The sequence below is a fragment of the Lissotriton helveticus genome, chromosome 9 (genome assembly GCF_964261635.1).
Source record: "Lissotriton helveticus chromosome 9, aLisHel1.1, whole genome shotgun sequence".
NCBI lineage: Eukaryota > Metazoa > Chordata > Amphibia > Caudata > Salamandridae > Lissotriton > Lissotriton helveticus.
In genome coordinates, this window is record NC_136070.1 from 721,721,995 (window position 1) to 721,794,083 (window position 72,089).

General features: G+C 46.4%; 1 protein-coding gene across 1 annotated transcript; it reads left to right on the forward strand.

The window, feature by feature from the left end:
- Positions 1 to 24,737: 24,737 nt before the first annotated feature.
- Positions 24,738 to 56,437, forward strand: LOC144781817 (uncharacterized). The gene is made up of 3 exons (XM_078660832.1): positions 24,738 to 25,631; positions 52,164 to 54,434; positions 54,686 to 56,437. The coding sequence occupies exons 1-2, from the start codon at positions 25,110 to 25,112 to the stop codon at positions 52,284 to 52,286; spliced, it is 645 nt and encodes a 214-aa protein (XP_078516958.1). The 5' UTR covers positions 24,738 to 25,109; the 3' UTR covers positions 52,287 to 54,434; positions 54,686 to 56,437.
- The last annotated feature ends 15,652 nt before the right edge of the window (positions 56,438 to 72,089 follow it).

Here is a 72,089-nt window from a genome sequence, read left to right on the forward strand (position 1 = left end):
ACCGGGGCCGGCGCCGCCCGAGGATGGCGCCGGAGGCGACACCTGAGGGTCCGATGCCGGGGAGGTCGTCAGATCCACAGGCGACGAACCAGATCCCGAAGGAGGACCAGCGGCGTCCTGCGGCGCCGGGCCCGAAGGCGGCGTCGGAACAACTGGACCCCTCGGCGCCGGGCCCGAAGGCGCCGGCGGCGTCGGGATAGCGGGGACCTGCGGCGCCGGGCCCGAAGGCGTCGGCAGCGTCGGGGCCCCAGACGGGTCCGCTGGGCCCTGAGGCGTCGCGGAGCCCGTCGGAGGAGAGAGTTTGCTCATGGCCATGAGGAAGCGCTCGATCTCCTCCGGCGACGCATTCAGCCCAGGGACCGTAGGGTGTGGAGCTGCACGCGGCGCCCGTGACTCCGACGGAGCCGCATGGGTGGTGTCACCCGAACCCCCGGCCGCATCGCGCGAGCGTCGGGGGGAGTCCGAGGAGCGATGACGCCGCTTGGACTTCTTGTGCCTCTTACCTGACGACGACTTCGACCCGGAGGAGTGCGGCCTACTCTCGGAGCTGTGGTGGCTCCGAGCCCGCGACCTGTCCCTCGACCTCCCATGGGATCGGGACCTCTCACGGCGCGGGACCGACTGCCGGAGTTCGAGGCGCCTACGGGACCGCTCCCGCCTGGCTTTCGAGGAGAGGGCAGTCGGAGCAGGCCTTGTTGTCGTGGTCGACGCCCAAACAGGACAAACATACGCGGTGAGGATCCGTGACCGACATCAGACGGTCGCAATCGTCACAGTGCTTGAAGCCGGGCATCCCTACGGCACCGTTCGGAGTCAAGAGACTTCGAAAAGCAATCAAAAATGATCAAAAAAGTTAGTCAAAAAATGACTAGGGTTACTGCTTTTTCCAGATCTGCGCTTGCTGGCGCGGAAAAAAGAAGAACGGACGTCAGCACGCGGAGCCGGCGTCTAAGTACTCCGACGACGTCATCACGGCGCCCACGACGCCGACGACGGACGCGGAGCCGCAGACGATGCCTACCGACGCGCAAGGGTACTGCTACGCAAAAGTTTCCGGATCCAGTCTGCATACCTTGGAGACATCCTACCAGTGTTATTAAAAAAAAAGTACGAGTGTCCTGTGTCCGCAAACACTGCCGGTTGCAGCAGCGCTCTATGGGGCCGGGGGATTCCAGCGAAGGTCAGATTGGAGCTGCAGGGGCTCTAAGAAGGGGCTAAAGAACAACAAAGCCTCATTAACAAGTAAGTGGTCTTTTAAAGACCTGTTAAGTACTCGGGTGCGGTGGGAAGCTGTCTCAGCCCCGGCTGACACACACGCACGCCAGGCGAGGTGGCAGAGGGAGGGAGAGGGGGGGGAGAGGGAAGGGGGTGAGAGAGGCAGACAGGTGGGAGGGAGACAGAGAGTGACCGAGTGCTTTCCTCCAGTATTTAACTATCGTTTTTTTTTTCTAACTCGGGGCTCCACTTCTATGCATTTTAATTACTGACTGTGTCCAGAAGGCAGGGTTAGAATGGAGGAAGCAGCCTATAGTGAAGTCTGTGTTTGTGCAACGTCCTGGAAGCGTGGCCACAAAACTGTCACACAGAAGCAGGAATTATAAGTAGCTCGTGAAGTGGGGTGTTTGAAAATGTGTCGGGAGCAGCTAAGGAAGACATATATCTAGATTTAAATAAACATGAAAAAGCAGCAGCAGTCTCCTCGGAGGCCCAAAATCATGTGAGGCACTTGAATGATAGAGAGCTCTTTCACTGGAGGAGCCCGAGACCCTCACATGATGAACTGCGCCGAGAACATATCAAGAGGGGGAGGGATCTGAGGTGAAGACAGCCACCCGAGGTGAGCCGGAGAGACCACCCCGGTGGAGGGAGCGGGTTTCTCGTCACGACCTTAATGGTGAATACAAGTGGGGGGGAGGGGGGGCTGCTGAACCCCTCCCTAGAAAAGCTCCGGGGAGAAACTTTTCCTTGGAGGGGTGGATTCATCTTCCGAAGACCCTCACAGGAAGGGCAACAGCGAGAAAGAACTATGTCCTGGATGGGGAGGGATTCTCGACAGCAAGAGACATTTCGTGGGAGAGTGAAGGCATCTGAGGGTGGGGAGATGTGAAAAAGCATCCGGCTAACACCTCACCGTGCCGGGAAGGGGAGTGAGGGAGGGAAGGGGAGTGAGGGAGGGAAGGGGAGTGAGGAAGGGAAGGGGAGTGAGGAAGGGAAGGGGCGTGAGGAAGGGAAGGGGAGTGAGGGAAGGGGAGTGATGGAAGGGGAGGGAGTGATGGAAGGGGAGGGAGTGAGGGAAGGGGAGTGAGGGAGGGAGTGAGGGAAGGGGAGTGAGGGAGGGAGTGAGGGAGGGAGTGAGGGAAGGGGAGTGAAGGAGGGAGGGAATGAGGGAAGGGGAGGCAGGGAGTGAGGGAAGGGGAGTGAGGGAAGGGGAGTGAGGGAATGGGAGTGAGGGAATGGGAGTGAGGGAAGGGGAGTGAAGGAGGCAGGGAATGAGGGAAGGGGAGGCAGGGAGTGAGGGAAGGGGAGGCAGGGAGTGAGGGAAGGGGAGTGAGGGGAAGGGGAGGCAGGGAGTGAGGGAAGGGGAGTGAGGGAAGGGGAGTGAGGGAAGGGGAGTGGGGGAAGGGGAGGCAGGGAGTGAGGGAAGGGGAGTGAGGGAAGGGGAGGCAGGGAGTGAGGGAAGGGGGGTGAGGGAAGGGGAGTGAAGGAGGGAGGGAATGAGGGAAGGGGAGTGAGGGAGGGAGTGAAGGGGAGTGAGGAAGGGAGAGGGGGATGAGGGGGAAGGGGAGTGAGGGGGAAGGGGAGTGAGGGTGAGGGAGGAAAGGAGATGAAAGGAGAGGGAAGGGAGAGGGAGGGAGAAGGTAGGAGAGGGAGGGAGAGGGAAGGAGAGAGAAGGAGATAGGGAGAGGGAGTGAGACAGTCAGAGTGAGGGAGAGATAGGGAGAGAGTGGGAGAGGGAGGGAGTGAGGGGGAGTGAGACAGTCAGAGTGAGGGAGAGATAGGGAGAGAGAGGGAGGGAGTAAGAGGGAGTGAGACAGTCAGAGTGAGTGAGACAGAGGGAGACAGGGAGGGAGAGAGGGAGAGAGAGAGATAGAGGGAGGGAGACAGAGAGAGAGAGAGAGAGAGGGAGATGTGTGTGTGCCGGGTCTGGTGGCTCAGTGGACGAAGGCGTCCGCTGCAGGGACCTGTGTTCAACCTCACGGTCACAGTTTTTTTGTTGCTCTAGCCCCGCCCCCTCCCCCACTGACCCCTCCCCCACCGGTGCGGCCCTCGGACACAAACCACACTGTAAATTTGGCCCCCGAGAGAAAGTTTGTGAGTACCCATGTTCTAAGGTAAGGAATCTAATACTAACGTGTCTCTTTCAGATATGGCTTTCATCATCATCATCATGGGCATACACTTTGTATTGGTGTGATAATGTCCCGGAATTGGATCGAGAATGTTGTTGGGGTGAGTGCAACCTTGGTTGAGGCCATGGTGGCTGACTTTCAGAGTCTGAAAGGACTATTGGCTTCCCCTACGGTATCATCAGCATCTGCTTTGACACTTGGGGTTGCGCCATTAGTTGTGGTGCCATAAGCGGCACCTGGCTTGGTGTTGTGCCTGAAGTCAGAACAGATACCGAACAGGGGCACGGTCAATGTCGGGGATAAATCCACCAGCAGTAAGCTGACTGGGGGCCACCCCGGATCCTTGGGGCCCAAAGGCTCTTATGAGGACCAGGTCTGGTACTAAATATTCAGTCCATGGCCTCTTTGAAATCACATTGCTGTTGTGGAGTCCCCAATGACCAGGCGTAGTCAGGGCACATTGGGACGAGGACTGGAGTTGGTTCTGAGGACTGAGGCCAAGGTCCAGGCTTAAATGCACCCATGACATCGCACGACTCCTCGTCATGTGAGCGACAGCCCACGCTTTAACTTCTTCTGTTTATTAGACTTCTTTGACTTACCAGACTTTGAAGACAAACAATCTCAAGAGCATTCTTGGAAGCGAGAGCGCGCCCGTGTTCTCGTCTTGGACCGGGTCTGGGCTTACGTCATCTTCTGATGGTGTCCCATGATAGAGCTTAGCTTTAGGGTCTGGAATGTCTTTTGGATTCATATTTGGACACCTGCAGCATGATGTGTCAAATTGTGTGGAACCCAGACACCCAGAGACGGACGTCATGGGGATCCGTCACCTAAGTTTTTGTGGCAGTCCTTGCATTGGTTTAAAACCTGTGGTTTTGGGAGGAGACATGTCCGTTGCACACTGGAAAACCTTTTTTTTTTAAAAAGTCTAGCAGGCCTGACAAAATTCGAGGGGACGAAGTTTGACTCCATGACATAAGGTATGGAAAGAACAGAACTGACATCAGCGCATGGAGATGGTGCCTATATTTTGGGAATCAATGTCCTGTCTAAGAAGGGATGGACCCTACAAGATTCTGCAAAATGCCTCCTACCAGCCAAATTCTACTGATCCAGTGTGCTGCTTGAGGATGTTCCAAGGGCAAGGAATCTGCAGTTAGGAGCATCCACTAGAAATTTTAGGCATTATCAACCAAGGGCATTTTCTTACTGGTACTAATGGAAGCATTAATCATGGTAACCTTGGTGTAGTCTATGGCAGTAGAGAGCATTTGCCCATTGCACTACCAAGTGGAATTTCTGTGGCCCTAGGGAACACTCCTGTAGTTCAATTCACTCCTCGTCATTAGTTAGTACCCAGCAAATCACTCTTCCATCCCCTCGTTTGTGGGTTTATTGTCATGGTACCAATCTCTCTGGCCCAGTTCGGATAATTTGCTGTAAGCATGGCATGCCTGCTGAGGTCCCGGGCAGTGTGGCAATGCGGCCTCAGTAGTGTACATCTAGCATGGCCTACCCAGCAGAGGGGATTTTGTCTTTGCATTATCCCTGTCGACATGTCTGTGTTTTTTCATTGAGCGGACAATGCCCTCCCGTCAGGTCCGTAGTTATATACCACAAAGCTGTGGGTTCCCCAGTCGACCATAGATCAACCCACAACTTTAATAGGAAGTTGATATGTAACACCTTTTCTCATTAGATGGTATTACCCACTTTCATAACTTTTGATCAATTGTTTATTTCCTGTCATCACATATAAAATATATCTTCAAGTAACATTCAGATGTATTAAAGCAGCCTAATCATGTACATATAAGAATGCAGCTTACGCTCAAGAGAACCAAATCCTTTACTCAACAGTCTGTGCCCAAGTAAAACAATTAAAATGCATTACTCAAATGCACAAGTATTTCAAATGCTTTAATGTTTAGAGGATCAGTAAATTGAGTCCTCTTCTTAGATAAAAAGGGTCCAGCTCCTAATCGTTCAATTACAACTTCTGAAGGTTTGTAGAAAACCTGTCAATTGTTGTTTAATTGTCCAATGGTCCTTTGTATAATGTCCCAGGGGTCAGGTCCGTTCCAGTTGTGATGCATAGTCTTGCGGACATATAGTCAATATGTTTCGATCTCTGTGTTGGAGGGTGAAAGATTGGTCAACTTGCTCTTATAGCTATACCTTTTTTTCTTTTGTATTGCAGCTATTGATCATATTAGATAGCAAAGTTGTTCAAATTACAGGACGGCACTGGCAGAGGGCTCCTGCTATGGCCTCCATTCCTCGGAAAGGGAGTAAAACTCCACTTAATAGATGCCATGTTTACATCGTGGCACCTATGCCCTATCTGCAGAGTCATCTTGATTTCACCAAGATCATCGGCAGTGGCAACCTGTTATTTGAGCAGGCAGAGGGGGCAGGAGGCCACATATGCACTGACACACATACTTAAAGTCTTATATCTACATGCACACTTACACCTATATATTCAAAAGCTTGTACACATACACCAACTATTCACAAGCACATGCACACACGCATGCAAGAGGTTTTTAGTATTTCTACTTTGCATTTCCTGACTGTGTTTATCATTTAAGTATTTTATTTTGCTACTTTAATAACCTCTGACCTTTGTTGACTTTTACCAGGTTTTAACTGGTTATTTGTTTTTAAATCTGATTTTTTTTTTAAGTCTACCAGTATTTTGTATACTTTGAACAGACCCACCTGGTCCAGGCATCCTCATATTTACTGCCGGCTCGCACTCTGGTCCACTGCAGGTTTTTCCGTCCCGTTTGAGTGGAGTGAGCGAGCACGTCAACGGAAGTCTATACTGCTTCTGGTTGCGGCTTGAAACCTACAGGGTTGTCGGGCTAGTCATCCCAGAGTCTCCTGTACTTAAAAGGGATGACTTTGTGGATGTGTAGTAGGCGCACCGCTGGAGCGCCGTAGGCACGCCAAAAGCAAGCCAGTCTGCACCTCTCCGCGCCCAGCCATCACCAGGACCAATGCCCATTGGGTCGCAGCTAGTGCTTCCATGCTTAAATACTCTGCCATTCAACTTAAACAGGTTAGACAGCTTGCCACTAATAGGCTTGTCCCATGCAATACAACTATCCCCTTTGTCAATCTTTTTTTTTTTTTTTTTTTTTAAAACCTTTATTGAAACTTGCAAAGTATTACATGCGCAGGCCCACAACCACAGGGGCCGGCCGCAAGCGTATCAAATGAATCAGGATGTAGAAACAAGAACACGACCGAAAAAAGCAATATCATAGATACGTCATGTGTGAGTTCGCACTGAAAAGCATAAGGATATATGAGGTTTTCGTTTTATTAAAGTTATGTAGAGTAGGAACGGCTGCAGGAGCAATGGCGTCACACCACATAATAAAATAAGAAGAGGTAAGGGGGGACGTACCCCGCAGAGCAAACAGAATTAGTTGATGAACCACACAGTTGTCAAAACAATACAGTCGCCGAGGCGGACCTAGAGCAAAAACAATACGACAGCAAACAATAAAGCAGAGCACCATTCTGAAAACTCGCCCCCCAGTAACCTAAAGGCATAGTTGAGTGTAGAAGCCTTATAAAAAGGGAAAAAGGGAAAGAAAGACAGCCAACCCTACTAAAGAGGTAAAGAACCCTCCCAGAGACAGACGGAAAAAGAAGAAAGGGACCATAGAACAAAACAAACTAAAATAACAAACCCCCCCCACACCCGCCACCCTACACCACTGTAATGGCTACGGCCTACCCCACTAACAGCGTGCCTGTCGCCCAGGAACTGCCCCAAAGGAGAGGGAAAGAAAAGAGAAAGCGGAGGAGGAGAAAGCGGACACACTCCCGGACTCCCATGCCCACCGCCAACAGCAACCACCCGGAGACACAATAAAACCAATATTCAGCAAGTATACAAACCAGTCACGGTAGGATAAATAACAGCCACCCAATTCCCATCACAATATAGGCACAACCCCGGCATTAAGAAAAGCTATTATATCGGAACCCAGCGATAAAGTTCAGCCCAGGCCAGTACGGTCCGTCCTAAGAGTCCTTGCCACTCGAGCCGCCATTTTGATGGAAAAGGCAGAGCGTCCATAAAAGTTCTTTGCAGCATAAGAGGATCGAAAACAGGATAAAAGTACATGGCTCGAACTAGGAAGGAAGTCCAAGAACAGCGAGCATCCGAAACCATCAGCAAGTAACTCGTGGCCACATGGAAGTTTGTCCATAGAAGTGATGGGTGGCAGCAGGGTCAGGCAAAAGACACTAGTGAGAAGCACGAGCTGGCTAGCCGGCAATAGGGGACCGTCGAGAATCATAAAGTCCGGGCGATGCACAGGGACCCCGACCTCTGAGATGCCATGCATCGCTGGTACCATCTCCAGCTGGAGACCAAACGAGGTGTCGTCCTCAGGTGCCAGGATACCGTCCACCTGCACCATCAGTGTCCGGAACACAGCGACTGTGTGCAAATGGAGCGCCCCAATGGCGGCCACAACGGCCCGTAGTGATGGCGTGCCCTCCGTCCGCTCCATCTCCTCTCGGTAGGTGACAGAGCCGGGTTCGGACCCCGGAGGCCGGCTGCTCCGGAGTCACAGGCCACGTAAATCTGATCACAAATAATGGGCGCTCCTCGTCTTATAGAACACACCTTCGCCGTCAGGGAGGACCCAGCCCGTCGACCCCCACGGGGCAGAAAGGGCTCCGGGCGCCGGGCCTCCACCACAGCAGCCGGCGTGGCACGCTGGCGTGTCCCGGGTGTGGATCGTTCAAAGGATCGTCAGAAAAATCAACAATTCAGGCACTCTTCGGGAGACCGGGCTCAGTCCAGGTCTCACGGCCGATGTTGTTCAACTCCGACTCGGGTAGTCTAGAAATCGAGGCCCCGGATTCAACACGATGTTAGGCCGAGAATAGAAACACGGCGTATCTTCGTCAGCCGATAAGGTAGAAATCTCGGGATTGCACCTCTGGAAGCAGTAGACCTTCATAGACAAGAAAATCAGGTGTGCAGACAGGATGAAAGACAGGATAATCGAGCTGTTGGCGGAGGTCGACGGAGCCGGGAGCTTATGCGGCCATCTTGATTCGTAGCGTAGCTCCTCCTCTCCCCTTTGTCAATCTTGATAGACCGTTCACTTGTAAACACTGCTAGTTTCAGAGCTGTTTGGAGAGTTTGTTCTCTCTAGAGTTAGGGGCCTGTCACAATAGTCACGACACGCAGGTACTTCCAGACACTGCTCCCCAGCACCTAGTTAGTCCTAAAACCGCAAACTCTACTCCCAATTGGAGGGGTTTTCTAGCAAATGTTAGAACCCTCCCTAACCATGCAACTGAGCTAAGGGATCTACTGAATTCTGATTTGCCTGATTTAGATTTCTTCACGGAGACCTGGCCTAAACCCTACTCATTACAAGCAATTACCCTAGCTCTTCCTGAAAAATACAGTATACTCAGACTAGGCTGGGAAAGTAAAGTGGGTGGAGGCGTAGCTGTTCTGTACAAAGAAGCATCGAAAATCTCCATCATTTACTCCACCTCTGACAAAGACATGGAAATATGTATTTTTAAGATTGAACTTACTCCTCATGACTGCCTAAAAGACAAGCTCATTTACCGACCCAGGCCCTCTTAACTTCAAAATTATGGAGAAAATTGCCCCCAACATTATCTCCTTCAAACACATTCTGTTTTTAGGGAATTTCAACATTCATAGGGAAGACAGTGCGGATACAGATGCTGTTAATTTTCTTGCAGATATGGCCTCCTTAGGTCTCGTAAAGATTAATGTAGGCCCTACCCGTTCGGCCAGCCACACCTTAGACATCATACTCACCAATTTGCCTGCATATATGCAGAAGCCCGTCACCCAGTGATCTGGTCAGATCACTCTCTGGTCTATTTTCAGATTAGTGGCTCCCAACTGAGTAGCTCCCCCTCTTGCCCTCCACGTAATCTCAGAAGACTATGGCACAAAATTACTCCCGATTCCTTTGGAAATGTTTTCGTACCCACCTCATTTGAAAAATCTATGCATAGTGACAATAGACTCAGGGTTTTCTATGAGGCCATCACCTCAGCTATAGACACACTAGCACCGTTCAAACAGCAGAATGCTAATACTCATTAAAAACATGCTGCCTGGTATACCACTGATCTGTGAAGAGAAAAGTAAAACTGTAAAAGATTGGAAAAAACATGGCATAAAACTCTAATGAGGAAAGAGAAATCTATTTATAAAGCAGCCCTTGCAAGCTACTAAGAGCATTAAAACGGCGCGGAAAGACCATATTATCTTTCGTCTAAATCAGGCTGGCAACTCTACTAAGGAACCTACAAAGTTCTCAACTCTTTTACTAATCCCATGGCCTGTACCCAGCAGACTCCCCCTCTCAGGTGCTTTGTGATAATATAGCCAATTATTTTGGAGGAAAAATAAATTTAATATATGATCAATTTCCCAATGATCCTAAACCCCCAGACAACCCTCATCTTCCGCCATCATCCCTGAGAATGAAGGACGCCTGCCTTCAGCATTTTCCTGCTTTGCAGATACCTCAAGTTGAAGCAATGCTGACAACAGCTAAATCTGGTTTACCCCCTTGACATCATCAAGCTTATCTGTTTTGCCTCACTTGCCACGCTACTAGCCCCTCCATCTGTACCATCTTAAACGCCTCTATGAGTGAAGGGACACTTCCACTTGAATGGAAGGCGGCACACGCGCTACAGATTTGGAAAAAAGCGCATGTACCCACTGAAATTGTGGCTAATTACCGCTCTATCTCACTCCTCCCACTCATGAGTAAACTGCTGGAATTGTACATCAATGATAAGCTTATGATGTACCATCAGTCTCGAGGCAACTTTGATCCTTCTCAGTCTGGTTTCAGACCTAACCATTTTTTTTTTTTTTTTATTATTCCAATCCATGACAAACATATACATTTCAAAATTCATTAGGAGAATATATAAAAATAACTAATCAGAGATAAAAAAGACAGGCTGTACATCCACAGGGTAAATGCTGAAAAATTACATGATTTTAGTTAAATATATCGCACATTGTTCTGAAAATAAATATTCAATCTTTCATGTGTTCAATCAGAGGGCCCCATATCTGCATGCCCAGCTTCTGCCTACGTGATCCTTTAAGAGAATAGAAGCTATATTCAAGATTAAACATAGCGTAAGATCTAGCTCTCCATAGTTCGAAAGTAGGAGCTTCCTTCTGCAGCCCCATAGACGCTATACAGAGCCTAGTCACGGCCGTGGCTAAGAAGATTAAGTAACAAAACTTATGAGCCGGGTATCCCTCAATCACACCATCCTCAATTCCTGGCAGCCTTATGGGCTCCGTAATATTTGTTACTGCCCCAGTTATCTCAAGGAGAAAGTTCTCAATGTGCCCAAGAAGGTTAATCAGGTGCCCACATGAGTAAAAGATATGTACAATATCTGCCACCTCTGCTCCACGGCGGAAACACTTCCCATCGTTGGCTCCGCCCCCTTTAAGCATTTTAGCAGGAGTGTGGTAAAGAGTAAACACTGTCTTATAATGTTGCACTTCCAGATTAGATTTGAAGCGTCCTCTGTGTAGGCGACGACCCACTAGGCACAACTTTTGGTCACTATTAAGCGTGTAACACTTGTGACAATATTTAGTCCAATCAAGGTGGAATTCTTTTCAATGCTGTGTTTATTCGAAGATAATTGTTATGATTAACTTCCAAGTTAAATTCATATTCACAATATTCACAAGAATTTCTAATCCTTAGTTTTTCAAAAAACTTTCCCGATGCATTTCGTGCACGTAGTGCACTTCAGGGGAATCGAGGGGCACGGTGTAGCGGTTATTCCTATTCCCGAATCGTCTGTGGCCCGGCATTGAAAACCAGAAGTGTATTGTGAATATGAATTTAACTTGGAAGTTAATGATAACAATTATCTTCGAATAAACACAGCATTGAAAAGAATTCCACCTTGATTGGACTAAATATTGTCACAAGTGTTACACGCTTAATAGCGACCAAAAGTTGTGCCTAGTGGGTCGTCCCCTACACAGAGGACGCTTCAAATCTTCATGTACAACACTCCAAGGGGGAGAGAGTGATACCACGGGAGCACGCTACAATAGCACAAACGAAACACGTTAAAGCCTGTGCGCCAACCAAAACCTTTTTGCACTTCCAGATTAGCCGACATTAGAATCCTCCCTGCAACATCAATAGATTGCTCTACTCGGAGACCCTGACACCCAGTCTATTATCCCACTTAAGATTTTGGGAATCTAGATCATCCCTCTGTGTGTCAAGCAAAAGATTGTATAACAAACCAATATGAGCTTTGCGTCTAATAGCCTCAATAAGCGGATTCGGGTCTATCACTCATTGCCTTTTACATAGATAATCCGGGATTTGTAAAAACTTTAAAAAATCAGTTTTAAGCAAATGGTATTTATCAGCTAATATTGCATAAGATAAAAGATTCCTGTTGGTATAAAAATCACCTATTTGTGTAATCCCTTTATTTCTCCATCTATCAACAATCCTATCCCATAAAACAGCCGGAAATAAATCTGAAGCAGATGTGGGAGTATAATACGAGAACCCCTCAATTTGAAAGCATCTTCAATAGCCTTCTACACCCTAAAAGCAGTGATTAAAACCTTAAACCTTTTTTTTTTATAGTAACTAAATTCCAACATCTTGAGTAAACAATTCTTGGCGTCAACACCAAACAGCATCTGATAGGAGAGGAAGTCAGCAATATCGCTGAAGCCCCATCAATCTGTCACTAAGATCCGAATATTTTGAAGGGCTACAGGCATAATAGTACAATGTAAAATCAGGAACTGCCCAGCCCCCTTTCTCCTGAAGTAGTGTCATAAAACACATAGCTCTACGGGGTTTTCCTTGGGCCCATAAAAGTCTAGTGCATATTGATTGAAGTTGTTGTAGCTGGCCCCAGGTAAGTTCTAATGGAACTGATCTGAAATAATGTAAAATCCTAGGCAGAATAATCATTTTAAGAACATTGCACCTTCCGAACAATGACAAGTGCAAGCACTCACATCGGTCTAATTGTTGTCTCACATTGGTTACAATAGAGCCCCAGTTAACCTCCACCAGTTCCTTTAAACAGGTCCTTATTCTAATGCCCAGGTATGTCACCTCTTTTATCACCCCAGGATCATTGCTACAGTCTTGATTTATACAAACGATCTGGGTTTTGGACACATGAAGTTCATAACCCGATACAGAACCGAAACTGTGCGCCAGTTGCTCTATCTCAGGCATAGCTGTAGCAGGGTTAGATGTAACAACCGCTATGTCGTCCAAATAGGTGAATGTACGACATTGTTCTTGTCTACAGATGACAGATTTATTCTTAGAGCTCTGCTCCAGCATAGTTAAACAAGCATTTGCAATGCAATAGGTCTCGCATTATAAAAGTTTGAGCTGTTGGCATTGCTAATAATAATGCAACACTAGCAGCTCAAAGATTCAGTAATGTGAGACATATTGCATTGCAATTGTTTTTTTTTTTTTATATATAGCACGAACTACACACACAACCACACCAAGCATTGACATAGCCAATAGTTCTCGCTTTTGGGACCTTCTGAGTATTTATTTATGCAGCATAATATCCTTTGTTCAACCATATCAACTGTTGCGTGGCTAAACACTTATAAGGTCCCAAAGACTAAACCTATTGGCTAAGCCAATGCTTGGTGTGGTTGTGTGTGTGTGGGTGTGGTTATGTGTGGTTGTGGGTGTGTGTGTGGATGTGTGTTTGGGTGTGTGTGGTTGTGTGTTGTGTGTGTGGTTGTGTGTGTGTGGTTGTGGTTGTGTGTGTGCTTGTGTGGGGTTGTGTGTGTGTGGGGTTGTGTGTGTGGTTGTGTTTGTGGTTGTTTGGTTGTGTGTGTGGTTTTGTTTGTAAATATGTTCAGTAGTGTAAACAGCATTAAGATATAAGACCCGACGTAATGTCGATGTATGGGGACAGTTTGGGATGCTGATGGTTTATGTCCTTCCCATGAGAACAAGGTATCTCATATCACTTGTCAAATGTGTTAGCCGGTACCCTTGGTCTCCCCCTGGCTTTCTCCTGTGAATGGAAACAGTTAAGCAAGGAGAAGTGGAGAGCATTGCTCTACACTTCACACAGGAGATACTAGAGTTAACCACGCCATTATCTGTCACGGCATCAAATGTCAAGGTTCCACAGAACTAGGGAAATACTAAAATAAAGGTGGCTCTCAGTATACAGGTCGACAAATAACAAACAGGTCCTTAAAAGACGTCTCCTGAGGCATGCTGCAAGCCTTACAGGTACATGTAATCCATGTCTTAGTAAAATATGAGAAACCCTGACTAAATATTTTCAAATTTCTTTGAGGGGTTGGGAAAGGAAGGAAAATTTGAGCAGGATACCTACGAATACCTCTTATCCTTCCTGTGTCATTATGACAAGCTTCTCTGCTCCCTCACACAACTCGCTTCAGCCCTCCCTTGCGTTTCTGAGTTCCTTGCTATTTTATAATCAATTTTCCAGCAAACTTCTACCAACAGTGTGGCACTGTAACGCTTCTGGAGATCGGGAACCCTTTCCTGACTAAATAGGCATTTGCAAGGCCAAGAGGTCTCGCCTTCTTTACCTATTGGCCTTTAAAGCAAAATGCTTTTTGGTAAAGGAATGATAACGAGGTGAAAATGTAACCAACCTCATTACGCTGGTGTGCCAACTCATGATGACATATATGCGTGCCATTGCAATGATGCTAGCAGCATTTTCTCTTTTTATCAAATAAATGTATCGATCCCAGAAGGCAGGTGCCACTTGGTTCAGTAAATTTAAAAAAAAATTGTTAGCACAAAAGCACCAGTTAATTTTGGAGCTGCCTAGCGGCAAACTGCAGCAGCCAAGATCTCTAAAAATATATATGTTTTAAATGTAAAAAGAGGTTGGTGCAACGGAGGCGAGAGGGGGAAGCAACAAGGATGTGGGTGTGGGTGGGAAGGGAAAGCAATGGAGAGTGCGCTAGAGGGAGAAATAACAGGAAAGCAGCACAAGGAAGACAGCAACATGGAGGAAGTGGAAAAGCGCACACGAGAGCAAGCAGTAAACGATGGAGAAAGCATGGAGGCAGATATTTAGCAGGGAAAAGCACACAAAAGAGTGAGTTAGAAAAGAAATGCTGTCTCGGAGTACTGACCCAAATAAAAAAAGACATCACATCACATTACTGTTTGATCACCTAAAAGTTAGCAAAATGGTGTTCAGAATCTTATCCTCTGCCTCTCCTGCCAGTGGTGCATACGTGCTTGAAGCAAATGTCGAATCAATGACTCAAAGACCTGGGTGAGAAACGTAGATGGCCCCTAATCACTCGCTAGTACTCATAATAGTAAAAGTCGTTTTCAGAGGGTGAAGGATTCCCTTTCCGCCAGTAGAGGATATCGACGCTCTATTAAGTACACCGCAAACGGTATGGCAGCTGTGCACGTCACGCGGGCGCTTGTGCGCGTGATAGTAAGCTGGTCGCTGGGAAAGTAGCACTTTTCAAAGCAGCTACTAAATGTCTCGGCCAGACCAGCGCATGCGCTGGATCAGGCAGAGACCTAAAAAGGATTAATATATAATACTACAAAAATGGGGAGAATGGGCATTCCTGCCTTCTACCTATTTAATGTGCACAAGTTCGGACTCTTGGCCCATCATGCAGACTTTATCAGTAGGGGTCACCTGAATAGCTTTAACAAAGCCCGGGTCGAAGCCCAACCGTCGTGGAACCGCCCATAGGAAGTCCCACACAACCCCGCCGAACGCCTTTTCGGCATCTAACCGTATCAGACCGAATTTATTACCTTGAGTATTGGCTACATCCAGCAGGGTTATTACCCTGGTTGACTGTGCTCCTATGGGGTATAAACCCATGTTGCCGTATTAAAATAAATAGAGAACTCTGGCCAACTGCAAAGCCAGAATTGTTGCATAAATTTGCCCGTCGCAGTTTAACAAAGATATAGGTCGATAAGAACCAGACGTATCTGGCGGTTTCTCCTTTTTAAAAAACAAACAAAAATTTATGTTTGTCTTGTCCCATAAAAATGGAGCAGCCCCTAGTTGTGCTTGCTGGAAAGTGACCAACATGTCTGTTTTTGTATACCTCCATTGAGAATTTATTGGGCCCGCCACTTTACCATTGGCTAAAGTATTAATGAATTCCTCAAGTTCCTCCATAGTAATAGATAAATCCATGATCTCTACCACCTGCTGGCCTAGTCTTTCATTGCTTAGGTTTTGCAACAGGGTCTGTCATCCCTGCCCAGCAGGATGGTATCCAGTATATAGTCCCTTGAAGAAAGCGTAAAAAATGTTCACGGTCTCCGCAGAAGTATCTACTTGATTAGTCTGTACATCTGTTATGGCCTTAATTCTTTGCGCTGCCTCCCGTGAACGTAGCCTTTGCGCCAAACATCGCCCTGTAGCCTTGCCATACTCATAGCTCTATTCCTTATTAAGTATGTGTTTGATGGCAGTTTCCCTACTCCAATGTAGATTCATTTTAGCCTTGCAGCAGGCCACCTTCATTTGCGGTATAATGTCCCAGCTAGCTTGTATTCCCCACATAAGATTTTCTTTGGCTATTCTGAGTTTTGTATATAGATCCTGTGTCGCTAACTTCTCTTGTCTCGGTTTATGTAATCCAAATCTAAGAATCTCCCCGTAAACCTTGCCTTTAGGGCATCCCATACGTAGCCACATGTGGTAAAGTTGCGGTTAACTACCAGGAACTGCCTAATCCAGTCATTCATATGCGCAACAAATGCCTCATCCAGCAGCAATTTTCTGTCAAACGAGAAAGATCTTACAGTAAGAAATGTACTAATTGCATTAATATCAATTACCAGGGGGCCATGATCTGCCGTAATCCAAGGGAACACTTGTATTTTACCAGTAATGCTGTTGAGATAAAGAAATAATCTAGACTCACTAGCTTACGGTGCAGGTGGGAGTAGAATGTAACGCCCGGGTCAGGATCTCGCAGAGCAGGCCAAGCATCAGGCAACCCCTGATCGGTAGAGCTTTTAACACTTTGGGTTTCCTACCCCTATAGTTTTTTATGTCTGACTGCAAATCCCGGCGTTCCAAATGTATATTAAAATCATCACATAAAATCAAAGGGGTCAGCCAGGATGCAAGTTCTAAATTTAGCCCTTCCAGCACTGATGCTTCATCAAAATTAGAACCATACACTGAACACACAGTATATTTAAGAGCCTCTATTATGCATTCAATAATATCTCAACAACCTTGTTTGTCCGCCAGAGCTCTTCCCAATCCCTGTATACCATGTTTAGCTAATACAACTAACCCTCGGTTTGTTGTGGAATGCTGTGTACATATCAGTAACGAGTGGCTACGTTCAACTAGGATCTTTCGTTTAAACCATGGTATGTGGGTTTCCTATAGACCGACCAGATCTGGTTGGACCACCCGTAACTCCGCAGCCACCCGTTATTTCTTCTCACAGTTATTCACCCCACATACATTAAAAGAGTAGTTACGCAGTTCTAAGTTAAACTTCCCATCCCCCATCAAATGACACTGTTTCTCTCTGATCCACGTCCATGCTATTAAGTTATATACACCTATCTCCTTTAATCTTGAAAATGTCATAGATTGTTTTAGCTTGTGCTCCCACACCTTGCCCCACCCCACCCACAGTTCTCCCTCATCCCCCTGGTGCCCCTAACCCACTCCTACTACCCCATACCCCATCACAGGGCTTCCACCAAAGCCCTGCTCCCCCACTCTTGCCCTGAAAAGAGGCTTTGGGACCAATGGTCCCTGAGATGGCTCAAGCTTTTGCTGCCTGGATAGCCCCCCGTAGATTTCATGAATACAATCTAGTACTTTCACCCCCGTCAAAAAAGCCAAAAAAGAGGAAAACTAAGAAAAAAGGAAAACACCCAAAAAGGGTCCCCATGAAGCAGCTAAAAGATCCTATATAAATATATATAATCAAGTTGTCTACAGTCTAAGACCCATCTATAAAGATTGCAAGTATTATTTGGCCTGCATTTCTGGGGTAAAAAAAATAAACTTGCTCATTAAATATGACTTTAAATGTAGCTGGCATTTAGCCCATACATCAACAACCGCAGCAGAACCCTGCACTCCCCAGGTCTCCTCCCTAAATATGGCTGGTTCCCACTTAAATCATCCTGCACATCCACATTGATATTTAAGTCCCCACAGAGGATAAGAGGGAGTGGCCATGAAGACAGTTCTGTATTAAAAAAATTAAACACTTCTGCTTCATTGGTATTAGAGCCATATATTGAACAAACCGTAAATCTACCGTGGACAACCTCCCACTCAGTGATGGCCCAGTGACCTAATTTATTCACCGCTACATGGTTACAGGAACAGAAGTCTGAAGTCGATCAGAGACCTTTAACCGGCTGGCGTAATGTCTCGGGGTAGAAGAGGACACAGAGCGGACTCTACCCCGAGACATTACGCCAGCCGGTTAAAGGTCTCTGATCGACTTCAGACCGTCCCCCGTTGAACACCTCTTTGCCGAATAATTCATTTATCAAATTTGAAATACTTGACATTGACACAAATCACAGTGTCATCGTCCGGCTGCTTGCACAATTGTGTGTATTCACACCAGAGTGTTGAGGTCCTGATGAGAACCCCAGATTTAATAAGGGTTCGAAACGCGTAGACCGTTTTTCTTCACCTTAAGACCGCTATTCTTGAAATAGCTTTCTACGACTCTACCAATCATTCAAATTATATTGAAAGAGTGTCTTTGGTATTTCTTTGTTGTATTAATTCAATTTGTGACATTTCAGATTGTAAATATTGTCTTGTGTGTGCCTGGTATGTGTGAAGGAGTGAGTTTTGAATGAGAATATTGATAAATAACGTATAAATGAGGTTCGTTTAGTAAATTTGTATTTTTTATGTGAAGATGTCATTTTTATGAAAATTGTATTTTGTATTGTTCGCATTATTGTTGTTTTGAATCATGTGGTGAATTTTGAACCAACGAATAACTACAAACTTTGATTAAAAAATAAATGTGATTTATTCTGACAAAACTGTCTTTGCTCGCGCTGAGTTTAATTATTTGCGTGCAGTGATTTATTCTCCCTTTTCGAAATAATTTTTGCAGTATTGGCTTCTTCTTTAGTTGTTTTGTGCTATTGAGGCTTGGCCTTACTGTGGGGAGCCCACACCCAGTGTTGTTCTTTCAATGAAGTGGCTTGGAAGCATGGAAGGACAGAACACAAGATCCTTCTTGTAGTCTGCTGCTGAGATTCATACCTGTAGTGGTAGGGAGTCTAGTCGTTTACGCTGTCATGCACCCCCACATCCGCAGTCCAGGCGTGACCTGCGGGGATTCAATAAATAGAGGGCGGCCGCTCGAGGACGTCACTTCCCATACTAGCACAGTGTGGTGTCCCTTATTGCCTGCCGCGCGACAAACCCCTCGCCGCAGGCCTCACGCCACAGGGAGTTCCCCCATCACATTGGCGACGAGCGGAGGGGCCCCAACCCTCGCTCGCACCGTCGCGCTGGCCCAAGCGTGTCTGCAACAGGCACTCTGCAGCACTGCAACGCGTCTGCCTGGAGCCGCCACGTACACGCGGCTCCGTCTTTACCACCGCCCGGCTTTGCCAGTGGCTGCGTGCGCGGCGCAGCAGCCCTGCCCGTCGGCACCCCTGCCTGCAACCCTTTGCTCTCCTGAGCACGGCTGGTCCTCACCGCCCGTGTCTCGCTGCACACGGAGCGTCGAGGTTAGTGCCTCCGCCCCCCCCCCCCCTGCTGCCGGATCCACCGCCGAGTCACCGACGCGAGGCCCTGCTCCAGGGAAGGTGCCTCGTCCTGAGACAACGCCCAGGATCGCCCCACTGCCTTCAGGGGTCACAGATCAGCCTGGCCGTCCCTCACCAGGAAAATAAAAGTCCATGAGAGACAGAGACAGTAAATAAGAAATAAATATAAGGAGTGGCGATCACTACAACAGATAAAGAAGGCCACACAACAAGCATTGGCAACCGTCATGCCCAAGGTGGGCGAAACAGGCTGACAAAAAAAAAAAGGGGACAGAGTGCAGTCAACAAGCACTGGCCACCACAACTGGCACAACGACGGGAATATCCCAAATCAAGAAGTAAGGAGACAGTGTGCCCCAGGCTGGTGAATAGTTACCCTAAGGGAAGGGTGGGGCATTACCAGAACACCACAGTTTTCCCCCTCAACACCTCCACGAGGAGGAGCTGACTAAGGTGTCCTGAGACGCACACCGCCAAGCACCATGGTGGACAACGCAAACGCAGCAGCGCCAGCTCGCATCCCTTTTCAGCACGCGGCGTCAGAAGTACTGCCGCCATTTAGCGAACTAGAGGACCCTGCGACAGCCTCCCCCCAATGGAAGGTATGGATTGAACGCCTGGATAATTATTTCATCGCAACCCGAGAGACTGACAAGGCGGTAAAGAGATCTTTGTTACTCCACTACGCAGGGGATGAAATCTTCAAACTCTTCAAGCATCTGCCTAACACAGGGGCCACAGATGACTACGACGCAGCGGTGACGGCTCTCAACGCCCATTTTGACCCGCAACTGAACCCAGACTTTGAAGTTTTCAAACTTGGGCAAGCCCGCCAAAGGGAAGGAGAATCGATGGACGAATTCTACGCACGCCTTCGGGAACTGGCCAGCACCTGCACGGATGAAGACCAACCGATGGAAATCAGGCGACAACTGATCCAAGGGTGCCGCGACAAAACACTATGCGGCCTCATACTGCGAAAACCTAGGATCACACTAGAAGACATTCTAATACTGGCCAGATCTCATGACCTATCCGCAGCCAGAGCCACAGCGATGTACCAAGCCCTAACCAAGTCCCAAGGGAAGCCAGAATCCATCAAGGTAGAACGAGCTGTTGCGGTGAAGACCAGGACAAGAGGAGACTCTTCCAGAGGACCACGAGGAGACGGGTCAAGATCCAGATGTGGATACTGTGGACATGAACCACATGCCGCAAAAGACTGTCTGGCCCAAGGAAAGACCTGTACTAACTGCGGGATACCAAACCACTTCGCGTCTGTCTGCAGACGACGCAACTGCACCCGAGACGGTCGAGGACTAAAACCTCCAACACAAGCCGTTCGTCAAGTATCTGCGGCAAACGCCGCACCATCCGACCAGGTACAGAGAGCACCTGCGAGATACCTACCAACCGTAGAAGAGTCGTCGGATGAAGATGATGAAGAAGTGTATGTCGTCTCTTTTGCGAAAGAACTCAAAAAATGCCGCCGGCCCCAACCCACCTGCATCGTCCAAGTCGCAGGAACCGAGGTAAAAGCAGTTATAGACACCGGAGCAACGGTAAATGTCATGGTCCTACAACAGTACCGGAGCCTATGCCCTCGTCCCCCAGTGACACCATCCTAAACTCGGATATACGCGTATGGAGCAGATACGCCCCTGCCACTAAAAGGACAGATCTCAGTACCCATCAAGGCTGACGACTTCGAAGTAATGGCCACGATCCACGTCATTGATAGAGAAGCAGACACCATCCTGAGTAGCCACACCGCGGAGGATCTGAAACTAATTGCTTTTGCCAGGTGGATCTGGGCCTATCAAGTTGAAGAACTCTTAGGGCAGTTTCCTGAGCTGTTTGAGGGCCTGGGGTGCATCAAGTGCGAACCCATCAAACTGCATATTGACAAGTCAGTCGCCCCAATTGCCCTGCGGCACAGAAGAGTCCCGTTCCACCTACGGCCACTGGTAGAAAAGGAGTTGGAGAGCCTAGAGAGACAAGGCGTAATTGAAAAAGTATCCGAACCGACACCGTGGGTATCCCCGATGGTCATCGCAGAGAAGCCCAAGCAGCCAGGAGCCATCCGCCTGTGCATTGACATGCGATTACCCAACAAAGCGATAAAACGGGAACGCCACCTCACGCCAACAATGGACGATATCATCGCAGAAGTAAATGGCTCCAAATGGTTTTCCAAGATAGATCTAAATACAGGGTACCACCAACTACCCCTGTCGGAGGAAAGTCGATACATCACCAATTTCAGCGCCTACCTAGTGCTCCGAAGGTACAAGCGGCTGAATTTCGTAATATCCTCAGCAGCCGAGGTATTCCAGAACACCATAAGGGAGATTCTATCCGGTTTACCGGGAGTGTTGAATGTGAGTGACGACATCCTCATCCACTCCGCAACAGCGGCCGAACACCACAAACATCTCCGGGACACCCTAAAACGTCTCAGCGCACACGGACCCACCCTTCACAAGGGAAGTGCCAGTTCTTTCAACCCTCCCTCGAGTTCTTTGGCTATGTGTTCAATCAGGAAGGCATACAGGTCGACCCGAGGAAGTCACAAACCATAAAAGACACACCGGCTCCAACGACACCGACAGAAGTGAGGAGTTTCCTTGGAATGGCCACATACTGTGGGAGGTTTATACCCGGCCTAGCCACCCGAAGCAAACCACTACGAGCCCTCACGAAGGCAGACTCTACCTGGCAATGGGTTCAAAAGAGGAAGAGGCCTTCCAAGGAATAAAGGACGCACTCCTAGGGGAAGCCACCCTGGCGTATTTCGACCCCACAAAGCGGACTGAAGTACTGGTAGACGCAAGCCCCGTAGGACTAAGGCAGTCCTAGCCCAAGAGCGTGAACCTGGACAGTGGGTTTCTCTTGCTTTCGCCAGCAAATCCCTCGCCCCAACGGAAACAAGGCACACCCAGATCAAGCGGGAGGCACTCGCCATCAAATGGGCCTGTAATCATTTTCATCTATACCTCCAAGGACACCCCTTCACGATGGTTACTGACCACCAACCTCTGGTCCCATTTTTCAAAGGGACAGCGCCACATCCTACCCCGCGCATCGATCGCTGGGCCGTCCAGCTGTAGCCATATGAGATGGAAGTAGTTTACCGCCCAAGGCCAAAAACGCCACCGATTTCCTTTCAAGACACCCACTCCGGCGAAGGGACTCGAGGAAGACGAAGAAGGAGAAGAGTTTGCCCACTGGGTGGCCCTCACGTCGTGTCCCCAGAGTATGTCCCTCGACGAGGTGAAGGAAGCCGGTGCCTCAGACGAGGTATACATCAAAACGCTAGAAGCTGTCCAAGAAGGCTCGTGGACGAACTACCTCCGCCAATCAAACTCCTGGAATCCAGAAGCTCGAGAACTCCTCACCAAAATGTGGCGAATCCGTCATGAACTGAGTGCCACCAATGACGGCATCCTGCTAAGAGGACCCCGTCTGGTCATCCCTCAGAGCCTCAGGCAGCGGGCTGTCCAACTGGCCCACGGAGGACACCAGGCAACCACGAAAACTAAGTCGAGAATGAGGGAAGTCTGGTTCCCGGAACTTGAGGAAATGGTAGAAGACTACGTCCGAAGGTGCTCATTGTGCCAGCTAACGAGTGGTTCAAAGAAGCCAATCCCGATTATCACCGAAGAAGCCTGCACAGCACCCTGGTCCAAAATAAGCGTAGACTTTGGGAGTTTCCCAGGGGGAAGCCACACCCTGGTAATCATAGACGCATACTCAAAGTATCCGGTGGTCGAGCCCATAGCATCAACGGCGTTAAACCACGTCGGGCCCGCACTAGAGAAGATCTTTGCCATGTTTGGGTTCCCTCCAGAAGTGCGCAGTGACAATGGTCCCCCATTCCAAGGGGCGGAGTTTGCTACTTTCCTCCGTCAACGAGGCATCTCGCACCGCCGCATCACACCACAATGGCCCCAAGCCAACAGAGACGTAGAGCGGTTTATGTGCACACTCAGTAAGATAGTAAGATGTTCCGCATAGCCGTTGCGGAGCAGAAGGACCCGGAACACAAGCTACACGAATTCCTGAGAGAATATCGCAGCACCCCTCACTACATGACCCAGAGGAGCCTGTGGGCCCTGATGTTCCACGGCCCTCGCAGAGACTTACTCCCCACCTGCCCGGAGTGGTCACCACCTCCTCCAGATGTGGAAACAGTACAAGAGCGGAGGAGGCAACAGAATCAGGAAGCCAGTGTTCGACGTTGAGCTACTGAAAAGAGACTCAGCCCAGGAGCGACAGTCCTCCTACGCCACCGGCGGCAAGGAGGAAAATTCCAAACGCACTACGAGCCAGGCACCTGGACTGTCACCGCAAGCCAGGGTACAATGGTGACCGCCCGAAGAGGCAAGGAAGAAGTGTCAAGGAATATATCATGGTTCAAAGAGGTCCCGCCAGGACAATGCCAGGACACCTCGAACCCCGCTCTAAACCGTGTGAACCCCCGTCAGTAGCCGAAGGAGGAGGAGAGGAACCCTTCAGTAGCCAGGCCAGTGGGATCCCGGAGTCGCCTGGCTCCCCTACCCACGAAGTGAACTCAGAGGACCAGAGCCAGAACAGTTCCGGAGGGCGTACTGGCACCCAGCGGTACAGCTTGCGGCCAAACCCAAGCCCAAGCAAGAGCCTCAAGGACCATGCATGCTGAGCAAGCCGAGGGCCCGTTGGCCGGCATTCACGCAGTTACTGTGTGCTGATGAGTGACGCCTAAAGACTTTCTGTTGTGAAATGCTCATATATGTGTTGTCATCAAGTTGTTTGCATTCAAGGACCCGAGTTGGATAGGATGTAGTGGTAGGGAGTCTAGTCGTTTTACGCTGACATGCACCCCACGTGCGCAGGCCAGGCGTGGCCTGCAGGGATTCAATAAATAGAGGGCGGCCGCTCGAGGACGTCACTTCCCATACTAGCACCACGGTGTGGTGTCCCTTATTGCCTGCCGCATGCCACAGGGAGTTCCCCCATCACAATACCCATGCCGCTTCCGTTCTAATGAGTCGGTACATGCAAGATGGGTATTAAACCATCTGGTGGTATTTGTTTTTAGCTGAAGGGGCAACTTACTTACCAGTTCTGATTTAACATATCTACTGCATTGGGCTGACAGCTGTGGTACACAAATCGCTCGCAACAGTGCAAAACAATCATTGCCCGGTTCATTTATTACAAAGACTTTTAATTAAAAAGTGCGCACTTCCCCATTGAGCAAACAGGCAGCGTGGTATCAATCAGTCCTTTCATTAAAACGGGAATGTGCAGGAGGCACAGTGGATGTGGGGAAGGAACAGCGCTGCAGCCCCCACAGATAACAGGAGGGAGCCTGTAACCATCGGGTGATGTTGACTCTGTAACCCTCCGCACTTTGGCCAGCAGGCTGCCACTGGACCGTGGTGCAGTGATGTGTCAGGCGCTGCCGACCTTCGACCCCTGTTCTTATCTTTCATGATAAAAGCAAAATGTGCGCAAACAGAAGCTGGCTGACGACGGCCAAGGTGAAGCAAGGCAGCTAGCAGGCCCAGGGCATCAGCATTCACGGGAGGAGGGACCAGGGCAGGCTGACGGTTTCGGGTGGGGGGGTGGAGTCACATTCCAACAGGTGAGTCACGTGGTGACCGGCTGGGAGTTCTCCCGACTCATTACGAACAACCAGTCTGAACAGGGGCCTGGCGGAGCAGCGACACAGCTGACGCTGAAGAAGAGGCTTGGGGAAGTGAGAGCGGCCTCCCTGACATCAAACAGGAAGCGCCTCGAGTCGAGACACAACAAAAGAGCTGAAGTAGCGCACTAAAGAACGCACGGTCACCAGCTCGGATCTACTGCAAGGTCTCCCTGTGCAGACTACGCACATTCGCTCAACATGTCAACCAGCCACAGCCCCAAAAAGACCAAGCGGTCGTACTCGCTGAGAACCCCCCGCACGCCGAGGGCCCCCGCTTTCCTTGATGCCTCGGCAGGGTTCTACGACCGCCTGGAGGAAGCGGACTACCCCGACGCCTACCCGGAGAGTCACCCCACCGCAGGGGCGAGCTTCTCGAGACGCCAAGCGGACACCAATGGCAAGAGCCCCTTAATTACTGAGGAGCCCAAGGAGGTGCGAAGCAGGAGAAAGAGGAGGGCACGGAGCCTCCGGGTCACCAAAACCGAATCTCGGGTGTTCCTCGCCGAGAGCTCCATCTATGATGACCTGGACGCCGAGGCCTCTGACCAGGAAGAATCGCCAAAAGCAGGGGGAGAGCCGGCGCTTGGCGAGGCATCTCCGGTGACCTGCTACCTGGGAACAGATGATGGGCAACAGCTAATCGAGGGTTCGCCGGAGACCAAAGAGGAGAGCACAGAGAGGGAGAAGCAAAAGAGTAACAAGATGAAACAGTATAAGAAGGTAGGTTCCACCACACACTCAAAGCACTTTGACAGTTTTTGTTGTAGACTTACAACTCTATGCAGTTTGTGATTGAGGGACAATCTTCAACACTAAAATGTAATTGAAGGTCCAAATATGCCCCACTACCACCGAATGTGGTTTGATGATCTTTGTGTCTCTAAACTGAAAGGGGGTGTCAATTACTAGGCACATCTCACCACTGAACAAAGTTTTTTGACTTCCAAATATAACCAACGCCATCATGTGGTTTTTCAATAGTGCTGGGTACTCCTAAATATTCGAAGTGATGCGATAATTTCTGGCTAAGCCCCAATGTGTTTGCCCTTCTAATTAAGCCCCACAATCACTTAATATTTGTTCATTTTGAAGTAAGCCCCACTGCCCAACATCCAATCCAGTGTCCATTATTTTCCATTCTCTGGTACCTCTCCCAGCCCAGTATGGCCTCTCTAAATCTAGATGACCCTTCCACTCAATGCAGTTTGTTATTTACAGTGTAAGTCCTACTACTAAAAGGGGTTTCTCCATTTGCTGGTAAGCCCGACCACCTAATGTTGCTGCTTAGTTTTCAGGTTGTCCCACAAGCACTTAATGTGCCTATGTCATTTCAAGTTACTCCTCATCACTGCTTAATGTGATGTATCTGTTTGTGCGTAAGCCCCATAAACACCCTAATGTGGGTTATCAATTTCCAGTTAAGTTTTACCATCACTCATTGTGCTTTGCCCATTTCTCGACAACCGCAACAACAAAAAGCAATTTATCTATTTATTGATTATTTCGCTCAGTCTCCCGTACACATTCCCAACTGCCTTACCTTATGTCATTGCTCAGTGCTGTATCCTGGCTTCAATACTTCTCTCACTCTCAGGTGATTGTGAGCTTCTGCAGGCTGGCTTCAAGTTCTTCTCCACACTCATTTTCAGGGTCTTGGTTTCACAATTCACACTCACCTCAGCACTCATCAGTCTTGCTCCATTCTTGTCTCTTTATATATACTCTCTAAAAGCTCAACTCTGAAAATGTTAGCATCGACAATCCCAAGAAACATGTTTCCTTCAATAACAACCATCACTTTCAGCCTGTGCTTTTTTGATCCTTTGGAGCCAAACTTTGTCATTGATTCTTATTTCTGCGGCACCATCAGTCCCGTCGGCCCACAGCGAGGCTTATAAATGAGTCGTTTAGTATTTCTCTCTCTGTTTCAGTACTATCTCTGACTCATCTATATTTTCACTCCTATATGTAGCTATTTATTTCACCAATAACAACCAGAGCAAGGCAACAACTCTTTAACATGTTACTCTGGTCTTGATGACCGTAGCGTCAAGACATCTCTAAGGGCCATATGTATCAACACATTTCCCCATAGACACAGAATGGGCAAAACCCTTTGATACATCTGGCCCTTAATCCCAGATAGGTATGTCTGATATCACAAATTAACTCCCAAATAGATGAGATGTGCTCAAAGCTATGTCCCTCTTTGAGAAACTATGCATGGCACCAACTAGTCACCTGTTAGTGCCTGGGGAGTTAGCAAACTGAGTCTGCTGGCTTAGTTGACTATTGTGTCCACTGAAGGGGCCTGTGTTCGACCACATGGTCATAGGTTCAAATCCTGGCGGGTCCACTCAGTCTTTTCGTCCATCTGAGGTCAATAAAATGAGTGCCATTGAGTTGGCTAGCAATAAACATCTGTTACTCAGCTCCAAGATTCTTACGGGTGAATGTGCGCTTTACAAATACTCGAAATATGATATTAGTTGCTACCAAATGTTTTGAACAACTATAAACAGCTCTATTAAAGTAGAAGTGAAATGCCTCGCTTACTAGCAGATATGCCTGTCTGCTTTAATTTTGGAAACGTATGGTACTATTCACAAATTGCACTTTGTATGAGAGGAAGTACTAGTCCCTACAATATGCTGTTCACAAAGTTACGTATGAAGATCTGCACTTCCGTCTCTCCTACCTTTTCTATGCAGAGAACTTGGTGGAAAACTCCACAACGTAATTATACTGTTTAGGTGTAAATGTGAGTGGGGATGGGAGAGTGGTAGAAAAATTGGGCAAAAGTTCCCCAAAATTGGGAGGGATTTAGGGAAATGTAAAGAGAGGCTTAGGGAGGGACAGATAGTCTAATACAAACACCCACCTATAAAAGAGTAAGACTGTTATTCACATACTACTCTTCTAAAGTTACTACAGCCCTAAAGGTCACAAAACAGGTATAAATGTCCTCTAGCCCAGACTTGGAGTAAGTCAAGCACCAGACATGGCCACTCACAGATACTGAAATGCACTCCCATAGAAGATTATGTAGGTAGAGATTTAAAATAGCACCCCATAAAAAGAATGTTAAAATAATTACATTATTTCAATGTTTAATTTTATATCTAGATAGATAAGTAGATAGATATATAATATATAGAACTAATAAATATATTATTTTATAAAGTATTACTTAACATAAACACATTAAATTATATTTTTTTAATGTATTGACAATGTAAAAATATATACTAATTGAACACATTACTTTACATTACATGTGCAAAATATTAATTAAAACTAAACATGCTAGTGAGGGTGGAATTGTTTTTGTTTAAAAATAATATAAAATAAAGGATTATATTTACATTATTAAATAAACATTATATTTAAGAGTTATAGTGCTGTGACATTTTATTTTATGTTCCTAGTTGAAAAGGATTATTTTAAATGTTTTATATTTATAGTTTGTATTCATTGGTTTTGTATGCGTGAAATCTGAACTTACCATAACGTCGCTGTAACCTTTTGTTTTTTTCAGTGAATTTCTGAGTTTAAAAAAAAAATTCTATTTCCTAACGATAATGTCCCTATGACCTTTGTTTTTTTTTTGTGTGAATTTCTATGGGTTTTTCAAAACGTCAAGTGAGATGCCCATCGCAATTCATGGGGAGGGTGGCTGGATGCAGGGCCTGGCCTGTTATTGTGCTGCCCCACCTAAGCTTGCTACTCCTGTCCCCCCCATGCCATCTATTGTCCAAGTCCATCACCCTGCTCCCTCCCGCCCTGCGTGGTCCGATGAGCTCCCACCTCCCTCGATTTAGCTTGATGTCCCTACCCACACCTCCTGCCCTCTGTTGCCTATTTCTATGCCTCATTATTGTCCTCCTGCTTGGCCTCGGTGCTTAGCTTGGTGCCCCTACTCTCTTACCCCCGCCCTCTGATGTTTTTGTGCATGCCTTTGGTCCCTTCTTTTTGTCCACCATGTTCCACGGACATGCTGCTGCCCCTTCTATCTACTCTTAAGTCTTCTGTTGAGCTGCCACTGCCCCTCCAACCTGCCAAGCATGGCTGTTTCCTATTCCTGCCACCCGTCTCTGCCACCTCCACTCTGCCTGTCCAAGTTCCAAGTTGCGATCTCCTCCCTGCTGACCACCTTTGTCCATTTGCTGCCCTGTGTGGTCAGCTTCCCTCCATGGTCTGCTTCTGCCTTGCCCCCTGCACTCCGTTTTCCATGTCCAGACCCCTGTCCCCTCCCACCTGGCTTGTCTGGTCCATTGTTGTGCCCCTGCCTTCTCTCTTCTGCCCTTTATGCCATTTTGCTGCAACTATCTGTCCTGTCTATACGGCATGGTCAGCTTGCTGCCCTTGCCTCTTTCCCCTGTGTTCACTGTTGTCCATGTGCATGGCCCTGTGTCCTCCCTATTGCCTTCCATGGTCCATTGTGCTGCACTGCCATCCTGCTTGCCCTGGTGGGTGTATTGCGCTGCTGCAACCCCTGACACCTACCCTGTAAGGTCAGTTTGGTGCCCATGCCCATCTCCCTCCTGCCCTCTGTTATCAGAGATCATGCCTCTTACCCCATTCCTCCTGCCCTCAGTGATCCAATGTCAATTACGGGCCAACATTTTGAAGTTGGTAAGAGGCAGATAAAAAAAAAAAATCCTAGGGAATTGATTTTCCCCATTGACTTACATTGAAAAGAGGAGAATTCAGGCAGGTGACAGGTCAAATAAAGCCCTGTTGGGCTTAAAAACAGCGGGAGTCTCCTGCCTGAATCGAGTCTGTTGCCAGGTATGGTTGTACTGCCACTGCATTGTCCTTATGTCCTCAATGGTCTTTTATATTGCCACTGCCTGTCTTACCTGTCCTGCATGGTTGGTTTGTTGCCCCTGCCCCCCATGGTCCGTTGTGCTGCCACTGCCCCTCCCTCCTGCATATTGCAATCAACTTGTTGCCTCTGCACCCTCCTCCATGAGAGGGTTTTATTGCCATAAAAATTATGGATAGTGCTCTAAACCATTAAAAGCAGGACATATTGTCCGAGTTCTCAAATAGCGACATAGCACTTATAAATAATTGGCTATCTTTATGTTTTTTTATCTAGTTGATCACTTCATTACATTTTACACTTAAGGGAGAGGATGTGGTGTTACGGCCAGAGCTGCAGACTGTGCAACTGGGGAACAAAACACTCAAGTGATAGGCCCTATGATGATACTATCCACCTAACTACATTGGTGGAGAATCAAGATATACTGCACAAAGTGGTTCTGTGGTTGAGGCTCTCCAATACAATCCCTGTGAGACTCTGGTTTGCTGACACAAGTGATTTATTCTGCTTTGATCTTAAAATTACAAATCTTTGGAAGCTGAATTAATCTCTTCTTCTCTCTCCCTCTTGATTGAAATAAAGTGTCAGACTGTAGCTGCAATTCATGCTGCCTCCCTACTGAATCCCATGAAGATTACACCGGCAGTATGGGTTTAGACTCCTGGAGCTTGTCATCAAATCTTTTGACAGAGTATAGTGTCCAGAGAAGAACACGTTGAGCATTACACGAATTCCCACATTATCACCTTTCAGCACATGGTTTCACATGGCATCCTAATCATAGGCCATACAATGTGTTTCAACTAGATATCTTTCCCATCACAGGGCCTGTCGCATTAGTAGGTCAGCTTCTCAGCACCTTAACTCTCAAGTCAGCAAATTACACCCAAGGCTGTTGAGCTCTCTCAAAGCACAAGACCTTATGATAGGCTTAGAGCCCAACTTAGTGGGCTCTACCGGCCATTAAAATCCCGCTCCAGCGTTAAAGGCCCAAGCCAAAGGAGAGGGATTTTAACAAGGGAGGGGCCGTTAATGGCCGGTAGAACCTGCTACGGAGGGCTCTAAGGCTATCAGAATGTTCTAATTTATAAAACAAAGGCCTCACGGAGCCCGATGTGGTTGAAATCCCTTTGGGCTCTTTGAGGCCTTTGTTCACACAAACGGTTGTGAACAAACAATGGAATGTTACTCCTCCGGGTGGAATGTTACTTCTCCGGGCTTCTACCAGCCATTAGAATCCTAGAGCACTCCATTGTCTTCAATGGAGTGCTCAACATTCCAACGTTCTATTAATAGATTAAATCATAAGGGCCTTTACCCAAATCAAGCCATGTCAAACATCTCACAGTTCACCCTCTTCACACCCAACAAAAGACTACCACATCATGGGGCAGAGTTTCTGTTGAAGCCTAGATCCCCCCTCTTCCTTCTTGCCTTTTCAGGCGTTAATGCCATGGTGACTTCTGTCCCCTTAGTGCAGCAGTGTCTCTTTCCACCATTGAGCAGAAGTGCCCCATTCCACATTAGTGTAGGAGTTCCTGTATCCCGTCTGTGCAGGAATGCCCTGAGCCTCATAAACCAGGATTTCCCTTATACCCTTCAGGAAAAAGTGTCCTCTACATCCACAGTTCAGATCATCCCCCTGTACCCTTAGTGAATACTGGCCCCTGTCGCAGAAAGCACGAGTTCCCTCTTCCTCCCTGAAGGAGTGTCACGGTGCCACCAAAATCTGACTCAACACCACGGCCTGCATTTTAGGGCAGTAGCGTTTATCTGCGCCTGATCCCTTAGTGATGGGCGTCCCTCTGCTTCGTGACACGCGACTGACTGCCAAGGCATAAGCCTTTCAGATCCCATCAGTGAGAACTTTAGGAAATTCAATTCCCAAGTTGGGCAAGGCTTGCTCCGGCCTGTTGTTTATCGAGACGTGAAACTGATGCAGTGACGTGAAGTTGTGCAATGTCTTAGCCAAAAGGGTGCTTTATTACTACAGTCGCTGGTTAAGTCTAGAAACCGCAGGCTTATTCGTGCCGCCCGCAGCTGACTCTCAGATATATTTATAGAACAGGAGCACGACAGTCTTGCCTGTCATTGTTCTTGCGCCATGACGCACTAATGTCGGAACGAAACTGCGGTATCTCCCTCTGAATTACACAAATCGGCTCCCGACCACAAAATAGCTGGCTTTTGACGCCCACCTACCACAACACCCTTCACCCAAGCTTTAACAACCTCTCCGGGTCCCTAACCTGCATCAGAAAGGTTTAACTGCGATGTCTAGAAGTCACCTCACTAGAGAGATGCCGAGGGCCCCAGAAGTGCTGCCTTCTTTCTTTTATGCAGAAACCTTTCTGGGGCATGGTGGATTGAAATAATGACCTTGCCAGAACGAGAATAATAATAAAAAAAGTAGTTAACGGAAAGCACAGGGAACTGGGCTAGATGGAAACAGGCATGTTTTCCAACAGGCCAGTTGGGATGGGCAGAAATGTAATCAGTCACGCGATAGGCAAATCAGGTGATTTTGGCCTGCCTCCCACTGTGCACATCAAAGGCTGCGGGCACCAGGACCTGCCTGTGCATTTTTTTGCGCACAGGGCCTTATGGGCATAGTGGTACCTAAAATCCAAGGAGTTAGATTTAGAACATTGCAAAAGAAATCACTGAAAAACGTAGTTTCGGATACGTTATAGTTTCTTTTGCTCAGAGGAGATGACAGCATGTTTAAAAAAAAAAATACTTCAGAAACCCTTCGAAAAATACAAATCAGCAGAAGTTATGCATACGATCTTGAGTTGAAAAACTCATTAAATTCAGTCGTTGAGGTTAGCTATCCAACAACAGTTTGGCCCCAGGGGTCTGTCTGTTCATGGCTTCCTCGAGCTCATCAAGGACATTAAATATCACCTCCCCTTTGACATCATGGATGTAAGTAGTGTAACTCTGTACCAACAAAAAAAACACCTACATACCAAAGACTGTCAGGCATTTTACTTACTCCCCGCTGTGCCCAGCCCTGACAATAGAACCACAAGAAGGCTGAGCGTCGGCCAGACTCTTAGGACAGCCTCGCTGCACACAGACAAAAGCCATGTGTAGTGGGTTATGGCCACACCAGGTCTAGATGCAGTGCTTGACAAAAGGCGAGCTACTAAGTGAGGACAATAAATAATACTGATTAACAATAGAAGATTCATATATTGCAACACATAACTAATTATACAAATTCAGATCCATATTGATGTGATAGGTAATGTCGGTGCCACCAGTGATGTCATCCTTGATGTCACTAGTGATATCACTGTGACCACACGTGTGATTTAATGAACATTGGAGTGAATTAAGGTTGCCTTAAGCTAACCACCGAGAGTTCAAGTGAAAATCCTACACCTTTATTCAGTGTTTAGGGTGTGTGTACATATATATATAATTCTTTTTCAGAAAATTAGGTTGCAATAGAAAATGGGTGCTTTGTAAACATTTGGGCCACAGCAAGTACATATCTATAAATATTTACTTTTTATGCAGGAAAACAGAAAGAGATGGAAAGCGTGGGTTTTAGAAACAGAACGTTGTCGTTTCCACGGCTTTCGTCATTGTTCAATAGTCACATGATTAGTCCATGGGCATATTTTTGTAGCCAGATCGTCCACAGTCCAAATTTACTTTTTTATTATACCCTACCCAGGCTTTGCTTAGGAGAGTATCGTCCCACTAAAGTCTGGCTACGATTGGGCCTTTCAGGAGGCTGAAAAACACAGGTGGGTCGTGCCCTGGTTCAAGGGTAGATCAAGTCAATATTGATCGCATTCCAGGTTACAACCTTCATGTCACAAAGCAGGTCAGTGTGTGCTTTATCTTGTAGGCCCTCCCACCTCTGCATCGCAGGCTGAGAAAAACAAGCATTGCTAAAACCAACAGGACTGGTTTCCGGCTGAATACAGTAATGACAGATCTGTGTACATAGCCAACATATGCACGTAGCTTTACAGGCACATACAACAAAAAGTGGCCCAAATTCCAATCCTCTGTGAAAGGCAGTTAGCTGACCCAAAATGTGAGGAGCCTAACACACATCCAATGGCTGAAGAGAACTGACCTAAAGCCCTCTATATGGGCCTCATTCACAAAGGTAAACATACTTTTGTGTACATTTTCTAATTTTTGCTATTTACAAACTAAAAATTACATTTTATTAATAGTAATTTTATGACTGTGGAGATTCCGCAATAAAGGCAGAGATCTCCCCAGATAGACGTAAAAAATTGGCCTGTACTATTTTTCTGAGGCTACACCACGAGTGCGGAGTCTTCACAGTTGTAAAACTAGCTTTACTAACCTTAAAATCAGTAAGCTTACACAAAAGTGTAAGGTTACCTTTGTGAACCAGACGTGTTTCCATATAGCAGGAGGAAGCCTAAAAAGAATGAAGCCAGTACAAAATTCTGGGTGCCGCCATTTTTGTGTTATTGCAGAAAGATGTTACGTCCTATGTATGCATTTTACTTCTCTGTTCTATGGCGGAAACTCTTGTGCAAATCTCAGCTCCAACAGCAAATCAAAATAAATAAGTGATCATATGCAGGTTAATGGATCTCTATCAACCACAATTGGTAACAATTGAAAACCGCGTTATGCTGGCATTAAGCACTCTATGAAAAAACTACATATTGCAATTAGTACTGCTGAGGGTTTTCCTAGGTCTGTAGATGCGCTGGTGGAAGACACCAACTTTTAATCTCAAGGTTGCAAGGGCTAGCGAGCCATGCACCCCTTACACCTAGATCTAATGAGATCCTAATCTGTGACAGTGACCTAATGTGAGCTCATTGATGTCTTTAGAGAATTTGAGTCAGTAGATGAACCTCATCGCCAGATCTTCCTCATGCAGTCATGTTTTCAGGTTACCACAGATCCCACAATCGTGCTTTGCTTTGTTTCACTTAAATGCTGTGTATCATGTTAGACAATTGCTGTACAGTTCTTAAAATGTCAGCAACACAGAGCAGGCAGAGCCCATCTGATGTATAACAGACTGACTTGCGAATTGTGGTAAAAGCCCACTCTTTCTGACTGAATGTTTTTCTCCGAGGATAAGAAGGTTTTGTCCATCGAAATAAACTGTACATGGGCACATGTTGCTTGAAGTGCTTTCAGGTTGGTGAAACCAGTGCTATGCTGTCTGTCTGACAAATACATAGCTTGTTTGAGGGTTCACAAAACCTTAACAACCCAGAATGTATGGGTGTTTGCATGTCCCTTTTACTGGGAATTTGGCAAATCTGGTTTCTGAAACTAACTTCCCCACCAGGCAAATTTCCATATCCGGTCTTAAGGTCGATGTCGACATACCCTCATGTGACCACATGCCTGTGTACAAGCTGTCCCGTGGGTGTCACACCTCCTCCCACAAGGTCATCATGCTCCGTGTCACAAGATAGAAGCTGGTTATGGAAAAGAGCTGTTGTTGAGGATTGAAGCAAAACGGACAGGGCGGATATGAGTTCCCTAATAGCGTGAAGTGGTGCTGAGTCAGCTTGTAGTTTTAAATGCGCTGAGTCAGCTGACGAGGGCATAAAGCCTGACGCAAAACCATGGGGTATAAACAGGACACTGCTTGAGGAGTCTCCTCTCAGCCAAGATGTGAGTGACATATTTCGAATGCTGGGATCTCTTTCAACCTGTATCTTCCGAGATCCAGAAATAAATGCCATTGAGCTATAATTACAGCCGTTGTCTAAGAACCAAAGGATGTTCTAGTAAGCGTAATGAACAGTGGTGCTTATAAAGACTGTCAGAGGGGAAAACGGAAGTAACGTCAGTGGGTCGGCCGACAATGCCTTCCTATCTTACAGCGACAAGAAATTGAGTTTCATTACATTCAATAATAGTAATTCCAGTTTTTTACGGAACGAGGGAACATAAAAAAAAGGAGTATAGTGTGAAACACTTGTATTAGGACAGATTACTGTAATGTGTTTGCAGGAATCTTTTTGTGTTGGGGGGGGGGGGGGGGACAGCCATTTTTGCATTGTAGTAGGAGCCATCCTATTGTGTTGGGTTAGAGGCCATTGTTTTGTAATTGTGATGTCAACCACTTAGAGTGCCAAGGTGGCTGCATTGATCCAAATTGATGCGGTGGGCATCGTGTTTGTGTGTAGGCAGCAGACATGTTGCATTGTTGTGGTGGCATAGACTGCCTTCACCACTCTTTTCACTCTCCTGATTTAGGCGAGAGACTCCCAATTTCTAAGCTCAAAATTGCTTTATTACATCTTTTTCCTGGCTAAAATTGCCTCCACTTTACTAAAATTTAATGGGGAAAATAAATTCCTCCATTTTGTTTTCAAAAGCTCACCTTTTCCTGTTTCCAAAAGTTGAAATGTGTGGTGTCTGCAGTCCTAAAAGTGAGAGAGGTGGGGGATGAGGTTTCTCTCCCGGGGCGAGAGAGGGAGAAAGAAAGAGGGATACTACATTCCAGATGACAAGCTCCCTCGTCAGTGTATATTAAACTGCCGCTTTCTCCTGAAACTGGAATCAGGACTGAGCTGTTTTGCCTCAGGGCGAACTCTCCCATTTGCTGGCGGAAGTTCACCTAATGTCTACTACGTCCCACACGCTAGATTCACCGCATTCCTCTCATGCCTGCACAGGGCCAAAATAGCACACAGGAAATAATTAGTAGGAGAGGAAGAAATCTGCATTTTTTAACCCTTATCCAAGAGCCTTGTCATGGACTAAACCATCCTGTTGTGCTTTACAACTCTGCCAGTGACCTAGAATATATAGTTACAACCGATTGAAGAGATTGTTTGGGAGACCACTTGACTCCTTTTTCGCTGGAAATGTCCCCATTGTGAACTCTCTGGGGTAGTTTATTCCTTATAATGTATAGTCACCATCATGCCACGTCCCTTGTCAATACACTATGCCATGCTCCCTCTCTAAAATGTATTATACCATGAAACACTCATACTGTCATGAACTCCAGCAACACATTATAAGAAGAGTAATCGTTTTGACATTTGTATAATGAAAAGTGTTTACCTTTTCACAAACCGACACTGACCAACATAGGGCCAGTGGGGAAGCTAAACAAAGAACACGAAGATCATATTTATAAAAACTATTCAAGGGGATAATACTGGCATTCTCTTAACAACCAGTGAAGTAACAAGTATTGTTCTCATATCTTACAATGGACCAAAAAGAGAGTAATGACCAAGTGCTCAATACAGGAATATGAAACCCCTGGTAAAGGTTAAACCTGTGCTGTTCCCCAATCTCCACCACAAGGGCCCGCATTGGAAAGCAAAATTTGCCCTGGCAAAAATACTCAAAGCATCTTGTTATTCCAGGAGGCCGCAGCTTGAATGGGGCTGTGCTGGCCTCATAGTTGGGTCATGGTCGCCTATTCAGCTATGACATCATCCTTCTAGTCTGCAGCCCACTAGAGAAATGTTGGACTGGCTCAAAGGCCAACCCAGCCTGCTAGCAGGCACTTCAGTGCAGGTGATGTCAGAGACCAAGTGCATACACATAGTGACAATTATCATTGGACCCCAGTGGAGCTTAAAGTTGGTTGCCTGATTCAATGACCTGCACTTTACTCCAATTAGTATAGTACTGCAGGGAAAATATGGTATAACATGTAGGCACCCTCACCCTGAGAGAACAGCCTCCTGTGATGACTGGAAAGGACAATGAGTCGACAAGACAAGCTATATTTATTCTAGAAAAACTGCAAATGCTTCATCTTCCTGAATGCAATTTTAGATGAATTGTAATGTATCGGATGTTCCCATATGTGATCATTCAATGCCATCCTATTGCCTGCCCTTGAATAACTACTTAGAGAATGCCCGAATACCATTTTCCACCGAGTGAATGTTTGCTTATTGTACAGGTGTGCTTGCCCTCTTTTCTTCCAGCACACCCCTGCTCTAATGTCCAGACAATTTCACAGTGGTTGGGGACTACAACAGGTGCTGCACTGTCACCCGGGACCTTGCATCGCCGCAGCACAGGATAGTCCCATGTGTGGGAGTGGTGCAAGGAGCTGAACAGCAGTGTAACTCCCAGGGTAGGCACAGTGGAGGGTAGGGAAGGGAAGGAGGGGATGTGCAGTGACAGTACAAAAGCTGAGCGGTGATTAAACACCAAATTTAGGAGAGATGGGCAGTGGACAGTGTGCAGAGCAAATATCAGGCCTTACGACGGTGAGCAATGAGTCTCGGCATGCCGATGCACACATATACATGTCACAGATAACACTTTTGCTAACCATGCACTGCTCCTCCTAATAGTTGCAGGCACGGGACACACTTTTTGTGCCTCTCTATGCTGTGCAATGGGAGAACAGAAGGGCACAGCGAAGAGCAGGAAACATGCCTTCAGGAAAGCATCGGCCAAGTAATGCTGTGGTTAGACTGTGGCATGGCAGTCAAGAAATAAAGTGGAGATTGTTGATTACGTTTTTCATATATGCAGTGGTCAGAGAAGATCTGAAGAAAATAACTTGAAAAGAGAGTCCAGCTTTTCCTTAAATTTGGAATCTGCAATTGTCCTCAAGGAGATGTTTTCAAGGCAATGCATGGTCTTGCAGGAGACATTCTACAAAGATCCTGCTGGTCATGTAGAATTTGCTTGGGGCTTGGTGAGTGGTAGTAACCATGCCATAATCTTTTGTTTCCGGTTTTCTTTGCTAATGGTGACTTGGTCCCATGGTTTTCCTCTGCTTGTTTTGGTTCTTGTAACAACATACCACAATATCAATGACGAACGGTCAACTGACAAAAAATTTAACCATAAATATAGTTTACAAAAATATCACCCCGTTGAAGTTAACAATAGAAAACCATCACCTAGTCTGTGGTCAATGTTCTTTAATAAAAATGTAGGAACTGTGCTTGTGAGTGAAAAAGGACAGGGGTCGAGGTCAAAACCATGGCTAAAAAGAAAATTATTCTGTAGCTGTTTTGTGGACCTTTCACCTACAAGTAAATGTATATATACATTATCTGTCCAACTGGTTGATTTAACTGACCATAAGCATATTGTTGTTTGGTTTGGAATCAAGCCCTATAATGTAGTAGTGCCTCATCTTGGCCACGGTTTCCTCCCTTAGTGTACTGGCGCTCCGAGCTCACTGCCAGTTTGAGACATGAAGGACCATTCCTATTGAACTTATCAACACTAGGTGGTAAGAAAGGAAGATGGGACTTTCACTCTCCCAGTTTGTCTGTGGAAACTCATCCCCGACTACTTAAATCCATTCATAACCTCTGTAAACCATGTGAGTAGTTCTTATTTCTATGTAGTGTCTTCACCTCGCCTAATTCTGACAGTCCGAGTCAATACTGTCTTTTGAAACATGGTCTAAAACATACTTGCGTGTGTACATATATTGCACTGTGGTATGTTACTCAAACTTATCCTGAAGGAGCGAGGTACTTTCACCCAAATACTAAGTCTGGTCTCAGGAACCTAAGACCCCACTCAAGATGAGCCGGACTGAGTCCACTGGTAGATCTCTAAATAATGGGCTACCTATCGGCTACTTGTACATAGGCATCCTTAGGGTCACTGAATCACTTTGCACTTTTGACCTCCGCTCCTTCTCTCTTCTACTCTGCACACTTCACTCCTCAACTGACTAACAGTCTCCTGCTCCTCCGCACCAGCTCCCACATTTCACTGTTGGCATCACAGGAGACCTCCGAATTGGCAAGCACCGGCACATTCCACACAGCATCACGTATGAACGGACCTGTCAAGCACTTCAATAAACAGTGAGAACGTTTTGGAGAGATGCAACTCCCAATCAGGAAACAAAACCGATGTTGCTTTGAGCTCTGTTCAGGCTAATAATACAAAATCAGTAATTTCAATTCTGTGTTTCCACTGTGGATGGCAAAACACTGCCTTTTACCAATCAAAGCCGAAGCGTACTAAAGAGCTAATTCTGTACATCTGTGGACCTTCAGGAAATAGTCCAAATCCGCAACATTACCCTGGCAGCAGCAGACAGAGGTGTTCTTCACCGCCCCTACCTAGCTCGGTTGCCGCTGAGGCCAAATCTAAGGCCACATATTTATTCTGAATGGCCATAACTTGTGGTGTGAGCTCATCATTAATCAGGCTTTATGAAGCAAACCAACAGCATACTTGATGTGTGAGATCACATTCTCTCTATGCTAATAACTGCATGCTTTAACCATGTCTCGTGTACCTGTAAAAGTTAAGAGCACTGGGAGGGACTGATACTCCAGTCCAAACACATTACACGTCACAACCGTCATCTAGCTCTAACGTTGTAATAAAAAGGCTGTTATGATCATTCCTTACTTCATCAACGTCAATTAAAGGGATTCATGTATAAAAAAAATCCCCGATCCCAATGAAAGATTCCTTCTTACATTTTCGTTACAGCGGAGGTCTATTTCAAAGCGCTCTATTTTGCACATGAGTAAACTGGTAAACAGAGAAACATAGTCCTCTCTCAGGACTACACAGTTTGTTAAAATGACCACAGCAAGAGGCACACAAGTCTCCCAACACCAGAGCCATCAAGTGGCCTCAAACGTATTCCATAAGTCCCCAGAACAAGGCAAATGACAATCCTCTAGTTCAGTCCAATGTAAAAAGAAAATGCGGGCCTTGAACCGCAATCAGCTCTTACCACTGACATTTCCTTAGACCCCCCCGACCTCCCTCGCCCTCTCTGCTCCCTTTGTCCTGTCCCACCGCTGACATTATGTCCTCCTGTACTCTGCTCTCTATCATGCTCTGTTCAAGTAACCAGCAAGTTTGTTTATTAAGCACCGCAGTGCCATCTAGCAGCCTCTCCAGAGGGTACTGGAGCCCAGATACTGTGGATGTCGCCCACAGAGTTGCTGTTGGCAGACTGAAGAGCTTCTTTGCTGTGGGTTGGCTCCAGTGCTTGTATGACAAAGGGAGGTGTTATCGGCGCTGATAGTAGGGATAAGGGCGAGGAGGGTATGAGGGGAAACTACTACATCCGACCTGGAATCACGCGAGGAGCGCAGTTGCTGTGCAGATTTAAATTTTGTGGTTCAAAATTCTGATTTCAGCCCCATTCTGAAAGCAGTTCCAGCACCTCGATAGCACAAACATCAACCTTGCCTGCAGAGAAGACTTGTTCATGTTCACTAACATTCACTTCCATTCTCCAACACAGACAAGAAAATATTTCAGAGAGGTGTCCGACATTTATTCTCTCTCATTAGTTTGTCGATATTTACTTCCCTTACTGTTCTTTACTTGCAACTTTTATCCCTTTTCATGTATTGATTGAGTCATACAGCCATTTCGGACAAAACTTCAGGAAATCGAGTTACAAAAAAGGTACTATCTAGCATTCTGTATATAGAAAACGAGGAATAAATTATCAAGCAATTTAAATTAATGTACTATTTATCAGTTACCTCAAGGCTAGGGTCAAGGTTAGAATTAAAGTAATTCCCTGCAAACAAGTTCAATCAAAATCAATAAAGTGTTGTTTAAATAATGTTTCATACTATTATACTTATAACCACATTCGTTTCATTCATTGCTATTTATAGTGATTAGGGTTAGCATTAACACGATTAAGAAAGACATAAAAAATATTTTTTTACGTTTGTAGTGACATTTGATAAACTAAACCAAATAGGGCAGGTTAGATTAATTTATGTGAATATTAAATAATTGAACTGAATGTAATGTGAGGTTAGGTTTAGTGTTTGAATAAAGTAGCTAATAGAGTTGTTAAAACCCTGGCAAGTGGCCTGCCAGACTAGCGATGGCTGTTGCCTTCATTCTCACATTGGATTACTGGCCGCGCAATTTAGAGATCCCCACAGGCGGCAATGAAGACACAAGTGGGCATCGTTTTGTGGCTCCAACTCAGTAAAGGTTTTTCGTTTTCAGGAAACAAATTTTCCAAAGCAAGAACTTGTTTCTTGAAAACAATGACCCTGATGCACAGGGATTTTTTCTCCCTGCGAGTTTGGGAGTCACTGTTTTATTTCTCTGCTCAGGACCAACATACCTTGCATGGTCTGGCTTGGCAGTCGGAAGCAGGGAAATCTAGCGATGGCCATTGACCCTAAGAAAGACAAGTCTTTCGTCAATGTGACCTGACGGTCCGGTGGCAGTCAGCCGCCAGGTCTAAGGTGCCTGGCAGGAGAGCCTGCTGCGCCAGCTGAGGTTCCGCTGTCTGAAACCCTGTGGTCGCCCCATCTCTTGGTGCGGCAGGGTATTTTAAAGTCATTTAATAGCTTTAAAAGAATGTCTTCATTTAGGTAGTTTTTGGATTAAGTGAAGAGTTGGTAGGAATTTAAATGAATATTAAAAATAATATAAATTAAGTTGGGAAAAAGGCATGAATTTTGGTAACGTTTAGGGTCTGAGATGAGAGTGAAATCAATGTAGGACAAAGTTATGGGAACAAGTAAATGTCATTTCAATGTTATGCAAAGGGGGCAGAGTGAAGGCACAGCATAGTAAAGGAGATGAAGTCAATATATGGGAAAGTAAGGGTGGTTGAATTAAGGATACACTACTTGCAGAAATTCTTCACACTGAGACGGCTGGCCACACATTAGCCAATGCCCTCTCTTTGCTGACCATCATCTCTCAACAACACCTTGTTATTGTCCCACACTCCCTCCTCAATTACCTTTGAGGCGATGGGCTGTGGTACCAGAATGTAGGTGTCCGAATACTGTCTAACACATTATCACACAATATTTGTGTCGGGTGATATTTCACTATATGACATTCTAGCATTCAACTGGCTTCTTAAGACTAAACCTCTAGATGAATATTCACCCTTCCAGTGGAGACGTGGGGCAGATGGGCCAGCTGTTTCTCTACTGGGCTTTCCCACCTTCTATTGCTGGCTCCTTGTCACTATCCAGTATCACAAGCCACGGGATATTAGTGTTTGAAGCCAGGGAAGCCATGTTCGAAGAAAGTACCCTACTCATTTTCTTATGAGTAGTGATGTCAGTGGTTTAATATTTAAAAGTGACACCCATTGGTGCACTTTGAAAAATTGTGTTTTTGAGGATTTTTCATTAGGAAACGTTCTCTGATCTGGAATTGAAGAACTTTTGTGTCAAATCTAAAATGTGCATAAATGGCCATTTGTTTAATGAGTCTGGCACAACAGGTATCCATAAACCACAGCTGAATAAGTACTTCTCACTGTATCACCAGCTTCCTCACTTCCCTCGTGATGTTGGTCAGTGTGAAGGGATATTTTATGAGGTGTAATACACTTAGAATTGCATAGGTTCACAATTTTGGGAAATCGAGGCCAACAACTGGAAATGTTCCAGCAGCTTTCCATTCCAAAGCCGGCTACTTCAAAATGAACACCCACAGCTTTGAGATGTTTACTACATTCTTCAATCTAACATATTTGTGTGGCAAGTTTAAAAGAAAGCTTGGGAGGGGGTGTGGCCAAGATGGCGGACAGATGACATTCCTTCTGGTCTCTCCGCTCCCGCCACCGGGCGCAGCCATTTAAAGCAACATTACCTGAGGTTGGAGCACATTTGCACTGTTGGCAGCCTTACAGTGTTGCAGGGACTGCCCAGCGTAGCGACCGGGCTCAGGCTCGCTGTGTTTGGGCCCGTGACGGACGATGGCGCCGCGGCCAGGCTTCGGCCTTTTCCAGCGCAGACCGGCCTGGGGACGGACTCCCCCCATCGCATGCACACTTCTGGAGTGAAGGAAGACGGAGCGACACACCAGTGCTCCTCTGGCATGGGACTACGGAGGAAGGAGGAGCCATTGTGGATGCCCTGCAGCAGGACTAGTCTGGAGCGTTCAGTGGCCCCACACCCAGCAGCGGGCATCGGAGCACACAGCAACCCTTATGAGTGGCGGTAGGTGAGGCCTGGGGGTGCTCAGTTGCTGCAGTCCTTGTGACACAGCGAACCTAGGGGAGACCCCTTGATCTCACCGTGGGGACCTACCGGATGGCATTGAGTAAGGCTCCCCGCGTGAGGCCTACCACATGGACTGGTAGGAGCACCGCATTTGGGCTAATCTTTGGGGCTCATCTATCCCTTAACATGGCAACCTCGAGGGTGAAAAGAACTGCAACCTTAAGGACCTGCTCCTAAAACCAACAGGGGCCCATAAAGGTGATACGTTGGCCACATCATCTTCTGATGGGCCCACCAATGTGGGAGCTCCAGTGGATCTGATCACTCGCCCCTATCTGGAGTTGCTGTTTGCCTCCGTTTGTGAAGATTTGCAATCCTTTAAGAAAGAAAAAAGATGTCCAACGGGTTATTGATGGGCTTGGGGACAGAATCTCTACCTAGGAAGACCTCGAGGCAAGCAGAGAGGAAGAAATAGAACAGCTACAGAAAGAAATTCTATGCTTCGGGGGCCAGCACTTAGATCTCCAAGCCCATAACGAAGTTTTGGAAAACAGATCATGCCGGAATAGCATCAGCATACAAGGGGTCACCTCTGGGGCAAAGGGGGCGGACGTGGCAGACATTAACTCCATTGTGATGGAACTCTTTTGATCTGTTCTGGAGGCCTTCACGAATTGGACATTAAGCTTAACAGAACACCGAGGGTTGGCCCCAGACGCCCACCTGCCGCCCCATCACCCGACATCCTAACTTTTGTTAAAGATTTCCCCCTGAAACAGCGCATTCTCTAGTGGGCCAGAGACAAGCACCCAATACAATACCAGGGCTACAATCCTGTTCTCTACCAAGACCCCCCAGCCATGACTCTCCAGGAACGCAAATCCTTCTGCCCAATCACCACACATTTCCGAGCGGCAGGAGTACAGTGCTCGTGAGGCCACTCCTTTCATCTAATATGAGGGAAACTGCATCAAACACACTTGCTGGAGGAAGCACACAGCATTCTGGACCTGAAGGAGACTATGGCCGAAGCCTCACAGGGCGAATCCCAAGACCCTGACAGGAAGAGAAAACAAGGTCAAGGGAAGATGAGATCCCCTGCAACCGAACTACGCCCAGACTTGGAGACCATAGCCAAGGAGAGGCAGGTAGTTATTGACTCTGCATCCAGAGACCAATTCAGACCCACATCACCCTGAAGCCATATAAACCGGCCTTGCCAGGGGCACATGCCTTTCCATCTTTGTTAGTTCTTTGTTCCCCAGCTATACCTCTGCAGCGTCACAGAGCTCTTTGAATTGGTGGGTGGGCTCCGGTGGGGGCGGGGGGGGAGGGGGGCAGTAGACGACTCCCACGGACGCAACATTGTGAACGCTATGGACCTGCAGGGAGTGGACATGGACAGGACTCGTGCCAAATTCAGTTTTTGTTGTTTCTCTCCAAGAGTATTGGGGATTTGTTTTTTGTTGTTGTCTTTAGTTGGACCTGGGAATGCATCAAACGCATCCTAGATGCTCTTACCCTGGTACATGGAACCTACCACTCTCCTCTCCCATCTATTTATTCCACTACCTAGGGAAGACTCCTGCAGCGACTCTCTCCACTACCCATTGTCAGACACACTAATAATAGTCACCCTTAATGTCAGGGGTCTCAAACGCTCTTTACAAAGGAATTAGATTCTGTTTTATATAGAGAATTGCGGGGCACATATTTGTTTACTGCAGGAGACGCAGCTTCTCCCCAGGGAAGAGCATAGGCTTTGCTCCCATGCCTTCCAACTTCTCATCCCTTCTGATCAAATCAGCAGGGGTAGCTATCATGGGGGCACTTCAGGGGCAAGAAGAGATCTAAGGAGGCCGAAATACGGGGCTGGAGGCTGGCATACTTACTGCAAACAGCACCCAAAACCTACGCCTGGTTAGACTACTTACTGGGTTTGGCTGATCTCACTTCTAGGGTACAGGATATTGAAATTAAACCCAGATCTTTGTTGGACCATGCCGCTGTGGTAGTCACAATTGGCCTCCCACAACGCAGCCCATACTCCAGGACCTGGCGCCTATGGGAAGGTGTCTTACAAGGTCCTGAGAACGTACAACAAGTTTCCAGAGCTATCCATAATTATCTGGCCAATAATGATAAACCTGACACTGCCATATCCACCCAGTGGGATGCCCTCAAGGCAGTAGTCGGTGGAAGTTGATAGCCATCTCTGCGTTCCAGAACAAAACCCGTCGAGACAAACTGGAGCAACTCTCACTTTAAGTTGCAGAACTTGAACGCATTAACAAACAGACGGGGTCCCATGGTCAGGAGGCAGGTAGAAGCGTCCAGGTCCCAACTGGCTGGCATAGACACAGACAGTGCGAAATATGCAGCACACCGCCTCAAACACTACTTTTATATTGGTGGAGACCGGTGCGGGCGCCTTCATGCCAATAGACTGAAGATCCAGGGACAGGAATATTGGATCCAAGAAGTACTTGAGTCCGCAGGGCAGGTTCGATATGAAGACCCACAAATAGCAGAGGCATTTCGGGAATATTACCAAGAACTATAAACAGTACATAACCTCCCTCAAGAGGATATGGCGGCATACCTCCGGTCAGCACACACTTCCACGCTTACCCCGGAGCAGAGAGAGGACTTAGATCGCCCCATCGGTATAGAGGAGGTTATCTCCTGTCTAGCTCATCTGAAACCATCCAAATCCCCCCTATCCAGATGGCTTTCCAGCCATCTTTATAACACTTTTTGCCAGCCCCCTGGCACCCCTTCTTACTCAACTCTTTAACGCCCTGGGGACCTAGACGGCCCTTTCTCCATCCATGAAGATGGCATCGATAGCAGTAATCTCCAAACCAGGGAAATATACATCACAATGCCCCTCATACAGACTGATCTCCCTGTTAAACATGGACCTTAAAATCTTCACTGGAATCCTAGTGGCGCACCTTAACCCCTCCTCCCCGGTCTTATAGACCCGTACCAGGTGGGATTCATTACACAGACAAGGCCCAGAGACACCAAAAAGCAGCAAATGATCCTGGCGATAGATGCTGAAAAGGCATTTAACAGAGTCCGCTGACCTTACCTCGAGGCCACCATGGAACATTTTGGACTGGGGGATCGATCCCGGAATTGGGTCTTTGGTACATATGCTCGCCCAGAGGCATCTGTTCGGGTGAACAGCTATTTTTCTGCTCTTTCCTATAGCCAGGGTCACCAGACAGGGGTGTCCTCTATCGCCTCTGCTCTTTATATATATATATTTGAAGCCCATGAAATACAGAGTCCAATGCAACCCAGCAATTAAAGGGATCAAATTTGGCTGCGATCGCCACAGGATCAGCCTATATGCAGACGACATCCTCGCGACTCTAGAGACCCCACACATATCTTTCCCTGCATTTGTGGACAAGCTAACGGCATTCAGCCAAGTAGCCAGTTTTAAAATGAACATTCATAAATCCCAAGCCCTCAATTCGACATTGCAGCCCCATATGCTGGACATACTTAGACAAACCTTCCCTCTCCAATGGGCCACATCTTCCCTACCTTATCTAGGGCTTCCAATTGCCCCTACAATACCTATGACATTACTTGCAACTTGTATGGACCAAACCACTCCTAACCCCCAAATAATAATAGCAGCTTTTGATTCTATTTGTGTACAAACTGCCAGGGACCTCACGACATCTCCATCACGATTCCCTCCGAAGCCATATAAATGGTTTGATACCAATTGTTCACGGTCGTATAGATCCTTGAAACGAGCCTTAAAGGCTAATGTAAGAGACAGGGTCCTAATTTCCAACCTGAGGCGGGAATACAAAGCAAATATTAAGGCGAGGAAAAAGGCGATTAAAAATAATGCATGGAACGATCTCCTCACTATAGATGTCCTTAGAGATAGTAAGCGATTTTGGGAGATTATAAACCATTCTTTCTTTTCGGGGGATGATAATACTGCTATAGATTGCGTGATCCATGATGAGAAGTGGGTGCAGCATTTTAGTAATGTATATGGCGGGAATTATAATGAAACAGTTAGAACTACAGAGGGGGGCCACTACTCACCCACAGTGGAGTTTACTGAGGAGGAGGTCCACAAAGCAACAATGGAGTCTTCTAAAAACAAGGCGCCTGGCCCCGACGGTGTGCCGGCGGACTTTTTCAAATACACCCAACACTTTGGTCTAAAGTATTAATTAGAGTCTTTAGGGCAATAAATGAAGGAATCTTCCCTGATACCTGGGCAACATCTATCATAGTACCCATTTTTAAAAAGGGAAATCGGGAGGACCCAGGGTGTTAACGCCCTATTTCCCTCATCGATTCTGCCTTTAAGATCTTGGGCAGAGTCTTATTGGCCAAATTGAGGGAAAATCTAGAGCAGTGTGGGGGGCTCTCGAATATCCAATATGGGTTTCGAGAAAAGCGGGGCACTCTGGAATAATGTTCCAATCTGCGAGAAAGTCCAATTGGTCGCACACTGCTTGTCCTATCAGCGTGTTGCCCCAAAGCATTGTGGTCCATGAAGTAAGCATCAGCGGGTGCGCCTCTGCCAGGGTCTTGAGCAAAAAATCACTGTCGCGTTGGCCATCCCTGGACACGTGTTTCGAGGTTGTTACCTCTCGTCAGCAGGGAATAGGCATATAGGTAGGGGTGCTGCGTAGGCTGCCAAAAAATATCCTCAGGTCCGGTACCACTCGTGGCACGCAGGTGCGTAACCCGGGCTCCAATCTGCATCTTTTGGTCTCTAAATATACGGTGGCCGGGGAGGGGTCAGTATATTTGGCCTTTATGGACCTCTCCTCGGCTTTCGACCTGGTGAATAGGGCTAAGCTATGGTCTCTTCTACTTGAGATCGGGATAGAGGCACAATTAGTAGCCCTCATTGCTAGTTTGCATCAGGAGCTTTCAGCTAAAATAAGGGTCTCCAGAGATGGCAGGTGCACGGACAGTTTTAGGTCTGAGAAAGGGGTGCGCCAGGGCTGTATCCTGGCCCCCCTTCTCTTTACCATCTATATAAATGGGCTGGGGAAATACCTGGAAGCAGGAATGGCTGACGTGCCGCGTATAGGAGGAGAGCAGGTCCCGGCACTCCTATACGCGGACGATGCTGTTAATTGCCCGTACTGGCATTGGCCTACAGGCCCTATTGGACCGATTTGGCTCCTTCATGGAGAATCTTGACTTAAAAATTAATGTAATGAAGTCACACACTATGATTGTAGGCAGTAAAGGAAATAAGTTGCATGCAAAATCTTTTACTTGTAAGGGAGAGGTTCTTTCCAGGGTCCCTGTTTTTCTGTATCTGGGGGTTCTTTTTGATCAAAGAGGCTCCTGGGTCCCCCAGATTAAGGCAAAGAGCATAAGTTTAGCCCGATCAACATCAGCCCTGTTGGCTTTTACAAAAAGACTAGGGGCCAAACCAATGGAGGCAGTGATAAAGGTATACAATAGTAAGTGCATCCCAATTGCCATGTATGGGTCCGCCTTGTGGGGATATGTAAATCTGGATAAAATCCAGAGGGTGGAAAATGGGCTCATTAGACAATTTTTATCTGTCCCCAATTCCACTCCTACCTTCATGATTCATGAGGAAATGGGTTTGACCTATATTACTGATAAACTGAAATTAGCCCCACTTCTGTTCTGGGCTAAAACATGGCTGAACCCTGAGTTAACACTTAATCACGCTATTCTTAAAGATGTAACCTCAAGGGATCAGGCCATGAGAATACCCTGGTTGGAATACATTAGATTTGCATTTGCTACGCTTGGGAGACCGGAGCTTTTTACCGTACCAACCAACATTAGGAGGGAAGACATCAGGTGGATTAAGCAAGAATTTCTGGAGAGGGCTTGCCTGGAGAGAGAGGAGTTGGAATTGAGGAAACCCTCTGTAAGAGCCTACATGGTTTTAACCACTACCCCCTCTCTGGAACCATATTTAAAAATCGTTACCAACCCACTCCACAGATTCTTGTTAACAAAATTTAGGATGAACTTGATTCACTATTCACTTGGTAGTTTCCCCGTGTGGACAAAACCAGAAGACGGTCCACCCTGTGACTGTGATCAGTTTTCCAACCAGGATACCCTCCATTTTACATTCTTTTGTGGTCTGTATACCACAGAGAGGGCAAAATATCTATTACCTGTCCTGAAGGCTGCGGGCTTTAGTCAAGTAAGGCCAGCGTTAATTTTCCTCCAATCACTAGCGGATACTCATACCATTTTTAGTGTTGCATGCTTCCTAACAGCTGCCTTCAGATTAAGGAACAAAAGAATCCCCCGGAACGTTGTATTTTAATTTTATTTTAAATGTGGTTTTATCTGAAACTAATTTTAATCATTTGTAAATATTATGAAATAATGAGAATAATAACTTAAGGTCATAACTGGTAATCAAATTCACTGATGTTTTAAATTTGTTCTGTACTGTATCTTGCCTTTTATGATTTTAACAAAAATCGAATAAAGTGTATTTTGACTGACTGACTAAGACAGGAGCCCTTAACTATAGCTCTCTGACTCATCAGATATGGTCTGACCTTGGCCACTGGTCACAACATGCCCCTTCTTGGCTGTGGTGATAGTGGCAGTGAAGATGGCAGTCCTTCCCCGGATCCTGTATTCATTCCAGGTCCTACCAATAGATTCCCCCCACCCCACACTCACATTGCTCCCTTCAAGATGAAATCAATCACGTTGTTTGGGTAGATAGGCAACCTCGCCTTCGCAGGGACCTAACCTACCGGCCCCCCCTTGAAGAAGGCCTTATGGTCCCAGATTTGTCCTGATACTTTCAGACCACCCAGCTAAGAATCTTTAGCCTCCGCCTCTATGGAAGATACCCTTTCTTCCCAAAAATGCCAGGCCCTCCAACCTATACCTCTCCCTGATTACTAAAGGTAACGCTGGCAATCTGGGGCAAACTGGTGGCTTGGAAGAATCCCACTTCTTTTTCTTCCCCCCTGACTCCCATTGTGGGAAATCCAGAATTTACGCCTGCCTTGAGCAATCCAGCATTTCACAACTGTAACCAATGGGAATGCAGATCTCTCAGGCATCTGTTTGATGCAGAGGGCCCTATTCCATTTGAGTCCCTGCGTGCTGAACACGACCTGCCTGTCTGTGAACGTTGGCACTATACCCAAATAAGACATTGGGTGACACACCCTTCGCGTCTCCCAGGGGCCCAACCACACCTCACCCTGTTTGAACGCTGGCTGCTTACAGAATTGGGGAATTCTCACCGTATAACACACCTGTATTGAATCATAAGCTCACCGTCCACAGTTAGCAAGTCCTGAGGCCAATGCTGGGAGCTGGAAATTGAGAGGGATCTGACCTCGGAAGAATGGGAAAATATCCACTACCGTGCCCGCCACACTGCTCACAACATACCAGAAATAGAAACAGACACCAAAATCATAAGATATTGATACCTTAGCCCCATCAAACTCAACAAGTATAAGCCATCCCACTCTCCCGAGTGCTGGCGCAAATCTGGGTCCCCCGGCACACTTCTACAGATTTTATGGGATTGCCTGAAGTTAACCCCATTCTGGGCTCAGATCCTTAGTGACATTGACACACACTTCGAAGCTGATCACCCCAGATTCCCTGCCTACATTCTCTTAGGCCTTCCTAATGCACTCAAATTTCCCTTAAAATCTCACAGAGGCAGACCGATCACCCCAGCTCTATTAGCAGCCCTACAGAATATGTTAATACACTTGGGTATTGGGCACATTCAAACGCACCACGGATGGCTGCATATACTTTGGTATATAAATGGGATGGAAACATTCTTACCCTAACAGACAAGGACTCCGCATTTCTTAAGCTTTGGAGGCGATTCTTGAACTTATTATTGTCCGAATTCCGGGAACTCACCTGTCCCAAATACCTGCACCATCTACGTTTGTCAAAGATCCCAGCAGACGCCACTTACATCTTCAACAGGGCTCTGTGTGGTTAGTGGTCACTTCCTCTTTTCTTTCTCTTGTATTCATGCTCTAGAGGTGTCCGGGTTTGGGAGGGAAGGGGGAGTTTTGGGGTAACTATGCACTATATGTTACGTATCCTGTGACAGGCTTTTCAGGAGCTGTTAAATATTATGTTTGAAATCACAATAAAGAAATTTACACCATAAAAGAAAGCTTGGAAGTCCTGCAGAAAGAAGAGGGGTGGAAGGAGATAAAGCAATATGTGGTGGTAGGCCTTTCTGGGTGTGCATTGTTTCTAATCAATAGATGGGTAATGGCTAATTTAATAAAATGAGTGAATATTTCATAGGGTATAATACAAAGTTTAATTTGTCAATATTTGTAATTGATTACTGTTACTATATATATATATATATATATTTATGTTATGAACCCTCACATCCTAGATATGCTCTGCACGAGGGCACTACAGATCCCGTGTAGGTATATCTACTTCTATGAATGACTCTAATTTGCTCCTAAGTGTAACTTTCTGCTCTTCCTTTTCTATCAGACCATTGATCGAGCCTTCCGTCGTGGCTGGGGTACTTTTCTAGCCAACCTGTATACTGTGTCGCTGTCCAGGTCTACTACAACCCCCTCTGAAGCTCCTCCTCCTTTGGTGAAGGCATGCTGAGGATCTGATGTGAACCGACAGCTTCTACGGAATATCCAACATCTCACTTCATCGGGAGGATACCAAGAAGTTGGAACCCCTGCCTTAACATGAACTACATCTGAGGTTTGCTGTGGCTAACCTGGACTGAAGACTCCATAGTTTGCTGCTTGGTTAACACAAATGTCTTCTGCTGCTGATGTCAACAGTTGGGGTTCAATCAGTTCAATCCCTCTCTTTAATGCTATTACATAAATCGCTGAGGGCATTACTCAAATCATTACTCAAATTTGAAGACTTCCCCAATTTCTGCGTCAAAACTAAGACCTGGTCACCAGAGGTGGCCCTTCCACAATGGAGACTATCACACACAGCTGTTAGCAGACTGGATAATGGACATTGCAGATAATATTCAAAGAACGGTGTTAGGAGTGCAGCTAAAAAAAATCACTCCCTCAAGTTAGAATTGCAAATATTTTCCCAAGCTTTCTCCCAGGATTCCACTTTCAGGGTAAATGGCCAAACAAGCTACTTGGCATTCAACAGTGTTATCTGATATTGCAACAGGCTTTCTGACATTAAAAGAGGGCCTAGACATCACTGTATGGATATCTGACCACACATGGGTCATACTGACACCACTAAAGGGATCTTTGGCAGCTAAATGGAAGGCAGTGACATCTCTATAGGGCTTATTGACATTGAAATGGACAGCAGGGACACCATAAAGGGCTCTTTGAAACTAAAATGAATCACACTAACACCAGCCTCTCAAACATCAGAATAGACCAGACCAACACATTTCACAACTTTCTGACATGACATGATTTCACAGACACCACTCAAGAGCTCTCTGCCAGCACATCGCTGTTGCTGGACACACTGTTCTTCTCTTACATCAACATAGACCTCTCTGCCACTATTTTAGGGCTCGTTTGGCAGCATGGTTATAACCACTGTGACATGCACAGTAGTATCACAAACCTAACTTCACATCACGCTGTGAAACCAAAGTTTAGACCTTTTTCATCACGTCCAGTACATTTCACGCCATGTTGGTGAACATAATAAGTTTTTGCCTGGTAGTACCTTAAACTTTTTAAGAAATCTGGATTGTCCCTATCTTGGTCTAGAGGCAAACTATACCACGTAAAAAGAATACTGAAGCCCTCTGAGATTTGACTTTTAGGTCTTGGTCATAAAGGATTTTCTTATAGCCAATTGGCAAGTTGTCCACAAGATGTGGAGAAGATTTTAAAACAAAAAAGTTCCTCTCTTAAAAAAGCCCACATACCTTCCAGGGGCATATGAGATATGTTCAGTGCTGCAACAACTGGCTACTTTTTCGGAAGATACCCATCAGACAGTGGAACCATGTACTTGCTCAAGCAGAACGTTGTACTACATTGACGCATTTTAACTATCAAGACAATGACAGTTTTGTTAAAAGCAGTGTTATTGAAAACTTTTTTCGCAAGTCTAATATTTTGATTTCCTTAATTTATGTATCCCCTCTTCTCCTGCAGCAGAGATTTGGCTGAGGCCCACTGCTTAAGACACTTTGCACTGAGTGCAGACTGGTGCTTCAAAGAAATTCCATTGTTTTATATCTTTAAGATAAACATTGTGTGTTATTTATTGTAACTATATATGTGGACCTGTGAAAGTGGTGACTGTGTTAATAAGAGGCAATACAATGTATTCAGCATGACTTTGGTTGACAAATAGGATTCTGTGTTAAGATTAATCTCTTAGAGCCTGGGAAGGATGGTGGCAGAAAAGGCCTTTATAAAGAGAACTCCCAAAGCTGCAGCTGTTTTAGTGCACAAGGTTTATGTCTGAGATCTCACTTGGGACAGATGGCATGTAATATTTTGGGAGAGATGAAAAGCACTTCAGACATGATGCCTGCAAGTTGTAAGTTTTGATAGTACAGAGAGTGATGACCTCTTATATCGGACTCTGGAAAGGAGGAACCATAGTTTCGAGATATGGAGGGGAGTTTGCCATTTTAGTTCAAGATGCATGTTAAAAGAAGGAACACAGTGGGGTGCAGGAAGGACAGGGTCAGCTGCCAGTAGGAGAATCATGTTGAAGAGTCGAGTACATTTGAAGGAAGAAAGTGAGAAGGAAGGTTTAAGCAAGATCGATAAATGACTACTGAGGGATGTATGACATTACAACGCATGCTTTTACCACGCATTACAACGTATAGCGCTTTGGGGTGCTGGATAGTGAATAGTTTAATTTACTATTCCAACTCCAGTCCCCGTGGATAGTAGGGAAGGTGTTGGATAGTAAATTAAATCTATTCCCTATCCTAGAGCGCCCCCCAGCGTAATGGTTTGCGTTGTAAAAGTTGCGATGTAAAAGCACTGCGTGGTAAAAGTTGCGTTGTAAAGGATGTTTCCCCTACTGAGAACCCATGTGACTCAAAATTAGTTTATACGGTTCATGACCTTTTTAAAATCAATAATTATGGGATTGTGGCATTGTGGAACTGCACCCGACTGTAGAGCTGAACAACCACAAGAACCAGTGCCTAATTTGTGCCAATGGCTTCCAGTGTTCAGCACCGTCACTTAATTGTCAACACAGGGACTTATGGCAGTCTACCCCAAGGAGGCACTGTTTGTCTGATTTAGAGAACAGCACAACACCAGTTGTTTATAATTCAAAATACATTTAAAATGACTAATAACTGCCACACAAGCCGTCCTTATAGGTTTGTGGTCCTGGGATAGTATGAAACTTCACTCTTGTAGTAGTGTGATGGTTAGTAGTTGTGTTGGTATTGTTGTTGCCAGCACCGGCAGGGGCAATGGGTAGTTAGAGTAGTGGTAGCCTCTGGACAGGGGCCCTGGCACTTGTTTTACAAATTAAGTACTGACCAAAACTGCATGATGGCAGAGGCACATCACGGGACGCACACCTCATATCTGCAGTTGCAGACCTGCACTCACCACTATATATTCTTCTGGGCATTTCAACCTTGAGGCTGGGGTCCGTGGAAACTGCACATTGAGCTGCTGACTGTGTCACGTTCCCAGAGATGGAAAGAGTGTCAGTGAGAATGGAAAGAAATCGGAACGCAAGAAGAAAGAGAGGAGAAAAGCAGTGGTGGCTGGCATGGATCGAGGGTGTCAGGGACCTGGGTGTATAAAAATAAACTCTCGTCACTTCTGAGTCTCTCCGCGTCTGGTCGGAATGGAAGCAGGAACATTCAAACTCCCCTAAGCCAATCACAATGCTTCTGTTAGCAGTGTTGTGATTGATCTAGGCACCGTGGTTTGGCACTCAGACTGGGACCATGAGCTTGTCCATGTTCTCCACCCAGGCTGTCATATAACCTGGTTGGAGAACATGCTAAGTGCGCATTACTGTTTGGCCTGTCCAAGACGGCTGGCCAAACTGTCATGCACACTACAGAGTGTCCACCACTCCCCTCCGCCGTGGTGTGTGAGCAGAGCAGCCCAGTCTCGCCCCACAAAACTCACTCAGCAGGGTAAAATAAAATGATAACATCGAATAATTATCATTTTATTTTTCCTCTTTTATACTGCTGAAAAGTAGTGGGGCGATGCTCCTCTACCTTAGCAGAGAAGGGTCGATGGAGAGAGATCATAGTTTGCCATGTCCGCTTCAGGGTTGCCAGCCCACCCATGTGGGAAGCAGGACTCAATGAATATCTTCAGAAGTGAACGGTTTACAAGTACGAGTTAACTATTGAAAGCTCACATTGCCTTATGGTGTGTCTTGTACACAGTAACTTGAATCTCCACAGGGATAATATTTTTCACAAATTCACATTAATTGAATATACTCTAAATCAGCAATTTAAGAACAGATTTCTGTAGTTGGAGTGCACCCCACTGAGCTACCTTATTATCAAAAGTGGCACCGAACGTGCCGTCCACAGATTCTCGAACATCTGCACAAGAGCTTTACTTCTTCACAGCGACGTATGACGGTTATCCAAGTTATAACTTGAAACGCTTGTGACAAAAATTAAGCAAATCTGAACTTTTATTTATAGAAAAAAGTTAAGGGTGCAATAAAGCTTTAATTTAATGCTTGAATGCAGGTTGCTGCAGGTTCACCTGCTTTTAATGCTTGTGTAATATTTTTATTAAATAAGTGTTTGAAAAGCCAATAAAAATAAGCAAAAACTGGTCAAGCGCGTGGTTTATTTTCTTCTTCATCTACAATTAACAAGAAAATGTAAATGATTTCAAAGTATCTATCAATTATTGCATACATTGATTTAGGATCTTGAAAAATATAAGATGGGATTGTGGAGGGTCAGGCAACTATTGTGTCCAGTTCTAGGGATCTCCTCTTGCACTAGACTGCGGTTGTGGAAAACTCACCTCCAGTCCAGTGCCTCGTAATGGAGGTTTCCTCAGGAGTACTGTGTCCAGTTCTGAATGCTTCATCTTCTAGTTATGAAGGCCTCTTCTAAAATATTTTGTGGGGTTTTGGGGCCTCGTTTTGGATACTGTTTCCAGTCCAGGGAGTCCTAATCACCACAAAATAAAGTCCGATTGTTTTGTGTTTTATTTTATGTGGATTTTTTTCTATATATTTGTCATGTCGCAGAAAACCACAGCCCGAAAATCCTTACAGCCAACTATTTCTTAAAGTCTGTAAGTCTAAATTTATGAGAAGTGTGAGTAGATGATAGCGGGTTCTAAGTCCCCATATTTGAAGTCGTAACCTTTAAATCCAGCACCTAAATCATTTTGAGTCCCTCATTGACATGGTACCGTTATTTATTTACCAGTCGAAATACTCATTCCCTCCCGACACCCCAACCACCTCCCCTCCCTTAGCAGAAAAGTGTAAATGGAAAAGAAAAACAAGCACTGGCAAAAGCAATAGGCCTCACCATTAAAAGGCAAATGGTGGCCTAGGAGCTTTGTCAATGCCTGAATCCACTGGTGGTTCACACCTTTTTGATTTGTAATTTACCATTCCAACATGGCCATCTGCCATTTTAGATCTGGAAAGTCAAAAAAGCCATTGCAGGCCATCTTGGAATGGTAATAGTATTCCATTCTAAGATGGCACCTGTAGGAAAGTAGCATCTGCTTTTATGGTTACCCCCACTTTTTTGCTTGATGTATTTCTGTTTCTGACTATGATGCTGCTAATCAGGACCCCAGTCTCTGTGCTTTCTCCCCTAAAGTGGTATGGTAAGTAATAGGGTATATCCCAGATTGTACACTGGTATACACTTATCAGTCCCTAGTATATGGTACTATGGTACCCAGGGCATAGGTACACCAGGGTAAACCTTGTTTATCACGAAACATTTTCCTGGCCGGAAATTACCACGCGGCCATTACAGCGACCGCATTTGCAGAGGGGTAAGAAGGTTTTGGATTTAAAATCCAACACCTTCCCTACTGTTGCACATACGGGAGCTGGAATAGTAAATTATACTATTAAAACATCCAGCGCCCCCCTCCCTCCCCAAGAGCAAGTTGTTGTTACGACTTGCGGGGCAATGGTATGCATTGTTACAACGCAGTCGTTGTAACAGTGTTGTAATTTTCTGCGGGTAAAAAAATGTGTTGAAAGGAGGCATATTTGTACATCAGGGGTCCCCCATGGGCTGAAGCATGTATTAATTCACCCAGGGAATACCAATCAATTTGTAACTACAGGCCTACCATTGAAAGATATGGGTTTCCCTATATCCAAGATCACTGCCCTTAAAACCTGTAAGTCAACCCTAAGGCAGGCCTTTCAATACTGAATGCAGGGTGCTCGGTTCTCAGTGTGAGGGTGCCCCTGCAAGAGCAAGACACCCCTACAGTCTACCGAGTCCATTCTCCCGGGTTGTAAGAGAGAAAGCAATATAACATATAGAGGGGCACCGCGTCATTACTCGATGACCATCTCGAAAATGGCTGTAACGTACCGTATCATGTTTGGTGTCAAACACGTTGGAATCATACCCCCACACCGTAAACTGTGTGGGTGGTAGGACTCCATGCACTGTAAAGCTCCTCCGGGAGGCCCTCTGAGCTCCCGCTACCAGTCTTCTAGACCCAGACAGCACAACATGGTTGCTGCCGACCAGAGACACGATTTTGCCCTCCTGCTGCTGAGCTAAGCTCGAGCAGGGAAAGGCAGAACAATAGGTATCCTGTCACAGGGAGGTGCAATCACCTCCCTGACAGGGCTTAGTATATTGGGGCCAGGTGGGAGCACTTGCTAGCATCACTCAGTCTGCTTGAAGGGCACATTTGGTACCTGCCTTGCATAGTTCAGTTCAAACCAGCTCAGGTAGCCGTTGGCTCCCGCTCTGGCACGAAACTGGACAAAGGACATGGGAGTATCCTCCCCACTGTCCGACCCCTCCCCTCGGAGGGAACCCTGAATCATCCCAGCCCAAGTCAAGTCAAGTCAAAGATAGCTTTATTCGATTTCAGTTGTAAAAAATCATAAAAGCACAAGTAAATATACAATGAAATACAGTTCAATATGATTTACAATAAAATTCAAATAAAAACAAGGAGTACCATCTAAAGATACAGTTCTTTTAAAAGTTCAATTCATGGTAAGTCTGTATCTAATCACACTTTTTTAAAAACATAGAAACCAAGTACATTGACAATTCATCCTCTAACATTTGGAGTTTCAGCAATGCAGGTCTACATTGTCTCAGACCCCATTTCTTCAGCAAAAGGATTAAATATTTTCTCCTAGGTACTGAATAGAATTTACAAAATAGAGTACAATGTATCGTAGACTTTAGTGATGTATCGTCGCAAGGGCACAGAGCCAGATTTTTTGACCAGGTATTAGTTTTGGGAAATGTGATTAATCTAAAGAAGCTTCCTCCCTAAAGCGTGTTAATAACATCCTGGTGTAGATACTCTGGGTAAGAATTAAATATTGCTGTATTACCTGTCCCTGCAACATTAATTGATTCTGCATAACAGTCTCCTTCTTTCCCTCTAACTGCCAACGTTTATTCTCTAACAAGACAAGGCAAATTTGTTTCAGCTCTTTCCTTGAAATTAATGTTAGAGAATTAGGGGAATCCAAGTATTCAGGATGTCCAATCTCTTTTAGGAAGCCCTTGACTTAGATGAACCAGTCAATATTATGGGCTCTCCGGTGAGTTAGGCAGTCCTGGATTATTTCCCTGTTGAGCCCAGTTTCTTCAGTGGTCCATACCTTGTGCCAAAGCAATGCGGGGCTCACTTTGATAAGGTCCGAGATGTAATCCAGACCTAGCTCCTTATGGCATGCATAAGTAGAGGTCGATTTAGGGACAGCTAATAAGAACCGGAGGAAATCATTTTCACATGATTGAATATCACGGATGTCTGCAATCCCCCATAGTCCAGCTCCATAGGTGACAGTGGAAATACATTTCGATTTATAAATGTCCACCAATATATGTACTAGACGGCCCCCCAATTTATTTGCAAAATTTCGTACTGCTCCAATAGCACGAGAAAAAGCTAGTTTCCTCGTATTGGCAGCAGATGACCAGGTCCCCTTTTTGTTAAAAATGATTCCTAAATAAGAACAAGCATTTACAATGCAACGATTTCGCCTTTGGAAAAGTTAGAGCTATTGGCATTGTAAATGACAAAATTTGTATTTATGTGTTGGTTTTGAAAACATAAATAAATGGCATTGTCATTTACATTGCCAATAGCCTCTGCAGTCACTAACAATGCAGCAGGCACACCTGACACGGACAGGCAAGCAATGGAAGAATCAATGGGACACAGTGTGCTCTCGCACAAACTTCCATTCCGTATGACACATGACACCTTTTCCATGTCCCAAAGGATTTTGCTCGGATACCATTAGCACCACATTGGGAGGCATGCTCAGCCACGTCCGAACGATGTCCGAAACAAATAAGAGGGTGATACTAGAAATGGACTGCCTGTGGAGAAACGGAGATAATGCTTGACAGGTAGCTGGCTCTAACCTTGGCGTGTGCAGAGGACGTAGTTGCATGTCAGGCCTTCCTGACATAGGAGTGGATCTTCAACAGCCTCACCAGCCAGCTAAGCAGATACTGTGATTGGTGTCAGGGATGTCTCCGTGTTACATAAACAGCCCCTCTCTGCCATCTCTTCAGACTGGGCCCGCCTCCCTCTAATGATGAAACCCCCCTCCCTCATCCCCCTTTCGAATGAGCCACAGTGAGTCTGGAAGCCTGCCAACCCCACCCCCGACCCCCCTGCAGTGTACCGGTCTCCTGCCGCAGGAGGGGCACCGCCACAACCCCTCACACACGAGCGCCCTGGTATTATCACAGCAGCCTGTAATTTGTCACAGACCAGAGCTCCGTGCCGGCGCAGCTCGGATAACAATCACCAGTGACCGCACTAAAAGCATTGTGTGTGTTTGTGCTGGGAGGGGGTGGGCTGGAGACTGGAGGAGCGATGCCGCAAATTGTTTCACGACTCCGATGTGTTGGTTAAATAACAGCATGTCAGAGAGTGGGGAATCCAAGTTAATTCAACTGTATACAGATCTCCTCAGCAGGAGTGCAAACTTGCAGAGCTGGCTAAGTAGCTAGAAGACATTGCAGCCTCCGTTCCCTCCTATTTAGAATGGAGAAGAGCAGGAGTGTCTGTAAGTATAAGCAAAGGTGCCCGGCGAGAGGAGAGGGTAGATTTGGCGGGTCGGGGGAGGATGGAGAGAGGGACAGGCACTGCATCATGGCATAACAGCGCTCTCCTTCTTACTGGCGTGCGACCTCAGAAGATAACCCTCCCTCTGCTCACCTCCTACACTAACATCTCAGCATTTAGGGGTCCAGTGTTTTGGGGTTTTTTTGTGGGCGATTGCGAGATGCGTGCCACCGCCTGTATATAAACAAAAATAAATGGTCTCTTTTTGAGCAGGGTTTCAGGCGGAGTAAAAACACATTTCCTTTTGTGACTTACAGCGCCTCGAATCCTGGAAGCGATATTTACATTTTACTATTTCACTCTTATTAATAAATATTATTACAATTATTGTGAGTGAGCATAGACAGTAATAACGTTCCACTGCAGTGATGCAATATTTCAATAGCACTTAGTAACACAGTGATGATTCTTCTAAGCGCTGTTAAGAGCTGGTCTTTCCTCTGTCTAAAAACGCACGCAAACACACTAACCGCTTTAAGAATTATTTTTTAAAAAACGTAGGTGGGACAGGTAGAAGATAACAATTAAGAATCTGGTAAAGTAGCCTTCAGGGGTGAGTTATAGCTACGAAGACCCGCGCGGATCCTGCAGATTTTAAACCACGCAATGCAGCGGGGCTGCGGGGGAGAGCGAACACGTCCATCCCGGCACAGACACGTGAAGAATGACAAAAACATGACTTGCCCCCCAAAAAAAAGTTCAATTGGGTGATGTGATTAGGCTAGGAATACGTAACATGGCAGCCAGGCAAGGGGCGAACATCGAGAAGTGTGTGGCAGACACACCCGTCAAACTACAATGACCTGCCAGCTGTGATATGTAGAGTAAGAGGCTATCGCCTTAAAAGTCTCTAAAAAGACAGGTGTCCTCGAAGCTCCAAAATTAATGAAAAAAATGCTTAAAACTGATGAAAGAGGAGACTGCATGAGCAGGCAGCAGGGCAATGCGGAAGAGGAGTGCGAGAGGGCACTTAGATGACAGGTAGGGCACACGAACCTGTCCGTCCAGCTGGTTCTGGCTCTGCCCCGGAGTCTGCGTCTGGCTGGGCAGGGTGAAGTTGGTGAACTCGAACTCGGAGCCCTGGGTGTCGGCGCCCAGCAGCTCGGCCTCCTCCGTGTCCAGGAAGGTGAGGGTCTGAGAGCTGGGTCCGTACGCCTCCACGCTCATGCTGGCGGCTGGCTGGGGCCTGTCCTCGGGCTTGCGGAAGGAGGGTGGCGAGTGCGCCCGGCCTGCTCCCTGCGGGGATCGGAGCCTCTTTAAAAGGCCTGCTGGGACCGGCCCGGCGAAGGCTCGCGAGGGCAACAAACGGCACCGAACCTCCCGGCACGGTTGAAAGGAAGGGGAGGGCTGCCCAGGCACCATCTTCGAATGGTGGGAGTCCTGCAAGCGCTGGAGAAAAATATCTGAACAACAGCAGAAATACTAAAAAGAATTCAAAAACGTCATATATGTATCTTATCTTTTAAATATGGATACATTATCGATCAAGAAAAAAGGCTTGCTGTAAATAACTAGTTTGGTTACTATTTTTATTTTCATCCATTTTTTTTCTTCCAGGTGTTCATAATATTGCTCAAGTTTATATTGAATTCATGTGCTTCTTTTAAATACGACGCAGCTTCTGTTAAACAGCTATCCCAATATAAACATTACAGTGGGGGCTAAAGGAGCGTTAGCTCCGAAGGCCGACCCACTAACTTCTAGTCCTTACCATTGAACTTCTAATTTCCGGTAATTCAGTTTGACACATAAAGCAAAATAAAATGTTCAAGTTAGTCCTAATTGACTCTCGGATAGGGTAATAAAAGCTATAGGCTTTGAAGAAACATATTTCCCACCGCTTGCATTAATGCAGGCACATTTATAAAAGTTCATGTAACTTAAATATAACGAAGAAAGGTAAGGTAGTCCGATAAAAACATACTACACCATTCTAAATAGAAAAACAAATATTTTCATTGCAATGAGTGCAACGCGTTTCAATAAGTATTTGCTTATTGCTTCAAGGCCTCTTTCAAGTGAATTGTGATGGATATACTTTTGCGCTCGGTTACCTGTCAGTGCTTTTATGAAATTGAAAGAAAGAAAAAACGGACTCCGCCCGTGGACAACCTTTCGTAATTCGTGCCCGTTCGTGAGATGGGCTCACACGTAGGTGGGTGTATGCCTGATGACGTGTCTTTTTTAATGTCTGGTTAATCACAAGCAAGGTTGAGGTGAACCTTCTGCATGTTTCAGCTCCTACTGAGCTACTGCGTCTTATCTAAAAAAAATAAACAAGGTCAGTTTGAGACTGGGGGGTGTTTTTGGCCCTCTCCCCTTCCCATTGGCTGGAAGGTAAAATTCCAGCCAATGGGAAGAGGAGAGGGCGGGACTTAAAAAAAGACCCAGAAACGCCCCCGAATCGCGTCAAGGCGGGACCTGAACTGAGTGACGCTCCTCTCCTCTCCTCCAATGGCTGGCCAGGATTTACGAGGCCAGCCAATGGAGAAGAGGGGCGTGTTCAGGCCCCCATACTACTAACAAAAGATTTCGGCTCCGCCCACCCACTGCTTACGCAGTGGGACGGTAGCCGAAACCTAAAAAGTATTCGTTAATTCTATCTTTGACTTTGCTAAAAAAGTATTGCACTGGACATTAGTCTTTGTTGTACAACACATACTAAAAGTTTTGGAAGTGTTAATTTTTAAACCTCTGGCGCCCATATAATCTGAAAAAGTGGTAAGCAATCTCTGAAGGCCCACTTGTGTCCTGACCATGATTACCGCATCGTCTGCGTAAAGTAAAATTGGGGCTGGGCATCCTCTAATTTGGGTGTAGTCCTGTTGGTTTCGCGTGAGGTGAGTAGCCACGCTGTTTATATAGAGATTGAATAAAAAAGGCGCAAGTATGCAGCCCTGGCGGACTCCCTTTTTTATGGGGAAATTAGATGTACATTCACCCTTGCTGCCAAATCGTACTTTTGCACCGGCCCCTCGATACAGTTCTTTGTTAAACTTCAGGATATTAGGATCAATACCTAGTTGTAACAAGGTATCCCATAAAATTTCATGGCTCAGGCAATCAAAAGCCGAACTTAGGTCAATAAATGTTAAGAATAAATTGCCCCTTTTTTGCTACCACATGTTTACCTATTATTATCACCAGATTTAACCCTTGTTCAACAGTGCCTAATCCTGCTTTAAAACCATACTGAAACTTTGACAAAACACCTGTGTCTGCAGCCCATGTCTGCAGCCTGTTTAATATAACTCTTCCTGCCACCTTCATCAGGGAGTCCAATAGCGAAATGGGCCTATAGCACTTTGGGTCGTTTCGGTCCCCTTTCTTGAAGATTGGGACCACAATAGCCTCTTGCAACGTATGAAGAAACCCTGTTTTATTGCTACTATTTAAGACGTTGGTCAAGAGGGGTGCTCATAGTTCAGTGTTAAACTTAAAACATCTACAGGGACCCCATCTGGCCCTAGGGCTTTACCTGCTGCGCTTTCTGCAATTGCTACTTCGACTTCAGATAGCGCAAACATAATATCTATGGGGAAGAATCCCTGTGGGTTGCATTCCTCTGTATCCGGTATTTCAGCACGGCTACTTCGTACTAGATCATCTTTTTATATAATTCAGTAAAATGGTTCATCCAAGTGCCTTCATCTATAGCCATCTCTATGGAATCGGGTTTTCTATCCACAAAGAAGGGGGCGTTCACCGCCTTCCAGAATCCAATATTATCTTTCTGGATGCAGGCCTGGTGTAAAACTCGCCATGCTTCCTGTTTCAGTTCCTTTTTACGATTTTTAATTTTAATATAATAATTAGCTCTGGCCTCTCTTATCTCAGAAACGTTTTTTGGTTTTCTTTTAAGTGTCATCTTTAACACTGCGTGTGCTTTACTACATGCTGAATCGAACCAGCCCTCCGCCTTGATTCTTGAACTTTTCCTCAAGGTTCCTGAGAGGACTTTGCAGATTTCTTCTGATATGTTACGGAAGGCCGATTTTACTGAAACACTATCAATGGGTTCTACTAGGCACATCATAAAGTCTTTATACTTATTTTTTAGTAAGCTTTCAAAGAAGGCATTGGGCTCTACATTATTCCATTTTATAGAGTAGCCGTTCATTTTTGCTAAAAATATCTTGTAATTGTATAAATTATCAATTGCATCATTGTTCTTGCTGTTTCCTGAAGTACATTTTAAGGAAAAACTAATGGGAAAATGATCGCTTAATGTTATTTCTCCAGTTTTAAAGCTAAGAACATTGTGAGAATGGCTGTTTGAAGCCAAAGCAAAATCTATTACCGAATTACACCCCCTCCCGTTAAAGGTAGGTTGAAAAGATACCTGTGGGCTACATGATTCATTTACAAACCCCATGTCCATCCGAAATATTAAGGTATTAAAAAGATTCCCACTGCTGGAATATGCAAAGTGAGTGCAAGGGTCACCTATGTGGTTTTCCAGCCCACAAATATCTAAGTAGCCATAAGGGCATAAGTGGCAATTAAAATCCCCCATACAAACAACACAATTCCCTAACAAGCTGTTTTCTTCTGGATTTTGCAGGCTTTGCTAAAGCTCTTCAAGGACGTTGTTTAATTCTGCCTTTGGAATATTATTATAGAAGTTTAATAACTTAACTGCTAGGTTTCCTCCCATTGTAAGTAACAATAACTGATAGTAGTTAGATCCTGTATGATGTTTTATGACCCTAACATTTGCAGTATTTGATATGTAGGTGCAAAGACCCCCCGAGATTCTGCCCCTCAATGAGAGTTTGGCTGGTGAGTGAAAGGTGCGAAAACCATTGATGTGAACCTCTTCCCACTCCCAACACTCCTGTTGGCAAATAATTGAAAAGCTTTCTATAAATGGTAGGAATGCCGGCTCCTTAATCTTATTCGATAGTCCCGCTACGTTCCAAGATCGGAAGGTACAAATATCTCCCTTCTCTGTGATCTTTTTTGGGGCCTTATCCTTCTTCGGAGCAGCTAAACCACTACTACGAAAAACTGAAGCCATGCCTGCTCCTGCAACCTGTTGATAGTCTAACGTAGGTTGTTCTTGGTCGATCGCCAGGGGTATGGCCAGCGTTTCACAGGGGGAGCCTACAGTGGGATGAGTATTGTGAGAATCACTGGGATCTGCTTCGCCTGCTACGATGTTTGTATTTTGGGGGCCCCCACCAGTGTTACCCGCTAAATCGTTTTTCGTTGTTATAATGTGAGTCTTTAACGGCCCCTGATTTCCTTGCCCCTCACCATTACTATGTTTGTTCTCTGTGGTTAATGACAGTCAATCCACCATTTCTAGGCAGCTAAACCTATTTTCGGTGGGTATATCCTCCCAGCCATTTAATTGACCATACCCTCTGTTTTCCACCCTCCCCCGTGCATGGTGCGGGACTCAAGTCCAATCATCATTATTGTCATGTGGGTTAGTTGGCGGATAAAAGTATGATAATGGACGGGCTTCTATGGAAAGCCTAGTATTTTGGTTTCTCCAGGTGCAGATATGTTCCACCGTACGTAGGTCCCTAAAATTTATCAGCACGCAGTCACCTGGGATAGTTTTCTGGCTGTTACCCACCCATGCAGTTCTGCGCACCATCAGTATTTTGCTAATAATATGTGAGGGTAAAGGGCGGTTTGTATTAAGCCAATGTATCACTTTATTCTTCAGGGACATATACGATTCCTCGTTGGGAGTTCTTAATTCCGGGACTCCAGTCAGTACCACCAAGTACGGACTAGTTTCTGGTGGTAGGTTAATATTACCGCCCCCGAGGTGCCCCAACTGGTAAGACCTTTCCAGGCTCTTTGTGGTAGGCTTTGCGTGCTTTAAGTGCTGTTGAATCATTTTCAGAGGGCTGGGTAGGTCTAAGTGATTCTTTCCGGGATGTAGATGTCGAGGCATGTGGGATATTTAAGTTGGATTGCTGAATGGAAGACGGGGATTTATGTATTACCTGTATGTCGGATACGGCACTTGGCTGAACAGAGCATGAATGTAACGTATTGCCCTTCATATTGTCTGCCATACACCTAGTAGTTAGTTCCAGCTTGAAAAGCTGTTGCTCAATGGATAATAGTCTGGTTTCCAGGGGTGCGAGGAAGGATCTCAACAGAGCTCCCAGTTTTTTTACCAAGGGGTCTTCTTCTTCCTCGGTTCTGGACGCAATATTTGGCCCGTCTCCTGGAACTGGATCTTGGTTCAATAAATCAGGTGACGTGACAATAGACTTATTTGGGGTAGTCCGAGCATTATCTCCCTTTTTATTGGAGGAGATATCGCTGTTACCCGTGCCTTTTGCTATTTTCGCTTTTCAACCTCCCAGAACGGTGGTGTTAGCACGTTTCCTTTTAGATATTGCACCCTCACGACCCCCCCTCATTTGCTTTGTGTTGAAGTTCTCCGGCGAGCTAACCATTAATATTGCTGGAGTGGCCTCTAAGGCAACTAAGGATTGAGGATTGGTCGCTGTCAGAGTGTGGGTCTGTTCCTGGGGGCGAGGCGTGCTATGTATAAGTGCTTGGACTTCAGTGGTATTGACTCTTGCGGTATGCTCTGGTGTGCGAGCAGTCGCAAGGTGACCCATGGAAGATCTTTTAGCTAGAGCCAAATCAAGAGACACCCGGCGTTCCATTAAAGTTATCCCTTCATCTATTACTGAATTAGCTCTTGTGATGAAATTATCCAATGTGCCTGTTAGGAGGGACCCCGCAGGAGTGGTTTTGTTCCTGTTCTCACGTGTAGGCATGTTTATAGTATTAAATTTAGAACAGAGCTTGCTAGTATACCAACCAGAACACAATTAAACAAACAATTTCCTTGGGGCAGGCAAAAAGGAGATGGCTCAGTCCGGTCTTTCGTGGTCTAGAACGGGCTAAACCGGGCCCGCCACGTCCGCCGGACGCGGAAGTGGGCGCGGCTAAATGCAGTCAGGAGTGGGCGGGAAGAGTCCCAGGTGCTGGCAATGTTCTTAGGCTCGGGCTGCTGGCCCTCGCAGTCCCGCAGCAATAGGAAGCCCAGACAGTTAAAATCCAGAATGTTTGTAAAAATTCCAAATCACAGACCACAAGGAAACTGCTGCGAGCGGCTCCCGCGAAGCGGGGGCCGCGAGCAGTTGTACGGTGCAGTCAGGGGTGGGCGGGAAGAGTCCCAGGTGCCGGCAATGTTCTTACGCTCGGGCTACTGGTCCTCGCAGTCCCGCAGCGCGACTCCCGCAGCAATAGGAAGCCCAGACAGTTAAATCCAGAAGGTTTGTAAAAATAATTCCAAATCACAGCCCACAAGGAAACTGCTGCGAGCGGCTCCTGCGAACCGGGGGCCGCGAGCAGTTATACGGTGCAGTCAGGGGTGGGCGGGAAGAGTCCCAGGTGCCGGCAATGTTCTTACGCTCGGGCTGCTGGCCAGAAGGTTTGTAAAAATTCCAAATCACAGCCCACAAGGAAACTGCTGCGAGTGGCTCCCGCGAAGCGGTGGCCGCAAGCAGTTATACAGTGCAGTCAGGGGTGGGCGGGAAGAGTCCCAGGTGCCGGCAATGTTCTTACGCTCGGGCTGCTGGTCCTTGCAGTCCCGCAGCACGACTCCCGCAGCAATAGGAAGCCCAGACAGTTAAAATCCAGAAGGTTTGTAAAAATTCCAAATCACAGCCCACAAGGAAACTGCTGCGAGCGGCTCCCGCGAAGCGGGGGCCACGAGCAGTTCTACGGTGCATTCAGGGGTGGGCGGGAAGAGTCCCAGGTGCCGGCAATGTTCTTACGCTCGGGCTGCTGGTCCTCGCAGTCCCGCAGCGCGACTCCCGCAGCAATAGGAAGCCCAGACAGTTAAAATCCAGAGGTTTATAAAAATTCCAAATCACAGCCCACAAGGAAACTGCTGTGAGCGGCGCCCGCGAAGCGTTATACGGTGCAGTCGGGAGTGGGTGGGAAGAGTCCCAGGTGCCGGCAATGTTCTTACGCTCGGGCTGCTGGTCCTCGCAGTCCCGCAGCGCGACTCCCGCAGCAATAGGAAGCCCAGACAGTTAAAATCCAGAAGGTTGGTAAAAATTCCAAATCACAGCCCACGAGGAAAGTGCTGCCCTTTCCTGAGGGTAGTTAAGGACTTTCCTGAGGGTGGGTCCCTAGGTTCATCGTGAGACCAGATTCAATTCAAGACACCACTTCTTCAATCATCTGGGCACTCTGGACTTTGCTAGACTTCGCTCTGGGCATCAAGGCTGCAACTGAGAAGACTGCAGCTTCTCCTGATCTCATCGCCCTGCTCTTCTGCTGCAATGTCTGTGCCTGTGCATCATACAGGAACCTTTCAAGCCCTGAGGGCATCCAAGACAATATAAGGAAACTCCCTTGAAGTGAAAGTCACTTCCCTGCATCTGCAGGCACAGCAACTAAGCTGAACGGTCTGCTGATCCAGGGCTTCCACAAGCTCCAAAAGGCTCAGCAACACAGGTGGTGCTTCTTCACATCCCTTGGGGCCTGCCCTAGCTTCTTACCAAGTTTGAGGCCAGTATCCCTTGTCGGAGATGCAGTAACTGAACTCCTGTGCACCGCGTTGACTTGCAGTTGCAAAAGCTTGTTGGCTTCCTTCCACTGAGATCCTCAGGCTCTAAATAGCCCCAACCTCAAGCATCTCCAGTGACCAAGATCTTTGTGCTCACCACATCACTTGCACTGTGCACCTGCATCTTTGGTGAGCTGCTCAACGTCCTCTTGCGACTCCAGTGCCTCCGGCCTGTGGGTCCTCTTGAGGGTCATCTTTGAATTCTTTGGTCTCCCCTGTTTGCTCGGGCCTGCCCTGACTCCCCTGCTGGAGGTGAGACACCATGACTTTGCTGGTCCTGACACTGCAAACTTGCAGGTACTTCTCAGCCAACATACATTTGTTCACAAGGAACTTCTCAACTTGAATCTACCTTTGGTTTCCACTGGACACTTTCACCATCCCCCGAAGTGGCATCTTCCTGAAGTCCTCCATGGGTTCGATGGCAGTTTCCAACACCACTTCACACCTATGGATCCGGCTTCCCTGGTGTAGGTATCCTGGTTCCTAGGGTATCCACGGGTGGGGTGACTCTCCAACCTTATGCCTTCCATGGGGTTTCTTCAGGGTCCACTGGGAAGGGTCCTTCTTTAAAATTGCAACCGCGACACACCAATTGACTTTGATTGGTCCCGCAGTTGTGTTTCCACTCCACACATGGCCTCCGTGGGGCTCCTGGTTACTTACCTTGGGTGGTCCCTTGGGCCCCCAGCACTTCTACATCTTCTGGGTATAGTCTTGACTGGAATCGTGGTTCACATACCACTATTGTAGTATAGGGTTTGGTCTTCCCTGGTGACCACTGTGTATTACGAGCTACCTACCTGTTTCTATTGAAAAGTATTGTGGGCATTGTGTATATCTCTGGCTAGGAGATATCTATTTGTGTTTGTGAGAATCCTATAATAAATACACATTTTTATAAATACACTGTGTGATTCTTATTCACGTAATCTATCCTTTTAAGATTATGTTCTGGCAAAACAAGCTGCTTTACACTCCTTTTGGACTAAGCCGGAAGGCTGCACTCCACATCTACCACTTAGAGAGCTTTCTAAGGGTGTCTAAGAGCACTAAAATCACCATAAGGGATGTCTGGATTGGTGCAAGGTGCCCACTTACCTAAGTGTACACCATATACCAAACCAGCTTCTCACAGCCCAAAAAGCACACTTACTGCTTTTAGCTATTTAGGTTTCGCCTATTATCATTCGCTTGCGAATGTAATAGGCGAGAATTCAAGTGCTCCATCGACTCGTCAAACCACTGCGGTTTTTTCCACAGTGCATGTGAGTCACGTGACCACAAAAGCGGGTCATGTGACCACACAAGCACGCGCATCTCCCTAATCCGCCTGCCACACTTCTCCTCCCCTCGCTCGCATTCCCGCCCCCCCACCAGGCTCTCCCGCCCCCATCCGGCTTCCCTCCGCGCATCTCCCTAATCCGCCTGCCACACTTCACCTCCCCTCGCTCGCATTCCCGCCCCCCCACCAGGCTCTCCCGCCCCCATCCGGCTTCCCTCCGGCCATTTGCCAGCATTGCGAGGCCATTTGCCAGGAGCTCTCCCCCGCCCGCAGCTTGACAATGTAAACTCCTATCGCTACAATACGTATCAGTTTGCAGTTCGTAATCTCTCTTAAACTGCCTATGCACTCCCACCCACACAGAAATAGTACTGCGACTTCCTCATTTCTATCTATGTTTGCATCTGTTTCTCACTAGAGCTAGGGGTTGCACACCCTTCCCCTGGCACAGTCGTACTCCGTTAACATATTGGATTCTACGCATGCCCGCCCAGTGAAGCCCCCAGGCACCTCGGGTGTAACCCCACCCTCTCGCAGATGCGGGACTGTGGGACAGTACTATTGGTTTTGTAAATTACATTTTATATTTATATATCGTTATTGGCATTGTCAATAACAATATATAAATATAAAATGTCATTTACAAAACCAATAGCTCCAACTTTCCAAATGCGAAACCTATTGGCAACGCCAGTGCTTGTTTTAATATACCACTTCAACATGGCTGAGAGCCATTTTGTAACAGTAAACCAAAAGTAAAAAAGAAAGTGTGGAAAGCACATACAGTTGAAGTTTGCGTCATAGTAGCACTTTGCAGCTGTCAGTCTCTCGCAAAAAAAAACTGCATGGGTTTGGTAACCCTGGAGAGCAAGGGGTGAGCATGGGGTTAAAGCTTTGACGGGAGAACCCCCTGAATGTAGACCCCCTGTAGACCCCCTGTTCAAAAAAATTGTAAATATTAATATCAAAGGGCCTAATTTATATATAGGCATGCAGTCCATTTCTCCGTCAGGGAGACAGAGCAAATTACTCCATCCCCCTGATGGTGGTGCCGCCTGCCTAACTCCGAATACCATCCAGACAACAGTTTCTGCCAGTGTTTCACTAAATGGCTGCCTGCTTGGCAGTCATTTCTGTCAATGCTTTATGATGTGTGTTGCACAGCACCATCAACATGCTGGAGCGTAGCACCAAACTGGTTGCTATTTTATCTTCAAAAAGAAAATCCCAAAGCGGGATTTTTGTTTTTGAAAAAGAATGCTCCCCTCTCCATGGTGACGGGGGCATTTAGCTGTTCTTCT

What these genes read in the sequence shown, in the direction of transcription:
- LOC144781817 (XM_078660832.1), top strand. Translation starts at nt 25,110, where the DNA reads ATGTCAACCAGCCACAGCCCCAAAAAGACCAAGCGGTCGTACTCGCTG. An exon ending in AGATGAAACAGTATAAGAAG is followed by an intron (nt 25,632 to 52,163) that starts GTAGGTTCCACC and finishes CTTTTCTATCAG; the next exon opens with ACCATTGATCGAGCCTTCCG.